At 43.3% G+C, this 72,089-nt stretch overlaps 1 protein-coding gene and 2 long non-coding RNA genes across 4 annotated transcripts; all 3 read left to right on the top strand.

The window, feature by feature from the left end:
* Positions 1-1,393: 1,393 nt before the first annotated feature.
* Positions 1,394-3,253, top strand: LOC118944075. The gene is made up of 3 exons (XR_005039383.1): positions 1,394-1,471; positions 2,503-2,650; positions 3,022-3,253. It is a non-coding gene; the product is annotated as an uncharacterized LOC118944075 (long non-coding RNA).
* Positions 3,254-5,364: 2,111 nt separating this feature from the next.
* LOC110503350 (Fanconi anemia group J protein homolog) lies at positions 5,365-30,369 on the top strand. 2 transcript variants are annotated; one of them, XM_036961806.1, is made up of 9 exons: positions 5,365-8,869; positions 9,222-9,347; positions 9,536-9,686; positions 9,872-10,034; positions 19,474-19,603; positions 19,814-19,907; positions 27,238-27,350; positions 27,523-27,605; positions 27,853-30,369. In XM_036961806.1, the coding sequence occupies exons 5-9, from the start codon at positions 19,593-19,595 to the stop codon at positions 28,059-28,061; spliced, it is 510 nt and encodes a 169-aa protein (XP_036817701.1). In that variant the 5' UTR covers positions 5,365-8,869; positions 9,222-9,347; positions 9,536-9,686; positions 9,872-10,034; positions 19,474-19,592; the 3' UTR covers positions 28,062-30,369. The 2 variants fall into 2 exon arrangements, with proteins under 2 accessions (XP_036817701.1, XP_036817700.1); XM_036961805.1 differs by having other exon boundaries at positions 19,474-19,907.
* A 2,615-nt stretch (positions 30,370-32,984) lies between these two features.
* On the top strand, positions 32,985-47,956 carry LOC110503455. Its single transcript, XR_002470469.2, has 4 exons — positions 32,985-33,079; positions 34,586-34,833; positions 35,695-35,833; positions 45,581-47,956. It is a non-coding gene; the product is annotated as an uncharacterized LOC110503455 (long non-coding RNA).
* Positions 47,957-72,089: the final 24,133 nt, after the last annotated feature.

Raw genomic sequence — 72,089 nt, forward strand, 5'->3', positions numbered from 1 at the left:
CAGACTGCATCAGATTTTCTTCCAGAATGGTCCTGTATTTGGCTCCATCCATCTTCCCATCAATTTTAACCATCTTCCATGTCCCTGCTGAAGAAAAGCAGGCCCAAACCATGATGCTGCCACCACCATGTTTGACAGTGGGGATGGTGTGTTCAGCTGTGTTGCTTTTACGCCAAACATAACGTTTTGCATTGTTGCCAAAAAGTTCACTTTTGGTTTCATCTGACCAGAGCACCTTCTTCCACATGTTTGGTGTGTCTCCCAGGTGGCTTGTGGCAAACTTTAAACGACACTTTTTATGGATATCTTTAAGAAATGGCTTTCTTGCCACTCTTCCATAAAGGCCAGATTTGTGCAATATACGACTGATTGTTGTCCTATGGACAGAGTCTCCCACCTCAGCTGCAGATCTCTGCAGTTCATCCAGAGTGATCATGGGCCTCTTGGCTGCATCTCTGATCAGTCTTCTCCTTGTATGAGCTGAAAGTTTAGAGGGACGGCCAGGTCTTGGTAGATTTGCAGTGGTCTGATACTCCTTCCATTTCAATATTATCGCTTGCACAGTGCTCCTTGGGATGTTTAAAGCTTGGGAAATCTTTTTGTATGCAAATCCGGCTTTAAACTTCTTCACAACAGTATCTCGGACCTGCCTGGTGTGTTCCTTGTTCTTCATGATGCTCTCTGCGCTTTTAACGGACCTCTGAGACTATCACAGTGCAGGTGCATTTATACGGAGACTTGATTACACACAGGTGGATTGTATTTATCCTCATTAGTCATTTAGGTCAACATTGGATCATTCAGAGATCCTCACTGAACTTTTGGAGAGAGTTTGCTGCACTGAAAGTAAAGGGGCTGAATCATTTTGCACGCCCAATTTTTCAGTTTTTGATTTGTTAAAAAAGTTTGAAATATCCAATAAATGTCGTTCCACTTCATGATTGTGTCCCACTTGTTGTTGATTCCTCACAAAAAAATACAGTTTTCTATCTTTATGTTTGAAGCCTGAAATGTGGCAAAAGGTCGCAAAGTTCAAGGGGGCCGAATACTTTCGCAAGGCACTGTAAATATACAGCATGAACATAATGGTGTGTATCGACAGTATGGACAGGATCTTTTTCTGTTGTTGATTTTGTACATTTATTTAACTAGGCAAGTCATTTAAGAACAAATTATTATTTACAATGACGGCCTACGCTGGCCAAACCCGTACGATGCGGGGCCAGTTGTGCGCCGCCCTATGGGACTCACATTCACCTGATGTGATGCAGCCTGGACAGTGTATGAATGTGAAATGTAATGTACACAACTATCCATTGGTTGTGCATATTTTGCTAGCACATGGGAGACCCCCAGCAAATGCTCTGTGGTGATTGGCTACTGTCATTTTGCGTGACGCAAAAATGTTATCCCATATGATTGGTTTGTGGGACTTCTCTTCCACGGCGGGAACTTCTAGCTCGTTAGTCAGGTATGTTTACAGTTAGCTAACGAGCCGTGTACGTCTCCTTTTTTTTTGTTGCTAGAAACGTAACCCCATTCAAACATGAAGTGTATTGATATTTTAAATAGCTCGTTCGTTTATGCTTGCTAAAAGGTGTGTTAGTTGGAGAATATACAAGCTAGCTACATAGTTCGCTAGTAGCAAGGATAACGTTATCTGGTACTGACTTGGCAACTCAAACAGATACAAGTGAAATGGGCTAGTTAGCTATGTTACTAAGCTAGCTAAAGAAGCAAACAGTCTCTTTCCAGTTGCAAACGTCACATTTTAGCGCTTGATGTTAGTTTTGATGTAGTTAGCTCTACTCAGAGGGTGGGTATCATTTGTGGAACGTTCCAACAGGAATCTGTTCCAAAAACTGCGTAAAGTACAAGGTTGCCAACTAACAACGCATACAAAGTAACATGATCAATTCAACTAGTTGACGAATAGGCATCAACTCACCACGTAGCTTATTCTTAATGTTTGACCATAGGCCACCAGAGTGAGGACAGACATTTTCCGGAATAAACGTGGTGAGGGAAAAACGAAATTAAATAGCCCACTCCCTACCTGGTATCTGTCGCTATACAATTTTGTATGCGTTGTTTGTTGACATCCTTGTTATTTACGAAGTTTTTGGAACAGATTCCTGTTGGAACGTACCACAAATTATACCCACCCCTACCCAGAGCCACATGTGAGGGGGATGTGACCAATCGATGTGAATTACATTGTCATTTGAAGCAACATTTCTTTCCAGTGTGTATACCATTTGGTCAAGGCAGTCTCACCCTGTGGAGTACACCATAGCAGAGGTGAAGATGCAGTTCCCTTGGGCTAGAACAAAGATGTCCACCCTGTCAGGATCCTCTGAGAAATGGATTGAGAAAAAAAACTATCTGTACTGTAGATGCACTTAACTGCAGTTTAAGTCACACTCCCAATCCTCTAGCTCAGCTCAGGTTTGACATTTTTCAATTCAGTACAAGTGCTGATACTTGTCTGTGTCTATTCAGTGCCCCCTCCACCAGAGGAGTACAAGCCCAAGTCTCTAGCCTCTCGTCTGTCTGACAAGTTCCAGACCTCCCTCACCTCCGACCAGGAGAAGGATGATGACTTCCAGCCTGATAGGAAGTGCATCCACACCCCACCCATGGAACAGAAGTTCAGTAGCCTTATAGAATTCAATAGAATGTTATGTATTTTTATGGGTAGCCATATTAACAATGCTTTCACAGACGGACCAATAAGTCTAACCATTCTGATTTGTCCCTGTTTCAAGTTGCGTAGCCTTGTTCCAAGGTATACAAAATATGTTTGTCTGTGCAGGTTATCAGCTCTTTACTGCCTTGACTGTCTAAAGTATTTGACATCTAAGGAACTGCATAAACAAGATATTATGATCTTATAATCTACGCAGGCCTTTGACACCCTTATTCTTTTATAAAAATGTTCTATTCCTTTTTTTATAGGACAATGTACAAAATTCACTCAATAACAAAACCCTTACTCTCTGTTCCCCTTGTGGTTGTAAGAGGAGGTGCTTGGAGCAGTGAGTGGTGTTTATAGATGATGAGCCAGAAGGAGAGAGACCAGTGCCTGGAGCACAGACATGGAAAGTGGAGCTGAATACCCAGGCACAGACTATAAACCTACCCCCTGATACACACTGCTGAGTGAGTACATCTATCTAAACTAAGGATATGTTGCCACTTGCTGGGAAGTGCTGATCTAGGATCAGCTAAATTGATGAACCTTCCCCTCCTGAGGCTCACTACTGTGTGAGAATTTCTAGTCTAAACTTAGGATATGTTTCTTTTTAGTGCTGATCTAGGATCAGCTCAACTGATGGTAGGGCGGGGAAATATTTTGTGTACAGTATACCGGTACGGATACTCATACCGGTAGGGAATTTTAGTCTACAAATATATTTTATACCGTGCTAAATTTAATGAAACATTCTAGAAATTGGACTACTTTCAAATGCAGTTGTGTCCTCGTTCTGACATTTCTTGAATTTTGTTTAGTATTTTTAATTATTTTTATTATTGTGTACTCTTTGACATTTTGCTGCATTGTTAGGAGCTAGTAACATAAGCATTTTGCTGCACCCGCTACAACATCTGCTAAACTTTGATTTGATTTAGTTTGGTTGAGCATAAAACCATCAGAATGTAGAAAGCCCATTCAAATCACTTATAATTAATTTTCTGCCATCCTAGGGTCATGCACTACTCATAAAACATATTTAGAACTTGTATTATTCAGAAACAAAATACAGTCAAGTACTGTTGTACAGTCAAACATTTGAAAAATATTCTGATATGATATTTTGGCAATATCGGCCAGCCCTGACCGATGGACCTGCCCTCTGAGGCACAGTACTGTGTGAGTACATCTATTCTAAACTAAGGATATGTTGCTTTTTAATGCTGATCTAGGAACAGCTCAACTGACTACCACCTTAACGCCAACCATTAGAATCCATGAAGATAAGTATTTCTGTTGTACAGCCACCCAAATACTACTTTGTCCACTTGGTGGCAGCATAGCCCACTTAATCTGTGGCTCTGTTCCATCACATACCTTTGACATTGTTCTCATATTTCTTGTGTGCCAAGTGAATGTGTCATGTGATATAGGTTGTGTTTAGGCTGCATACGGCAGGAAGAGGAGTGGGAAAAAGGAATAGTTAGGAGGAGAAAGTCCCCTCCCGCTGTTTGTCTTGGGTTTCCCCGTCTGATACCTGACCGGCTGCACTCTGCTGTGAGCTGCTGACTGACGTCCTGAATGGGGCTCTTTGAATGGACAGAGCTCCACTTTTTAATTAAGAGGGTTTGCCTCGCCGCTGATCTGTGAAAGCCAGGCATAAATATTGAATGGGGGTCACCCGCTGGTTACTGAGCCCTGGGACCTAGAGGGATAAACCGCTGCTTTATGAGGAGGGAGGGCTGGGTGGCCATTCGGGGCAGAGCAATGTGCATCCCAAATGGTGCCCTATTTCCAACATAGTCCACTACTTTTGACTACAGCCCTATGGGCCCTGTTCAAAAAATAATGTATTATATAGGGAATAGGGTGCCATTCTGGGGACATACCAGAGGAGAGGGGTGATGCCTAGTTTGTGTCATGCTCCTAAGGTATTTGATCAGGATGGCACTGCAGTCATCTACTTGCGACTTGTGTGTGCGCACATTTTCATGTGTATTCGGAACCTTGAGGACTGAGGAGCGAATTGGCATCCAGCGAGCCAGCCTGTCCCCGTCAATCCCCACCACCATCACCTGGCCCACCCGGAGTGTAAGACTCCTCAAGTGTCAGCTGTGCAATGCTGAAACTCAAGGCACACAGGGCTGGATCCAGCTAGGTCTACCTGGCCAAGAGTATACTGAGTGACTGAGAACCACACTACCACCACATCCAGGGCATGGTTCTGACTGTCACTATGCCCAGACAATAAGGATGAGACTAGTACTGTTTGGAACACACCGGGTGATCTCTTTAAAGAGGGGTTTTCTTATGAACACTATAGGCAGAAGCAACATAATAGTTTATCATTTAGGAGGCAGCTCCTGTGGGTTAAGGGTATAAAGAGCCCTGAGCTGACATGATGAATAAACAGAGGGGCACCTAGTAGGATCAGGTTACAGAAGGGCCACATCGTTGGAACAGACCAGTTATACTGCTCAGCTCTGCGGATCCGCTCCTCGCCTGTGCAACAGAGCCCGATCACCTTAACTGCTGCTGCCATGTTTAAATAGACCCCTCCACATATCCCTCCTACTGCGAAATCATGGCAAATAATTACTTATTCATAGACAGGTGGGAGGATGGAAGGGGGGGGGGGGGGGGGGGGGGCACTGCTGTATAGAGGCCCTTGTCAAGAGGCAGGAGCAGGAAACCTCTGACAAGAGTATCCCTTTACGTGCCCGTCCCCGTCTGAGATGCAGACCGACACGGTTTGGGGCTCTGCTGGGCTCATAGGAGCGAGCAGACACCCCCCTGGAATGGAATGTAGATAACTAACTGATGGTGTTGGCTGCCCTCTGCAACAGACACATACCGGCTCATTCAACACTGGACAATTCCACCCAGTGCCGCTGAGAGCGAGGAAATCGGTCTACCACCCAGAGTGAATACCTGTTCAATCAAGGGAAAAGTGGCTGAGCTCCTTTCGGGCCCCCTAACACACATTGTAATATTTAATGGCAAACACTTTTGGAAAAAGAGCGGAAAGGAGGGTAACCTGAAACGCCTGGTCCTTCTAGTCTCCACTGAAGCACCACAGGCTCAGCTTGCTTGAGTTGTAACCCACACCCTGAGCGTTCCCTTATATGGAGGCATATCAACCGGTTGGTGCCAGATTGTAAGAGATGAAGAGAAGAATTTCTGAGAATTTAAGACTTGTGCAGTCAATAAGCTCAAGGTTTAGATTCAGGGTTACTTCAACAGTGTCATAAGAGAACATTTGACTTCCTCTGATGGAAACAGCTGAAGGACACTATGTGGTTAGCTTAGAACTTTGCGGTGAACAGTACTATTTGAGGTTGGCTTGTTTAGTCTTCATGGTTTGATACCCCTTTCACTAACACCAATGGCAATTATTTGCGTTAGTGAAAGGGATGGAAAGTGTCCTACTTTAAAGAGCTCAGCACCTGACTGGTATTGGTTTCAGCAGCGCTGCTGGCTACGCTTCACCTGTGTGTCAAGAGAAGGTGACGCCACACATCCCCTGTGGTTACTAACAGCCAATTAAAAAGCAGCTACACTTTCACATCCCCAACAATGGTAACCTATCAGCTTTCAGCAGTCAGGTAATGTAATCTAACCATGACTGACAGGCAGTATTGTGTGCATATACACATTCTTGCTATACTTTATTAAATGTTCACTAATGGAGCATATAAAGTTCACCAGTTGTCTGGTATTGGTGATTTTTGTTTGGTCTCAATATTTTTATAGTGAGCAATGTAAAATTAAAAAATGTTTTTCACAATTTTCTGAAGAGAACACTCTTGATATCTTGTTATTTTATCTTCCTTCTCCCTCCATCTTTCCCCCCCATGTGTCCACCAGTCGTCCGTGGTGTTCTGCTCTCTCTGTCCCTGTGCCTCGTCCAAAGGCGGCCGGAAAGTAGCCGAGGGAAAGTCTTCTAAGGGGAAGGCCAAAGAGAGCAAGAAGAAACAAGTTCCCAAGATAATCTTCGGCATTCGCTCCCACAAACAGATCACTCAGATGGGCCACGAGATGAATCGTACGCTCTCTGTGTTGCCCTCTTACCTCTCATTGGAGGTCGTTGACTATTACTGGGCCTGAATTTAATTATTTTGAACTGAGATTCACCCCAATCCAGCTGTGAAAACCATGACCTCTTCAGACATGGAAACACACCTCCGATCATGAGTTTGAGTGGTGTTTCTGATCCCAGTGACAGACACTTAAAGGGAGTGAATTTGAGCTGCCTCTGAGCTCTAGAAAGAAAGGCTTCGTAACCCAACCCCACAGTTAAAGGACAGGCAGACAGCCCCCATCACTGTCGCCCCAGGTGACAATTACACCCCATAATATCCCCAATTGGTCAGTCTCTCTAGCACGATGACGTGTCACGAGGCTTCAGACAGGTTTTGTGTCGGATGGGAGACTTTATAGCCAGTGTTACTGTTACAGTCCTAACTCCTGTTCTCCTCAAGGTGAGGGGGCTAGTGTAATGAGCACACACATACAAACACACATGGGTCAGCCTGATCGTATAATAAGCCCCTATTTCGCTGTCACCAGAGGTGTCTATCTGTCCTGTCCACCTCAGCCTACAGTCGCCACGGTGACAGTGTTACATCCTGATCTGTTACAGAGAATAGATGTCCCCGCGATAACCCCAGAGGATAGAATGGCCACAGCTCCATCACACTCATTCTTCCATCAGCCCTGTTTATCCCTCCACTCTCCAGTCCTCTAGGCCCTGTCTATAGCCAGTCTCTTGTTACATACACCTGGCTCTGACTGAGCTTCGTTGGGTAAAAACTCCCCTGTTGTGTTTTCTCTTTTTGTGGAGTCATGAAGTCAAATCACACCCCTAAGCTGCCATTGAGCCAATATAAGAATTACTTGAGTGGACGCTAATCCTTTAACCTTCGCCACACGCGTGCTCGCGCACACACACTGAACCGTTTGAAACAAAACCGTTTTAAGTGCAAAAGTTTATCCATGATGTGTTGCAGAAAGTGAGCACCCATCCACCCCTTTGATAGCTGCCTTTCTTTCCATGCCTTTGGCGGTAACGGAGTATAGTCGGCACGTGTGTGTGTCACCGGGGAGCCGGCTGGTTGTGACATGGTGGTAGATGAGGCGCCTCTGATGACCGGGTAATGAGCCTTAGTACATGAGACTGGAGACTGCCACCTGGGAATTACCCCGAGCTATTGGTAATGCCAGAAGAGTTGTTGTTGGTACTGCGCTATATTGAGTGTGTGTTTGTACATGTCCTATGTGTATAAACCATGATGAAGGTATTGATCAGTGTTGGTTCTGAGAGGTCCTCAAGGTCACAAGTAAGCTGAACTTAATTAGTTTTCATGTGTGTATTGTCAAGGATGAAAACAACTCTTCCTCCTCTCTCTCTTACGTACCACACGCAGGGAGTGTCGGGCTTGACCAGGTAGTGGTCAAGGAATATGTGCAGGGCGTGTTATACCGCTTCAAAAACGGCGTGCACAAGATGCAGGACCAGAACACTGCACTGGGTCCATGGTCTCCATCAGTCGGCTGGGGGGGAGGCTGAGGGCCTGCTCCTACTACGCTGCCAGGGACATCATGCCTGTATCCTATTCTGTCCCCACAACTATCTACTGGACCCCATCATCAGGGAGAGCTTGGGTCAGGTGGGAAGGGCAGGCATGGTGAGGGGAGCAGAGAGAAGGATAAGGAGGAGTGAGAGATGGGTGTAGTCTTCTATCCCTAAAACAACCTACTGGACCCCATTATCAGGGAGAGCATGAGTCTGGCAGAACGAGGGATGCAGGGAATTGTTGTTGGAGTTAGAGAAGGAGTGAGTGATGAGGATGTAGGCCTGAAGAAAAGGTGGTTTCACACATTAAAGAATAGATGTGTCCTTTTACTTTTAGCTGAACATATTCCTTGACAACTACCTGGTCAAACCCACTGCATGTCTACTAGGGTGCAGTGGGAGGGGAGGCTATCTCCTTCCCTGCAGATTCACATCAACCTGAAGGGTCAGATTGGGGTTCTGGATGAGGCCCACAACATAGAGGACTGTGCCAGCTACACCCTGAACAAACCCCAGCTGCTGTCTGCCAGGGAGAAGCTGGATAACATCAGGTGCTCCAACCACGAACCGCTGCTGGCCTTCTGCTGTTCCCTGCTCAAGTAAATATACCCTAAATTCCTGGAGTGAGTTAGACCTTAACCCATCTAGGTAGACCCTAACCCCTCTGGGCCTTCTGCTGCAACCTGCTCAAGTAAGAGCTCCCTCATCATCACCTCCCCGACTGAAACTACAGTAGTGTTTCTCAACCTATCTATTCCTGATACATTCTTTCTAGGCCAGCACAAGCACAACTGGTCTACTAATCAACCCATCTTGGTTAACAATTAAATGTAATCAATACTTGTAAAGAATGTCTTCACTAGCCTTGCTTTCCTCAATATCAAACAGTAGTTCTAAGATGGCCACTCTCACGCTCTCTCTGTCTGTTTGTCTGTTCCTCCTGTGGTGTAGTTGGATGCAGGAGAGCTGCAGTGTTCTGGCTGAGAGGGAGTATGAGATGTCCTGTCAGGTGTGGAATGGCAAGGAGGTTTCTTCCATACCAAGGTCATCACCACTGACACCTTTGCGATGCTGCAGGTCAGATAATGTTGTTGACCACCTAGGTCTCCTCTCACCTCTGTCTCTGTCTCAGTCCCTGTCTTTTGATCTCTCACATTCACCCCCTTTTTTTGTTGCAAGACTTGTGTGTTTAGAAGGGAGGCCTACAGCATCTCTCTTTTCTCTCCACATTTCTCCTTCCCTCCCTCATCTCTCCCCCTGTATAGAAGCACCTAGCAGCGGTGTTGGAGAAAGAGGGGTTGGGCTGGTGAATGGGAGAGAGGACACATTGGAGGTCCCCACCATCAGCTCAGTCAGCTCCTCTGTCCTCAAGAGTCTCTTCATTGTGCTAGACTTCCTCTACAGGGAGAAGAGCAGGTCAGAACCAGTCTGTCAACCAGTCTTTAACAATCAGTCAGTATTTGTATTGTCCTAATTGGGAAATGTGCATTGTAGTCAGGGTGGAAAACAAGATCAACATAACGACATACTACAAAATACATTATACTAACACTTTCAATCACTGACGAAGACTTCTGTCCTGGTCATGTTCCCGTGGTCAGGTTTTCAGAGGACCACTGCGTGGTGCTGCAGCAGTCCTACACCTGGACCACTGCTCCAGACGTGCCAGATGCTCAGGGCTTCTTCGCCAGGCCCAACCGCTGACGCCACAGTGCCAAGACCCTTGTACACACACTCAGCTTCTGGTGCCTCAGCTCAGCCGTGGTGAGTAGCAGGGGAGGATGTACTGGAGTGTAAATGCTGTGTATACAACTTTTATACTGGGGGACAAAAGTACATGTTACTCATAGCGTATTATTACATTACGTGGAGCGCTGCCTGTCCTAAGGGGTGTGGTGGTGTGTGTGTGGTGGCAGGCGTTCTCAGACATCTCGGACAGTGTTCACAGCATCGTGCTGACCTCAGGCACATTGTCTCCTATGGGATCCTTCTCCTCAGAGCTGGGGGTCAAGTTCTCTATCCAGCTGGAGGCTGGCAGCCATGTCATCAGCAAGTCACAGATCAGAAGAAACCTCCTACCTTAATTTCAGCCTCACCACTGATGTTATGTTTCATGATTTTTTTCATAGTATCCAGAAACAATCTGATGGTTAACGATGCTCAGAAAGGAATTGGACTATGTAGTCAAGCATAGTGCGTTTTGAAAAAGTTCAATAGATTTTCTTTTGCCGTTGCAAAATGTTTGCTTCAGAGTGCCATAGTGAATACGACCATTTCTCCTTTAAATCATCTTCAGTTCCTACCATTTACCACCAGGATGGGCTAGAGACCACATATTGAGGTTGAGTGTTTTAATGTACCCATGATATCCTTGCTGTGTGTAAGCAAGTTTGGCGCAACTGGTATGAGGTTGAGATAAGTAGAGAGTAAAGACGTTTTGTTTGATTTCAACAGAATGCCAAAGGAAGAGGTCCTAAGAGTCCAGCTGTAATATACACTACCTTTCAAAAGTTTGGGATCACTTAGAAATGTCCTTGTTTTTGTCCATTAAAATATCAAATTGATCAGAAATACAGTGTCGACATTGTTAATGTTGTAAATAACTGTTGTAGCTGGAAACGGCAGATTTTTTATTTAAAAAATAAATAAATTAGTTTTTATTTTTCTTGCTCAATTGTGCACCGGGGCCTCCCACTCCTCTTTATTTTCTGGTTAGAGGCCGTTTCTGCTGTTCTGTGAAGGGAGTAGTACACCGCTTTGTACGATATCTTCAGTTTCTTGGCAATTTCTTGCATGGAATAGCCTTCATTTCTCAGTACAAGAATAGACTGACGAGTTTCAGAAGAAAGTTCATGTTTCTAGCCATTTTGAGCCTTTAATCGAACCCACAAATGCTGACACTCCAGATACTCAACTAGTCTAAAGAAGGCCAGTTTCATTACTTCTTTAATAAGCACAACAGTTTTTAGCTGTGCTAACATAATTGCAAAAGGGTTTTATAATGATCAATTAGCCTTTTAAAATGATAAACTTGGATTAGCTAACACAACGTGCCATTGGAACACAGGAGTGATGGTTACTGATAATGGGCCTATGTAGATATTCCATTAAAAAAATCTGCTGTTTCCAGCTACAAAGGTCATTTACAACATTAACAATGTCTACACTGTATTTCTGATCAATTTGATGAAAAATGTGATTTTCTTTCAAAAACAAGGACATTTCTAAATGACCCCAAACTTTTGAACGGTAGTGTACAGTGCCTTGCGAAAGTATTCGGCCCCCTTAACTTTGCGACCTTTTGCCACATTTCAGGCTTCAAACATAAAGATATAAAACTGTTTTTTTTTTGTGAAGAATCAACAACAAGTGGGACACAATCATGAAGTGGAACGACATTTATTGGATATTTCAAACTTTTTTAACAAATCAAAAACTGAAAAATTGGGCGTGCAAAATTATTCAGACCCCTTAAGTTAATACTTTGTAGCGCCACCTTTTGCTGCGATTACAGCTGTAAGTCGCTTGGGGTATGTCTCTATCAGTTTTGCACATCGAGAGACTGAATTTTTTTCCCATTCCTCCTTGTAAAACAGCTCGAGCTCAGTGAGGTTGGATTGAGAGCGTTTGTGAACAGCAGTTTTCAGTTCTTTCCACAGATTCTCGATTGGATTCAGGTCTGGACTTTGACTTGGCCATTCTAACACCTGGATATGTTTATTTTTGAACCATTCCATTGTAGATTTTGCTTTATGTTTTGGATCATTGTCTTGTTGGAAGACAAATCTCCGTCCCAGTCTCAGTTCTTTTGCAGACTCCATCAGGTTTTCTTCCAGACTGGTCCTGTATTTGGCTCCATCCATCTTCCCATCAATTTTAACCATCTTCCCTGTCCCTGCTGAAGAAAAACAGGCCCAAACCATGATGCTGCCACCACCATGTTTGACAGTGTGGATGGTGTGTTCAGGGTGATGAGCTGTGTTGCTTTTACGCCAAACATAACGTCTTGCATTGTTGCCAAAAAGTTCGATTTTGGTTTCATCTGACCAGAGCACCTTCTTCCACATGTTTGGTGTGTCTCCCAGGTGGCTTGTGGCAAACTTTAAACAACACTTTTTATGGATATCTTTAAGAAATGGCTTTCTTCTTGCCACTCTTCCATAAAGGCCAGATTTGTGCAATATACGACTGATTGTTGTCCTATGGACAGAGTCTCCCACCTCAGCTGTAGATCTCTGCAGTTCATCCAGAGTGATCATGGGCCTCTTGGCTGCATCTCTGATCAGTCTTCTCCTTGTATGAGCTGAAAGTTTAGAGGGACGGCCAGGTCTTGGTAGATTTGCAGTGGTCTGATACTCCTTCCATTTCAATATTATCGCTGGCACAGTGCTCCTTGGGATGTTTAAAGCTTGGGAAATCTTTTTGTATCCAAATCCGGCTTTAAACTTCTTCACAACAGTATCTCGGACCTGCCTGGTGTGTTCCTTGTTCTTCATGATGCTCTCTGCGCTTTTAACAGACCTCTGAGACTATCACAGTGCAGGTGCATTTATACGGAGACTTGATTACACACAGGTGGATTGTATTTATCCTCATTAGTCATTTAGGTCAACATTGGATCATTCAGAGATCCTCACTGAACTTCTGGAGAGAGTTTGCTGCACTGAAAGTAAAGGGGCTGAATAATTTTGCACGCCCAATTTTTCATTTTTGATTTGTTAAAAAAGTTTGAAATATCCAATAAATGTCGTTCCACTTCATGATTGTGTCCCACTTGTTGTTGATTCTTCACAAAAAAATACAGTTTTATATCTTTATGTTTGAAGCCTGAAATGTGGCAAAAGGTCGCAAAGTTCAAGGGGGCCGAATACTTTCGTAAGGCACTGTATGTCTATGTAGACCTAATAGGTGTCTCTTAAATAGCTGTAGGCTGACAAATACCTTACATAAAACCCGGTATTCTCTTTCAGTTAACCAGACACTTCTAAGGGCCCGTTGATAAATACTTTGTCCTCCTTTGTTTGTTATGCTTCCCTCCATGAATAATAGATTTCCATTCAGGCTCTGTGTCTCTGTCACATCACCACCACCAGTCCACTTAGGGACCAGCTGGCTCTCTCATGTCACTGTGGCTGTGTGTTAGTGCTCGCACGTGCACAGATACGCGAGTGTTACATGTGAAGGTTTGTCTGTGTTTTTGCATAGTGCTGCATACCTTTTTTGTGTGTCTTCTTGTGTGCCTGTTTAGTGTCTTACAATGCACACATTCTTAATGCTTATTTACCATAGGCCTATGTTTTGTATTTGACCCTTTGATGATGTCAAAGCTCAAGGTTTTCCCTCTAGTTTACTATCCAGTTTGAGACTACATCAGTGCTATCAGAATATGAATGATTAAAGTCTCCTATTAGGATCCAGTTTTGTCTCTTTCCCCCCAGCCATGACGCCAGGCAGGCAGAGACAGCCACAGAGCAACTCTAGGTGGGTATTATTGATGACTAGTGTAGGAGCTCTATGCCCTCTGTGCATTAATATTTAATGTGCAGACAGACGGCTCTTAAAGATGATGAAGAGATGAGGGGTATTAATTGTAGAGTCTGTTGAGGCCCTCTGGAGCCGGTGAGCCGTGTGTGTGAGTGAGACAGAGGATGGGTCGTCTCCAGGTGCCCCTGTCCAGTATGTCTGGATGATGCCTATCTGAGAGGCAGCGGTATGAAGGACACAGAGGCCACAGTCACACAGTACTAAGATCACACAGCAAGGCCACAGAGGCGTCCTGCTTTCCTTCCGGCTCTGTCAGTCGCCCTCTGACAGACACACACACACACTTCTGGCAGACACAGTGAGGGTGCATACGCACACTGAACATACAGTACAACTCAAGAACACACAGTTAAAGGTACTCTCTCACGCATGCACGCACACAGGCGTGTGTGTGTGTGTGGCCATGCACACACACTACTTGCAGACATTACACACTCAGACATCTCCCAGAGCCCTCCTGGAGCTGTGGTTTTGTAGCACTTGAGCCTCAACAGCCCCCCAGTTAATGCCCATTAAAACCACGGTACCCCTCTGCCCGCGCCTCGCAGTCTGGCCGCACCGCAAGAGGAAAGGGACAAAACTCAGCGCTGGGGGTTGGAGAGGAGAGGTGGGCTTATTAAAAAGTGTTTTCCAGAGGTGAAAAGATCAAAAGGAAACGCAAGATGCTTTTAAAGCAGACTGAGATAAGGGCCATTAGGGGTGATGTCACCTAGCTGTATGTGTGAAAAGGCATCCACGCTGGCGCCTGGAGGAGGCTGGGGGCTGAGGAGGAGGCTGGGGGCTGAGGAGGAGGCTGGACACACACGTTTGCCCTGCTGTCTTCCAGCCACGCTCCAACATTATTACTCAGTGTAAGGTGTGCTGTCATCTCTACAGGCTGTGTCTCTCCTCTATCTCTGGGTTTATGGGTCACCTTGCTCAGACGGGGATTTATCCATCTTTACTGTTCCAGCTGAGATGTTTTATATGGCCTTTTACAGTGGAAACCTGAGGTGCACTGCTGCTGCTGTTGTAGGCTAAATGTTTGCTAAGCTACAGCTTTGAGGAGGCAAAGCTTTAAAGGGGAATTCCACTCAAACGATATTTTGGTGGGGGTTTTTCATTATTGATACAATCCCAAAATGTTTTAAATGTCAGCAGTCAAGTTTTCAAGATATTGGACTTTCAAGAAGCAAAGTGTCACCGACCACATCATGATGACCCTTGTCTGTGCTCACTAACAGCTAACCCTTCTGGAGAGAAAGACTACAAGTAGAAACCAAGAAGATCTTCTTCCATGCTTAACTTTGACAGCCCAAGCTTCACTCTCGAGATGTGGACACCAGGGGAGGGGTTGGGAAGGCAGGTGGTCACTTGGTTGGCACCGCCCTTGGCGTGATGATTGCAGTCATATTTAAACGGAATCATTTAAGGCTGCAACACATTTCCCGCTCTCACCCACAAAGCAGCGTAGGAGCAGGCGGGCCTGCATCTTTCATTAATGCTACAGTCGCCCAAGACCCCTTCCATAATTTAACGGGCGCTACCAGAACAGTGACATGTCGCAACACAGCCCACCGACACCAGGGATGGGGGGGGGGGGCAGACAGAGGGAGTGGAGAGGAAAGAGGTGAAATATGGAGATTGTGGGTCCATGGAGGGAGGGAGGGAAGACGTGCACAAGAGAGAGGTGTAGAGTTCAGTGCCTAAGAGTGGCATTCGTCCCTCCAGAAGTTGTTTATTGCCAGACCCTGAGCGTTGCATACACGCACGCACACACACACACACACCATACCCAGAAATCACCATGAATTATTCACTGTTAGTTGTGCCTGTTGGTTACTCTGAGACTGGCTAAATGCTGTAGTCCTCCTCATGTCATGTTGCCTGGACCCTTATTGTGTGCCTTGTAGAATGAGGGGCCATGCTAGCACTGGCCTGCTGCCGATCCAGTGGTTGTGGACTACACATTGCCACTAGGGGCGGGGGTTTGAGTCACACGTTTCCCACCTTCAGTTTGTTTCGTCTTCATCTATTTCCTTCATATTTGTTTAAATGAAGTACACAACCAGTAAATTCAGAAGGAGACATTTTACTTTAAAATGTCTGTGTGTGGTGGTTTTCCCCTCTGTGGGTCGTTCCTGTTGTGTTTGCACCTGGGCGCCAGCCGAGTGTGCAGATTGACATTTACTGTAGCGCTTCAGCAGACCCTGTGGATACGCCACCTACCCGTCAGATAAAATTAGTCATGAAGGCCAAGTTACACACACACTCACACCATAGTACACAACGGCATCCTTCCAGTCATACACTGTGTACTACGTGTGGACTCGGCCACATAAACTCTACACAGGTCCTCACTTTGGTGTGCACCGATTGCTTGTGCATAGTTCTTGCAAAATTATATTAGCTGTCATTAGTTTGGTCAGATCAGTTAGAGGTCAAGATGAGCTGTCTGGCAGAGGAGACTAGCCTTGATGAGTAGCTAGGTGACTGTCATGTGTCTGCCTGTCTCTCCATAGAGTAGTGTAGCACCGTCTCCTAGACCTAGCCAGCCCTCCTCCTTGTCTCGTCTCCCTGCCAGGCCCCAAGTGTCCAGTCTGGAGCGTGAAGTCAGAAGCGCTGCTGGTCGGCTACTGCGTAGCAACCTGGCGGCGCCAAAAGCCCTGGTCTGCCCTAGAAACCCTATGTATGATCACCAGACCGGCCAAAATGTGTGTTTTTTTTATTGCGGTCGTTTTAGGCTTTAAAATTAGTTTATTATGATCAAGTTCGAACCCCACTGTGAATTCTTTCAAGTTGAATTACATTTAATTAAAATTGCACTAGGCAGAAATCGCTCCTCCCATTTCCTGACTGCTGAAATTGGAATAGTTTGCCTAATTTCAGTTTGTGACAAAACTAGCAAGTATAGTGTAGAGAATCATTCTACCGTCTAAACCGATGTGAATTATGTTTTCAACAACTCAAAATGTAGTATGTTTGAACCTGGTGTACAAAACTTAAAGTAAAAGATACAAAACTTAAAAACAGGAAGCTTAGAAATAACGCAGATAGAACAAATCTGTCGCTTCTTAGACTTGCTTTCAATGAGAGTGACGGATCTATAACTCACATTTCTATGTGAATTTTGTCAGAATGCCCCAAAAGCTTAAATGAAATAGTGACTACTAGATTTGTTGTCACACAGGACCACGTGCTGACACAGGCAGGCTACGAGGAGGCTCCCGGTTGACTCTCAGGCAGAATGAAAACAACCTCATCGACTATAATCCTTTGCTAGTTGTGGCCACTTTCACCATGATCCTTAACAATTGTTTGTTGCCATTCAACCCACTGAGGTATAAGATTCAGCAATATGGCACATTTCAAATAGTTCATGAACAATCGGGAGCTTGCATAGGAATACTTGGATGACGTCAGCACTATCACCATCTACTGATTTTAATATTTATGCTCCCTGCCTATTGTCTGCCCTGCCTCGCCTCGTCGCCTTTGAACCCAGCTCTACTCAGTCAAGATTAAGGAAAATGTGCTCGTAATTAAATGGCAGCATCAGTTGGAGCAACGAGACAGAAGGTTCATCCTAAATGGCACCCTATTCCCTTTTAAAGTACACTACTTTAATGGTCAAAAGCACTGCACTATGTATGGAGTAGTGTGCTATTTGGAATGCAGTCAGAGTGATGTTTACTCTTAGTGTCTGAGAGATAAAAGCATTAGGGACCATTACCCTGGGCCCTGCTGCAAGCCAAGGGGCTCCTGCTTGGAGTGGCACTGACTGGATTGTATTTCGCCCCCCGCTTTTATAAGGGCTTTACAAATTACAACTCGGGGAATATAAACGACAAGCTCTGCACAAAGACTGTTTGTGCTGCTCAAGTGCATGTGTCTCTTCCTGTGTCTCAAATGGCACCCTACTCCCTTTATAGTCCACTACTTTTGACCATGTCCCATAGGGGGGGGGCCTAAAGAGCTCTGGTCAAAAGTAGTGCACTATATAGGGAATAGGGTGCTATTTGTGACTTACACTCTGTGTTTTAAGAGCCCTGGCTGGCGTTTTATTATCGGGTTACTCTTCCCTTGTTATCAGGTTACTCGCTGTTCCCTAGCAGAAGTTTTACGTCGGCTGCATAAAGGACAATCTCAACAATCCAAGATGCTGACTACAGTGACCCAGTCCATCAATTAGATCAGTGAGAGACTGAGCTTCCTCTTCCCTTCCTCCTTGAATCGGCCTCTCCTCTGGTCTTCCTCAAGTGCAGTGTGGCAGATAATGGCTGTTTTGTTTCCCATCCTAAAGTATATAACATGAATAATTCACCCATTGTCAGTCAGGATTGGATCGGAAAGCAATTGTTGGGACAACCAGTTTTGTGGAGGAGTTGTGGTGGTGGTTGACGAATGAAGCGGAAGGCCCTTGTCAATGTAACGCTTTGGCCTTTGTGAAAATGTTGTGTTTTATTGATGCAAATGTTCCTGTTTCCCGGCCCTCCCGGTTGTTTTGTGGCACTGAGTGAGGCGACCTGATTAAATACGCCTCTGCTTCATTTCACAATCACAGGCAGGCTGTAGCTAGTCAGTCATCTTGGTGTGCCAGGAACTAGAGGAACCATCCATCCATCCACACGTCGTAATGTTTCATTTCCCTATCTGTCCCTGTGTTGGAGTAACCGACTAACTGCAAACAGTGTTTTAATACCACTACTTCTTTGTCCCAGCTCTGATGTGAGAAGTTGTTCTGCTGACTACAAGAATAACTTCTACTTGACCCTTCAAACACATTTCCAAACCAATGAAGATGCTCTTTGATTGTGAAGCCATGCAAATAATCCGCTACGGTGGAGACATGGCTAGATCTCTGCTAGGAGCTGACGAGGAGAGGGCTTTTAGATCAATGTTCCTCCCTGGAGAGACTGTGACTTTTTGCACTAACAGCAACAGCAGCAACAGTGAATTTATCATGGATGGAGGAAGAGTGGGGGGGTTTAAACGCATCAACTTTGTGGAGGAAGGCGAGGGGGAAACTGAGCCACAGGAGGGAGAACGACAGGCTGGGGGGCAGAGGAGCTTCCAGTGCCATCATGATGTGAACTTTGTTTCAGACTATAAGACACACACACACCTGCAGTGTCTGGATGCCAAGCTGTTAGGACAGTGTACTGGACTGTTTAGCCCTGAAAGGATTGTGCCCCCTCTAACTTCCTGGAAACCTGTTTCTCTGTATGTCTTGTGAGGGGAGAGGTTGCTGCTTTTGGCTGGCAGACAAACCTCAGTATTTATGCTGCTATGTGAAAGGTTTTCTCAGGGGGCTCTAATGTGGACCACATTTCTTGGTGTAATATGGCCATAGTTTTTCTCCTGTTTACTGTAGTCTCAACTCCTGCTCTGTTGCTTCATTAGGCCATTAAGACCCATGTGAAGAATAGCTTCCATCCCATAGTGGTGCCAAGCCTGATTCATGTTAGGCCCAATTGATAGTTATTTATTTATTGGAAGGCTATGTGGTGTATTCTTCAGGGATCTGCTGATAGCTGAGTTTTGAAAAGTATGCAATGTCTACCAGCCAATGTTAAGAAAAAGATGAATTGAAAAAGATATGAACAAATCACACGGTTTATTATTTTTATTGATGCATCCATGAAGCCCTGCTCTGTTTGCTGGTGTTCTGTTTTCTTAGATGCTTGACAAGCTGTGTGACTGCTTGACCAACACAGGGCTGGGGGACAGGAAGACGGTGATCACAGAGCCTAGAGGAGGAGAGAACTATGATGCCATCAGAATCAGTGGAGAGTTTGCATGGGACAGAGGTGAGACTGGGCTGTCTCACTCTCTCTTCTTCACTCTCTGTGTCTATCTTTGTCAGTCTGTCTGTATCTCTCTTGTGCAAGGGATTGAGCACCAATTGGTTTGGTGTTGGGTACCCTTTTAAATGTGGAAGAATTCTAGTCATATCTGTTTAGGACAGATGACTGGGTTGATATTGGGGTTGTTTCTGCTGTGCTGATGGCTGTGTGTAGAGGGAAGGTGAGTGAAGGACTGGACTTCACAGACGACAACGCCAGAACAGTGGTCAACGTCGGCATCCCCTTCCCCAACATCAAGGACCTGCAGGTAAGAACCAGAGACAAGTTCTTGGTGGTGAGCCCATCAGGTCTGTTTCACAGAAGAGGACCCAGAGAGAAAGACCCCTGTTTACCGTTGTGTCCAGTCAGTCACATACAGGTGTAAGCGCTTCACAGAATCTGCTGGCTACCAATGTGTTTTCCTACAGACCTCCACACTGAAAAAGTTCTGAACACACATACACACACTGGGACACACACACACACACACTGGGACACACACACATACACACACTGGGACACACACACACACACACACAGGGACACACACTGGGACACACACACACACACTGGGACACACACACACACACTGGGACACACACACACACTGGGACACACACACACACACACTGGGACACACACACTGGGACACACACACACACACTGGGACACATACACACACTGGGACACACATACAAAGTGCATCCTCCATCCTCTTCTTTTTCTGGTGCTCTGTAATATAATTTGCCAGCAGCATACCACCCTGCCTACCACTGCTGGCTTGCTTCTGATGCTAAGCAGGGTTGGTCCTGGTCAGTCCCTGGATGGGAGACCAGATGCTGCTGGAAGTGGTGTTGGAGGGCCAGTAGGAGGCACTCTTGACTCTGGTCTAAAAAAATATCCCAATGCCCCAGGGCAGTGATTGGGGACACTGCCCTGTGTAGGGTGCAGTCTTTCGGATGGGACGTTAAACGGGTGTCCTGACTCTGAGGTCATTAAAGATCCCATGGCACTTATCGTAAGAGTAGGGGTGTTAACCCCGGTGTCCTGGCTAAATTCCCAATCTGGCCCTCAAACCATCACGGTCACCTAATAATCCCCAGTTTAAAATTGGCTCATTCATCCCCCTCCTCTCCCCTGTAACTATTCCCCAGGTCGTTGCTGCAAATGAGAATGTGTTCTCAGTCAATTTACCTGGTAAAATAACGGATGAATAAAAAATCATCCCAAAGTGATTGTTCTGTCTGTCCTGAGCAGATAGTTTCTACCGTTGTCTTCCTCTCACCCTCCCTCCATCCATCCCTCCTCCCTCCCTCCATTCTTCCTTACCTTTTTGTCATGGCCCAGTGTTGCCTAATAAATCTGACTGTGATGCCAGCTTTCTGTGTACACAGTCTGAATGAAAGCACTGCAAACACTTGGAAAGTTTCCTTACAAGCCAGAATGTTGAATAATGTAACGTTTGAACTTGCTCTACCGGTTGTCTGTGCGGTTGGTCCTTCGGGTCGAAAAAATATCCATTGGAATGTATTATTAAACCGACTTTTCAAACACTGGTACTGCCGTGGAGATTTCTATCACCTTGTACACAAAACCATGTAAACCCCTGTAAGACTGGTTAGTATGCATGCATCGCGTGCGGGTACTGTCTTTATTGTGAGCGTGCCTTAGGTGATGATGAGCAAATCGTGATAGCCACATACAGAGGCAGGAGGGTTAATAACACCTTTCTGTGCATTTTTTGTCTCATATTTACACCCGAATAAGGACGAAATCAGAAGACGATAGGTAGAGTAAATTCAAATTAAGGTCAGGGTCGCGAGGCCCAGCATCAGCATTTAGCCTTATCGTGTAGCCCGATCGCATGCTCCCTTTTTGCAGGCTACATTTTGAGTAGCCTTGGAGGGATGGGAGATGAGTGGGCTAGATGTGGCCAAAGGAAAGAGGGGGCGGGGGGAGAGAGAGACAGCGTGAGCTATGGGCTTCTGGGGGATACTCATGCTGAGAAACAGGTTCACCCAACAGCACAGCAGATATTTTCTGAAAAGTTCTCTTTCCTCTCATCTATGGTGTAAATGGCAGTCCGCATGTCAGCTCTCTTGCTCTCTCCTTTTTATTTTTTTCTTCTCCTGGTGTGTCAGCTGCCGGTCCTGGCCCCAGAGGAGCCCTGAGGGGGTGGTAAAGTCTGCTAGCTGACCCCCATTACCAGAAGAGGGAACAGGACATGACACTAATGACTGTCAGGTCCAGGTCATTGTGACTGTTTGTCCCCACAGCCCCTCTGACAGCTACGCTAAAACAACCAAGCAGGCGCCGGGCAGGCAGGAAGCCACAGGTACACAGCAACACAACGCTGCCTCGGCTATGACGGGGATCTTAGAGGGGTCAGATACACACTCACATGCACGCATGTTCATATCACACATGTAGTGCACACTTTCTCTCACAACTACACTTATACTACACTCAAATGGTCTCGCTCACATGCCCACAGCCACAAAAGTACATATATTCTTACTCTCCCAGCTGTTTAACATTTATGCCTTTATGGAAGCACATATAGACATTCCCTTCTCAGTACATGTTAACTTGGACTCACTGACCCTGTCCCACATTTCAAACATGCACCCCCTATAGCTTATGTAGAGCCCTCATGTATTGTGGACGCCTACCTTCATGCCTAGACTGCTTTTCCCAGACCCAACTCTCAGCAAAACTTTAAGGTTTTAACCAAAGCACAGAGCAGCCCTGCGTTTACTAGCCTGCTATCGTGCCTGAGATCAAAGGTGAACTGTAAACAGTCCTCCACACCGACAGCTCTGCTAAGCTACTATTACATTTTAATGTGCATCCCAAATGTTACCCTATTCCCTAATTAGTGCACTACTTTTGACCAGAGCCCTGCACTATATAAGGAATAGGGTGCCATTTGGGACGCACACAATGTTACATTATACACATGTAGAGTTGTTTTTTCCACAACAGGCATGTCTTACAATACACAGTCGTGTGTGAGGGAGAGAAACAATCCTCTGGTTCAACAGGCAATGAAAGGCCACTGATACGGCATCTCTGTTTTCTTAATGAGGAGTACAGCAGACATTTTAAGACACAAACATAGTTTTATAGAGACCTCGTGTCTCTGCTTTGATACTTTATGGAGGAGGAGGACCAGACAGTTTAGGGGGGGGGGGGGGGGGGGGGGGGGGTGTGTAAGAATGTGTGTGTGTGCTGGTTGTGTTCACGTCTTACAGGGACACACTGAGGACGAGGCACCCAGCTGTCAGCTCTGCCACATTAGGCAGATGGAGCGCTCCACAATCTCACTGACAGGCACAAGATGGTGGACTGCCAGGGGGGCACACGCAAACCGGTCCGCTCAGCTGCAAACCATGCTTGCTGGTCAAATGTATGTTTTTAAGCATGAACAGGTAGCGGTGGGAGGACTGGGCCAAAGTGAACGAGCGACTAGCGATCTCCTGACATTTTAACTAATCTCTTCTATCTGGCAGTTTCTTTCACATTTAGGAGGAGATTCGCTAGAAGCTAGAATTGGCTTTTTCACATATGCATCCTGTCATGTCAGATATGGTTTTCACTTGGGGTGGGACGCTGAAATGGACTCCCATTGGACTTCGATGACATTGGCTGCTCGGGGATACTGGCCATTTCCGTTCATGGTCTCAGAAGCAGATGCATCAAGCCCTCTGGTGTTTAACAGACAGGAGGAGACATCTCATCTCACCATACAGCCATTAAACCTGCGCCTCGTGAGCCCCCATGACATGAGTGGTATACATCTGGCCAGGAAGAAAATGGAGTGGTTTCTGCAGGTCCATTTTGACATGGTCTAGTGAGGCGTTTCTTTCTTTATTTTTTAAATGAATCTAATTCCTGTTCTTTATTTGGCTCAGACCAAATATGGACGGACTCATCCAGACCATGATGACGTCCAGTAATGACACACCTCTCTGCCAGGACAGAAAGCAGAGAGGGGAACAGTGTGTACATGCCCGTGTCGTTAGGGGACATGGTGCTCTGGGCTGTGAACACACGGCACCTGCCTGTCAGTTCCTGTTGTTCGCTGGCATGTCCCATATGTCCCCCCCGTCAGACGCCACATGAACTTTTCACTTGTCAATCCCAAAAGGTTAGCGCTGAAAATCCAGGAGAGATTAATTGATGGATGGATGCAAATTGATGGAGATGGATGCTTTCGTGGTCTTTTTGTGGCATGGCTTGTTGCTCGTCTTGTGTTGACTGGACCACCTTTTCTGCCCCCCACCTCTTGTCTCACCATCTCTTTGCCTTTTGCTCTATTCTCCCATCTTTCACAGCAGATCTGTTTTCCAGATCAACTTCATCACTTGTGTTGCCTAGATCCCCTCCGACCTCCTGTCTCTGCTCTTCTTCATCTCCTCTGTATGCCCCCTTTATTCCCCCTTTCACAGCAGATCTGTCTGAGGGGGAATTCTGGGCAGGCAATAAACCTCTTCAGGCTCTTTTTTTTTTTTTTTTTTACAGGGGGTTGGCGTCTCCCCCTGAGATTCCGATCTGCCCCTCACCTTCCCACTCCACAGCCCACATGAATCACATTAGTTCTCAATGGATGTGCCCTGCCTGATGCCTGAAAGGTGCTGGATGGCAGGTCCGAGCACAGGTGATGGCCCACAGCTATGGCTAGCCTGTCAGCCACTGGAGCACATTTCGTGGTTTTGGGGTGTCTGACAAGTAGCGATTTGTCCTTCTCACTTCATGTCAAAGATAATGCTCTGGGCTACACAAGATTCAGTCAAATTTTATGATTTTGTGTAGATTGCTGAGGATTTTTTTTATTTAATCCATTTTATTTTAAGGCTGTAATGTAACAAAATGTGGATAAACTCAAGGGGTCTGAATACTTTCCGAAGGCACTTTTCCCACATTTTGTTACGTTACAGCTTTTTTTTTAATTGATTAAATTACAAAAAATCCTCAGCAATCTACACAGAACACCCCATGATGACCACCATGCTTCTCCATTCCGTCTGGCCACTCTACCATGAAGACCTGATTGGTGGAGTGCTGCAGAGATGGTTGTCCTTCTGGAAGTTTCTCCCATCTCCACAGAGGAACTCTGGAGTTCAGTCAGAGTGACCGTCGGGTTTTTGGTCACCTCCCTGACCAAGGCCCTTCTCCCCCAATTGCTCAGTTTGGCCGGGCGGCCAGCTCTAGGAAGTCTTAGTCTTGGAGTCTTGGTGGTTCCAAACTTCTTCCATTTAAGAATGATGGAGGCCACTGTGTTCTTGGGGACCTTCAATGCTACATAAATGTTTTGGTACTCTTCCCCAGATCTGTGCCTCTACACAATCCGGTCTCGGAGCTCTACAGACAATTCCTTCGACCCCATGGCTTGGTTTTTGCTCTATATATAGACAGGTGGACTCCAAGTTGTAGAAACATCAAGGATGATCAATGGAAACTGGATGCACCTGAGCTCAATTGAGTCTCATAGCAAAGGGTCTGAATACTTATGTAAATAAGGTATCTGTTTTTAATAAATTATCCAAAATGTCTAAAAACCTGTTTTTCGATTTGTCATTATGCGGTATTGTGTGTAGATTGATGAGTAAAAAAAATCATAAATTAATTTTAGAATAAGGCTGTAATGTAACAAATGGTGTAAAACGTCAAGGGGTCTGAATGCGTTTAGAATCCACTGTAAATCTATTCAACACACTGTCGTTCTTAGAATTTCGATTTTACAAAGAGAGTTTGTGTTGTAAGACATTTTAGGAAGACTTGCCATTTGGCTGTAACGTAACAAAATGGGGGAAAAGTCAAGGGGTCTGAATACTTTCCAAAGGCACTGTATATGTGATCATATCCAAATGTAAGCTAGGTTTGAAATGATGTTTTAGTCAAATATTATATATGTGTGGTTTTTTCCGGTCAATTTGAAGTCTACAAATTATTTGGAATTATGTTTCGGCCCCTGACCATCCTCCAGAAAAAAAATTGGCCCGTTGAATCTGAATTTGAATCTGATTCCTGACCTGAAGACAATTTCAATGGGGGAACCGGAGTCCTGACATTTTGACCTTGCAAGGGCACGCACCATTTTTGACCAGGGTGCTAAAAGTAGAGAATACAGTGCAAGGAGGGAGATGAAGATAGGCTAAGTGAGGACATTTAATGTTGACAATGTTTGCTAAAGTTAAAACCAGTTTGCTTATTTGTTACATTGTAGTTAAAATTATGAATGTAAATCATACTCCTAATGAATTAATCAGATGCATTTCGTGAGCTTGTCATTTTTTCCAACGCATCTATAACGTTCGAAATTCATCAAAACTGTCAAGTACAAGCATATTGAGGCTATAATAAAGTTCAGATGAATGATTGGATTTGATTATAATGACATGTGTGAAAACTGTTTTGTTTACCCTATCGGCGTCTTGAACTGACCCACATTTCCCTGCATTCTAGAACACTTCGTGGACTAGTATTTGTTTAATTAGAATGTAGGTGAAACCTATTAAATCTATTTTTAAATGTTGACCTTTTAAAGCTAACGGGAAAGGTCTGTAAGAAATGTGCCTTACGTGTAGACAGTGAACTACATAACTGGAAAACAAACCGAGCTGAAACAGATGGCCAAAAGTCTGGGGTGTATCGATCGACTAAATATCGATTAAATGTTTTGCTGGTCGTAGCGTGTTGCCGGTATTCACACTAGCGATTAGTATTTTGTATCTATGCGCTCTCTTACGAAACTTTCGGTACGGTGTTGAACTACATTTTCTTTAAATCAATTAGTCATCATGTTAGAGAAGAATTGTGCGCATAGCGGGAAATATTTTTATACATTGTTCACGTTCAATTTAATTTACCACAGGTGGACTGCAATCAAGTTGAAGAAACATCTCAAGGATGATCAGTGGAAACAGGATGCACCTGAGCTCAATGTAGAGTCTCATAGCAAAGGGTCTGAACCTGTTTCAGCTTTGTCGTTATGGGGTATTGTGTGTGTGTGTGTATATTGATGAGGAAAACATGTCATTTTAAAATAAGGCTGTAACATAATAAAAGTACATTATTTATACATGTTCATTTTTACAAGCAGACAGATAACAGCAAACAATACAACAATAACACCCCCACCCTCTGGAAGAAGACAGGAAAAACAAAAACAGTGCCTTGACTGAGTGGGAAATAATCGGCACCATTTTTTAAAATTGAAATTGGACACAAAAGTCATAAATAAGTATGCTACTATGGATCAGGGTGGATTGCAGACTCTGTGTCATGTTGCCCATCACATGATAGATAAAACAGAAAGGGTTGCCATATCTTATCGAATGTGATGGATCTGCCAGAGATATGCTAAATCCTTGCCATATGAAACAGACTAGTGACTTCAGATAACCAGATTTATAAACGGGACAAATGTTTTCTACTATTAATCTTTCAATGTCTTTGTAAGCAGCATACCTGTCTGTCTCCCGTTGTCTGTTCTGCTCTGTTTCAGCTTTCATTTCGTCTGGTGGCAGTATGGCGGTGTCCTGATAACCTGTCCTGTGACGTGTCTCCATCTAACATTCCTGCTGTGTTTTCAGGTGGAGCTGAAGATGAAGTATAATGACCAGCACTGTAAAGCCAGGGGTCTGCTGTCAGGCTCCCGCTGGTATGAGATCCAGGCCTACAGAGCCATCAACCAAGCCCTGGTCAGGTACGGGTCTCTTTGTGTTCTTGTTTGTTTCTCTGTCCTCGACTCATCCTTTCACAGGAGGCTTCTTCCTAGCTCACAAATCAGGCTCATGATCAGTAAGCATAAAAATGTTTGATCATTTTGAAAACCAGGAGGTTACTACCTGAACTTGAACATGTTTTCACTACCACAGGTGTATTAGACACAAGAATGACTGTGGAGCCCTCATTCTGGTAGATGACCGGTTTGGGAACAACCCCAACAAATACATTTCAGGTACTGAAATTAATGATCGCAGGTTGCAGCCACTCGAGCTTGAATTACTCAAACAAACCCTCTGTCTCCGTTGCCTGACACAATGTGTAGTTTCTTATCTTGGGCACTTGGTGGTGATGCTTGTCCACAAGATAGAGGTGTGTTGTGGTTTTAAGGATTGATAAATTAAGTGTTATTAGAAAAGTAGGAATAATTTTGTTTTTATATTTTATTTTCCACTAACAAGATTGGTCTCTGTTTACACCAGGTCTGTACAAGTGGGTGCTTAACCTTTTCAGGCACAACAACGCCTTCATCTGTGCTATGCAGTCGCTGATGACCTTCTTCAGGTGCCAACAGGGAGCAGGAGAGACCCATGGAGCAGGGAGCCAGATGTTCAACAGCACCACCATCCTGTTCAGCCAGTCAATCTCTAGTGACTGTGGAAGATCTGTCCCACTGTCGGCCCAGTCCTAGCCCCAGCTCAGACAGCCTTCTCTGGGCCACGATGCACCACACTACCATACTACCACCTCTCAGGTCCCAGAGCCCCACACCCAGCTACAGGGGGTCAGGTCCTGGGTTCCCCCTATGGTCTCTGTCCCACCTGCTCTGTGGCCTCTGTCCACCATCAGCCATGGAAACACAGATGAGATGTATAGAGATGTATTACATTAGATAAATAAGTTATTTCAGGGAAGTTGGTAGATTATCAGAGGTTTGATTGGTGCATAAAAACATACGAAAGCTTCATCCAGAGCTCTTTGCGTTAACTCCTTGTATAAGTGGTTCCTAATGAGTCCATTGCATCAGTCAGTCTTCCACAAAGGTCTCCCACTACCTCGACTGCATGACCTCACTGCAGACCAACATCTGGTGTGTTCCTCTCTCTTGTTATTCATGATGGGATGGTATTATATGAACAGTCCTGTCCCAGTAAAGTGGATGGGAACAGGGGAACAATGTGTGAGGCTTTTTGGATCTACTTCTCTGATAAATAAATGTAATGGAACAAGGATGTTAGGGGTGTAGAGGAGCAATGCTCATGCCGTTTCCTCCTGCAAGGGTTTCATTTGATCAATGTTCAGGATTCTTAGCTTCGGTTTTAGTCAAATCATTTTACATTTCTTCCTCTTTAGGAATCTTAAGACATGTTGATGTACAAAATGCTGTGTATATATGTTTTAGGTCCGTTTTGCTTCTGATCCTACCCTCCGCTGTTTGTTACAGCAGAACCTCTTATAGGTGTCAAGCTAAGTGAGTGTAAATGCAGTGAGATATCAGGCTTCATATGGTACCTTGGACCTCACTGAGGATGGATCCATAGAAAAACATGGGGTCTGAACCTAACGGAATGATAGTACTATGAGGTCACTGGGTTTATAAATTAAGTGGATACACTCCGTTCTAGAGCTCTAGTCTATTGTCTGTCTCGTTACTTGGGTCGCTGTAAGGCTGAGCTGTTTGGTCAATTGCGTTTTGAGGGGTGGGTGGGGGTGTCAGGAGCTGGATCAGGTGGGGGGAGTTTGTATGTGCACCAATCTGTCTCATTACTACGAGACCTTATACATGGCTGAGTGATGCTGGGTTGGTCTGAAGCAAGCAGCTTGATGAGCAGATGTTAGACTGTTGCTTTAAATAAATCACATTGACCATTGTTTGTGTTATATTGAGCGTGAGACGGTGGTGGTGATTTCTTCTCCACTGCACTGTTCTGGATAAGAGTCAGAAAGACATCATTTGCCCACACCCCTAAACCACTAAACATGTGCAGTGTACTGTACACTAACCTAGCTGTTACGGGCCCAGCATATAGGATCCTTGAGGCCAATGTTGGCATTGTCAATGTACTTCCCCCGTTATTTTCTCACCTTTACTGTCAACACCTGATGACTGCTCCAATCAGCTCATCTGAATGTCTAAATATATTATAAGTATTCATACAACTGTGTTGTCTTTCCTTTCTATGGTTTCCCATAACGTGTGTATTCTCTGTGGGCACGTGACCAGAAGCAGACACAGCAACACCCCTCCACTCATCTGAAGAGTGATCCCAAGGCCCCTCCCCCACTGTCTCCACCACCCACGGCCCCTGCACCACCTCCACCCCTGTGAGCTCCACCCACTTCAAGACCCCTCCATCTTCCGGGACCCAGGCCGGCGTTGTGGTCCTCTGGTCGTCCCGCCACGGCCTGACTCTGTGGAGGGGGAGAAGGAGAACCAGGAGAATGTAAGTCTGGATCCCCTGCCCAGGAAGGAAGGCCCGTAAGGGGACGGATGGACCGGCAGCTACCCCTCCCAGCCAGGACCAGAGCCCAGACGATCCCACCCTGCTAGAGGAAGACCAGAGCATCTTCACACCTGAGATGTTTGATGATGAAGAGGATGTGGACCAAGCCTCTCCCCAGGACATTGCATTGGACGATGAAAGGGGAGGGAACTGTGCTTGCTGCCAGCCTTGCTCTATCTACCGGAACAGCCCAGGCTGTGTCTGAGGACCTGTTTGGCCCAGAGCAGGGGCACAGGAACGGTCATTACCACTGATACCCAGAGGGGCGGCGCTCTTGCTCCCTCAGCTAGTAGAGACTGTCAGTGTGAGATGGGAACAGGACAGGCAGCGAAAGTGGTGACATGGCCCAACAGCAAGAGACCCAGAGACAGGAGGACCAAGGTCAGGGAGAAGGACAGGAGGTGAACCAGACCCAGGCGCAGGGTCAGACCCAGGGGGGACCCAGGGCCAGAACAGGCAGATAGGCAGCAGGACACGCAGGCTGTCCAGGTCCAGACAGAATTTTTTTTTTTTATTTTACCTTTATTTAACCAGGCAAGTCAGTTAAGAACAAATTCTTATTTTCAATGACGGCCTGGGAACAGTGGGTTAACTGCCTGTTCAGGGGCAGAACGACAGATTTGTACCTTGTCAGCTCGGGGGTTTGAACTCGCAACCTTCCGGTTACTAGTCCAACGCTCTAACCACTAGGCTACCCTGCCGCCCCAGAAAGCATCCTAAACTAACCAGCTAATTCTCTGTTGTCCCTCAGGTTATATCCATAGATGACTAGACACCAGTTTATAACTGTAGATGACTAGGCACAAGGGCCTGTATTCAGAGGCTCACTAGGAGTGCTGATCTAGAATCAGTGCTTCTTTTTAAATCATTATTAAAATGATATGGACAGGGGAGACATGATCCTAGATCAGCATTCGAACTGAAACTCTTTATAAACACGGGCCCAGGTTCCAGGTTATAACTATAGACAATTAGACAGACACCAAGACGCTCAGTAAAGCCAGTTCTCAGATCATCATGTTTCATTATCTAGCGTGACAGCAGGGCTGGGTCGTCTCGTCTGACCGACATTATCTGTTTAAACAGTCTGGAGCTAACGAACGTTGCACAAATTGCGATGTTAACGTGCAGTCTTATATTTTTGTCTTATATTTACACATCATTAAAATGCAAGAAGAAATGCGTCTTTATTTTCCTGTAAACGCGATGGAAGCATTGTCCCGTTATGTGTTTTAATGAGATGTGTTATTTGGAGTGAGGAGAGGAGTGGGGGGTGAGGCAGCATGTCTGACTTCACACAGATAGAACTCTTCTGTTTTTACCCCCAAAATGACTGTAATTGTCTGATGTAAACTAGAAGGGGGAGGTGTGGTGTGGGATGTGTATCGTGTGTTTAATGACTTGGGGAAACACACAAAGGCCTTCAGCAACACAAGAAACCTCAGAAACCCCATCATCCATTTTGAGAACAGCTCCAGGGTGACTATATACCAGTAAATATAAATAATTGTGATATGGAAAATTGATTAATAAAATCATGTTTGCTGGTTTTGGTTTGTGTTGTCAAGTTGATGTGGAAGAGTGCAGATGGGTAGATTGAACTGTCAATAAAGCACCTTGTATTGGCAAGGTGTACAGTGCTTTGTTTCCCCCCCTGATCTATCTACACACAATACCCAATTATGACAAAGCAAAAACTGTTTTTTAGAAATGTTTGCAAAAGTATTACAAAATAAAAATGGAAATATCACATTTACATAAGTATTCAGATCATTTACTCAGTAGTTTGTTGAAGCACCTTTAGCAGTGATTACAGCCTTGAGTCTTTTTGGGTATGACGGAACAAGCTTGGCACACCTGTGTTTGGGGAGTTTCTCCCTTTCTTCTCTGCAGATCCTCTCAAGCTCTGTCAGGTTGGATGGGGAGCGTCGCTGCACAGCTATTTTCAGGTCTCTCCAGAGATGTTTGATTGGGTTCAAGTCCGGGCTCTGGCCGAGCCACTCAAGGACATTCAAAAACGTAATTTTAAATTATAAATGCTGTATTTTTTTTCTGTTATGAAACTAATTGACTGCCTAGTTTAAATAATATATTTTTTATTTATTTTGTTTATAATTTGTATTATTGTTATTTTTTTGTATTTTACCCCCTTTTTCTCCCCAATTTCGATCTTGTCTCATCGCTGCAACTCCCCAACAGGCTCAGGAGGCAAAGGTCGAGTCATGCGTCCTCCGAAACATGACCCGCCAAACCACGCTTCTCAATACCCACCCGCTTAACCCTGAAGCCAGCCACACCACTGACGACTGAGCTCAGCCTGCAGGCGCTCGGACCGCCACAAGGAGTCGCTAGAGCTCGATGAGCCAAGTAAAGCCCCCCCGGCCAGACCCTCCCCTAACCCGGACGATGCTGGACCAATTGTGTGCCACCCTATGGGACTCCCTATCACAGCCGGTTGTGATACAGCCCAGGATCAAACCCAAGTCTGTAGTGATGCCTCTAGCACTGCGATTACCTGTTTTTATGTTTATATTTTATTAGTTCTACCTGTCTGTCTTTGCTATGGTGGCGGTTATTTTCTTAATTTCTGGCTTGCAGCCCTCTTTGCCAAAGCGAGGTAGTATTGTGTTTGATGTGATATTATGGCTTCCATTAAACCTTGGTAAATATGTATTTATTGCCTCACATATACGCCTGTAATCTATGTTTACGAACAGTTAAAGCAAATGGCATATATTGTCACATACATGCTAACCGTTCCTCTTAATGGGGAAAATGTTTTGACGATGTTGTGAAGAGTAAAAGGTCATTTACAGTGTTAGGAGGATTAGTTGTGATCATGGTTTTAAGGGCCTTGTTTGGATTATTGGGGTTTACCGAAAATGAGCAATCATGCCATTGGTTAAAGAAGCTAAACTTTTGATGGAGGGAGGCGGGAACAGTGATGTCTGGCAAATTAAGCCCCATTAGCTTGACAGGATGTTGTCTCGTTAGAACACAAACCTCCCTAACGATCCCTAACCTGTGATTGGTTGACAGAGGAGCCCAAAGTGGTCGACCGAACCATTAAATTAAAGCTCTCCTCTCTGCTCATCAGCCTCACTGTACGACAGTGCCTTAGCATCATTAGTTAATGTAATTGCATGGCTGAACGTGACTGGGCACCTCGTTAACATCAGTATCAACAAGCGTGCCATGGGAGAGGGTAAGCAGATGTCCTAAAAGCATCCTAATAGGCAGTTATTCTGTTGTTCTGTAGCACTGTACGGTTATTGGAGTATTTACTGTGGCTTCCCTAAGTCCCTTTAATATCTCGCCATTGATTAGCCTAAGTCGGGCTTTATATATTCTTACGAGTTTGAACAAATTAAATCAATGAGTGTGTTTATTCATGCAGTAGGCTAATTGGAATTGCATTTGTTTTGGTCCCAAGTTTATGATAATTGGAAAGTAAGTTTGTTTCTGTTGTTTCAGCTTGTTTGAGATTTTTCCACTAAGCAGTATAAGGCGACTGGCATATTGACATAATTTGCTTTAATTGGCAGGTTAAGGTGCTGTGGCAAGACCCAGCCATGGAAAGGGAGAGTTCTTTCCTAGACCCAAGCTAAGAACCAGGCCCAGACCCAAGTCAGGTGCAGTCAGAGGGGCAGAGGCAGGACCAAGGCAGGGGTGCCCTTAGCACCCACCTCCAGTGTCCCAGACCAAAGACCAGGGCCTATAGGTCCATGGCAGGACAGCCAGAGTCAGATCTGCTAGTGTGGCTGGTTCAGGTCCAAGGCTGAGGAGACTGAGGGAGAGCAAGCCATCACAGGATGGAAGGACCAGGCCTCTACCAAGCCTGGGACTAGTATTAGGGCCAAAGCCCTAAATGTGAGGGCAAAGTGTGTCCCTCAGGAAGTCCTGGAGGTGAACCTGAGACTGAGCGTAGTCTAACTGGTCTAACTGGTCTAACAAAGGAAGGGCCTGGTAGTCAGAAAGGTTACAGACATCCCGAGTGGCACAGCGGTCTAAGGCACTGCAGGCGTCACTACAGACCCGGCTTCGATCCCGGTCTGTGTTGCAGCCGGCTGCGACCGGGAGACGGCGCACAATCGGGTTAGGGAAGGGTTTGGCCTGCCAGGATGTCCTTCTCCCATCGCGCTCTAGCGACTCCTGCGGGTGGCCTGGCGCATGCCTGCTGACATGGTTGCCAGTTGTACAGTGTTTCCTCCAACACATTGGTACGGCCGGGTTAAGCGAACACTATGTCAAGAAGCAGTGCGGCTTGGCAGGGTCGTGTTTTGGAGGACGTGTGGCTCTCGACCTTCGCCTCTCTCGCGTCCGTACAGGAGTTACAGCGATGGGACGAGACTGTAACTACCAATTGGGGAGAAAAAGTAACAGCCCGTACGTGTCACAGAGTAATTTTGTCAGGGTGTCCTGTTTTTGTCAGTGAATTTATCAGTTCTCATTTGGAAATGAAAACAAAACCATCCATCCGTTGCTTGCTCCCTCTAGGCATAGGAGCTGTAAGCAGGATAGAGGGGCCAACGGGGCCTCTCGGAGGAGAAGGGCGAGTTAGAGGCCACTGCATAGACCATGGTTGGAGCCTAGATATCTGAGGTAGTGATGTGCATCGTATCACCTGTTACACACAAACAATGTGCGTAACAGGTGATACGATGCACATCATGCCAACTCAAGTCTTGACTTCCACATTACTAATTATCAGAGACCCTGTTCCAGAGGACTGGACTGTGTACCTTAGGTGAGCTGCAGAGCACTCTGTGATCTGGAGAAGATAGCCAGGCTTAAATGCACCAGAGGGTGGGGGACCACAGGCCCAGCCCAGTGTCCATCTCCCACCCAGGCACCCATGTACCCATGCACTTTCCCCTACCCTACTGATGGTCCGGGGAATCGTGGCCATACAGGCCCCCCGAAGCAGTCTTCAGCCTTACAGGGACAACAACACTACAGGTAGACAACACTACATCTGACTTTGTCTTTCATCTTTACATTGTGGCCTAACCTACAGGAATTAGTTCATTTGTGATTTCACTGTAGGGGTTTGGAATAATACAGCCACATATGAAGAACCTGCTATTACAAACTTTCCTTGTTCAGGCTTGTTTTAGTACCTCTTTGGGGATGCCGAAAAAGAGAGGGAAGCTGTCTTAGGAGCTAAACACTGCAGTCAGCAAGATGTTTCCATAGTCACAAAACCCCTGCTTCATTGATGCCATAAGTCTATGCTGGGGAGCTCCTCTTTCTTTGAAGTGGGGGTGAGCGAAACCAACCTGTCTGAACGATGTCCCAACTCTGAAAAGCTCGAACCTGGATCCATCCAAATCACTGACTCTGTAGATTAGTCAGGACAAAAGAAGCCATGGTGCCTGCTAGAATCCTCTAGTCACTTTTCCCTTTGACAGTGTTGCTATCCAAGCTGAAGAATAAGAATGAATCATTCTATTTCTCTGATCCAAGCACCTTTCATCCATACATACAGTACACACTTCCTCAACAGCATTCTATAGTTCCGTTGGTATATGTATTTACAGTCCCTTCAAAGTAATGATCCATTTAAACTATGTCATTATAAAACAGCAATCAGTGTCACCAGCCAAAAAGCGTTTGTACAAATTCACTTTCCCCGGGATTATGATGTATGCCTTCCTGTGCTGAGGAGTGGGTTAATGAGTGGCTAGCTGCTCAGAGGCCTTTGATGCTTTCTCCTTGCAGGCTTTTCTGTGGGTTACTTTACGTGGGTGAAATGGAGCATTTAGTTGTTTTTTACTTTACTTTCTCTTTCTCTAAAACACACACACATACCGCCTACAGTGCTATCTGGGACCCAGTGGCGTGCTCTGTGACGAGGCTACTACAGTGTAGAGGTTGTGCCTTCCAGAACCCCTCTTCCTCGTCTGCTGCTGTGGTGGAAGCTGAGATCCAGCACCCACGGGACCCCACCCTGGACCAGGTAAGCCTCAACCTTACAGGGTAGCACCTTGTACTAGGTCTGGTTGGCCTCTAGCTGGTGCTCCCCATATACACACATACAAACAATTGTTGATTCCTTGAAAGCAGTTTATGCACAAGGAGAGACTAAAATCCACTATTTGGGTTTGCTTGGGGCAATTACATGGTAACAGAATGATGCTGAGAATGTTTCACTTTAAAATGTATGTCAAACAAAAACCAATGACGGCAAAGTTAATCAAATCATACAATTATATACACAAGGAGTACTTTTAACAATTTCCACAGAACATTCTACAAAAACACATTTTCTTGAACAGTGCAGATGCCAAGTGTGTTTGTGCCATTATTCTGTTCCCAAAGTTTGCACCAACCATTAATATCAGCATTTTCTAACCAAAAACCAATTGAAGTCAATGTGCCCCAAATGTTTGCATCATAATCAGGACAGTAACGTAAAGCTGACCATAACAGGTCTAATCGGTTCTAGGAATGAGAGGTATAACATATGTAATGACATATTTTGTTCTGCACTTAGAAAATAACAATGTACTATCTTCATATGTTACTGTGGGTTTGAAGTGTGACAGATGGGGGTGGCATTGTAACCAATATCTGTCCCTCTCTTTTGTGTTCAGAAATATGCTGTAAATATTTAACTTTATGATAAAATTACCGTTATGGTACCGGTTTGTTTATAAATCAATATGTGGACACTATAGATGGAAATGTCTTGCATTGAGGGGTTGCCCTGATTCTCAGGACACAGTATGTCTCTACTGGGATGTCCATCAACTCCTGGCTGAAGCTTACGGCACTTGTCGACGCATCAGGAGAGTGTGGTTTTATCGCTGTTGATTTATACCCAGTAATTTAACATTATTGGTATACTGAACAAATATGTACGCAACATTCAACAATTGATTTTTTTATTTTACTGAGTAACAGTTCATATAAGGAAATAAGTCAATTGAAGTACATTTTATTAGGTCCTAATCTATGGATTTCACATGACTGAGCAGGGGTGCAGCCATGGGTGGGCCTGTGAGGGCATAGGCCAACCCACTTGGGAGCCAGGCCCACCAACTGGGGTGCCAGGCCCAGTCAATCAGGAGTATTTTTTTTACCACAAAAGGCCTTTATTTAATATATTTAACTAGGCAAGTCGGATAAGAACAAATTCTTATTTACAATGATGGCCTACCGGAGAACAGTGGATTAACTGCCTTGTTCAGGGGCAGAACGACAGAATTTTACCTTGTCAGCTCGGGGATACGATCCAGCCCCTTTATTACAGACAAATACTCTTCCGTTTGTCCCCAGCACAAGGTGCACCTGTGTCATTCTGTTTAATAAGCTTCTTGATATGCCACCTCTGTCATGGGTGGGTGGATCATATTGACAAATAAGAAACGTTCACTAACAGGGATGTAAGCAATTTGCAAACAACATTTTTGAGAAATACGCTTTTTTGCATGTGGAAAAATTCTGGGATCTGTTATTTCACCTCATGAAACATGGGACCAACACTTTACATGTATTTATATTTTTGTTCAGCATAGATTTTAAACAAACACTTTGTCATAGATGGACAAGATTTAATGAGATGAATGGTGAATTTCTAACAAGTTCAGGAAGCCAAGCTAGAGCTCTGAGAAGTTCACAGCAATGAGATGGATGTTTTGATCAAGAGAGAACTTTAGAAAATATGCATTTTTCTCAACTCTAAATATACAAATCTTTTCTACAGTTATAAGGAAGGTGAAATCTTAGTCAGTCATTTTATAAATGGATTATACTATATTTAGAAAACATATAACTGATTTCAAGCCTCATGTAGTTTTGTTAGGAAATGCATCATATAAAATAAGTAATATTTTCACATTATTTTCATGTACTTGAGCTTGTCCTCAAAAGTAACATATTTTACCAGAAAGGTGATATTTTAACCTTTCTTAGATTATGCAACATTACTATTTATTGTTTATGACCCTGTCATGATAAATAATTAATTTGGGGGATCACATGCAGTTACATTTAAGAGGTTTAATAACAGGCCATATGTTTGATGTCCTCACACTCCAGTACATGTGCTAGACAAAGGGCTACTGTACTGTTTTTGTTGTTTTTTTTAGGGCAGTCCGTTTCCATTGGTGTTTGTCACTTGTGCCTCTGTGTACACATCCCAAATGGCACCCTTTTCCTTATATAGTGCACTGCTTTAGACCAGGGCCCATTAGGTGTATATAGGGCGCAATTTGGGACTCTGTCTCCTGCCAAGCGTCCATATGCTATGCTACGCTATGCATGGGGTAGAGTGGCGAGACATTTGGTCGAATAAATCAATACCAACAACACAACAGTGGCAGGATAATTATTTAATTATATCTCCCATAATCTGTCTGATGTTGATGACGGACTGAAAACTTCTTCCAAGTTGTCACGCTTCTCTCTGTGACTGAGTTAACAAGCCTTTATTGACCCGTCGGTAGATGCGGCTGCTGCCAGGTCTTAATCGATTGCGATGGCTTAATCACTCCTAAACTGCTTTTTTTTAATGGTTCAATTGAGAGAAGAGAGATTACAGAGATGCCCCTCTGCAAAAGCTTGGAGGTGAAGGCTAGCACATTTGTCATTAACAATACTGTTTTTAGAACAGGATTTTAATGACTTGTTTCGGTGTAAACTGAGAGGTTATAGCTTATATTATTTCTGGTTTATTACCTGTTATGCTAATTATATAGGCTAGAGCACATGTGTCAAACTCAAGGCCCGCTAGCCAATTCAATCCATCCCACGGGTGGTTAGGAAAAATAAAATAAATAACAATAATCCATTTTAAAAAATTAAATTAAAATCACATTGAAATTACTAAAACAAAATCAAAACTGTGTAGAAATGATAGACCTACATTTATAGTCTCTTCACTCTGTCCATCTAGATACTCAGGGAGCATCACATTCCAAAAGCGATGGATAGAGGACTATGATTTGCACATTTTGACACAAAGGAAATAATCCATATTAAGTATGGCCCTCCTGACCTTGGTGAAGAGTGAATGCAGCCTGTGGGGAAAATGAGTTTGACACCCCTGGGCTAGAGGTAAGACCAGGCTGTACTCTCCAGCTTTCCTCTTTCTGATCGAAAGGCTTGGCCTTGATTGACTGGTCAACTCAGGTCAGAACAAATTCGCTGCAGTGTCTCGGAAAGTTCTGTCCTGAATTGACCAAACAATAACTCTGATTATAACTGGGATGGTAGGCTAGTAGTAGAAAATTAGAAATGAAAGTTTGCTTTTCTCATATGTGAATAATGTATAAACATTTCCCGCTATGCCCACAATTCTTCTCTAACATGATTACTAATTGATTTAAAGAAAATGTAGTTAAACACCGTACCGAAAGTTTCGTAAGAGAGCGCATAGATACACAAAATACTAATCGCTAGTGTGAATACCAGCAAAACGCTATGACCAGCAAAACATTTTTTTGTGTATGTTACATCGATATTTAGTCGCTCGATACATCCCTGTCGATCTATACACATGTGTTTCAGCTCGGTTTGTTGTTCAGTGTGTCTACACGTAAAGCACATTTCTTACAGGCTGACTAAACCGCTCGCGTCGTGTTGCAAAATACATTTTGTAATCTATATTATTCAATTATTCCACCCACACTGCTCGTGCGCGCCAATGAGCGTCTGCGTTGCCAAGGGCTAAAATAGAAGTCAGTTCTATTTCTGACGCAGATCGCACTGCAAGTCCAGCCTCTCCCATTTCCTTATTGGTTTATAGAAGCAGGTACCCACGTGCCATCGCCTCATTGGTTATATGGTGACTGAAAGACTGAAGGTCGGTGACTGAAAGATGACTGAAAGATGAAAAGATGAAAGTCAGTGGCGGTAATGCCACTTATGCCATTTATGCCATTTATGAAAGTTGCCTATCGCAATATGAAGTCAAGAAAAGAAAAAGCCTAGAAGGAGGAGAGATGACTAGAAACGATTCGGGTTGACCGTTTGTGTGGATTAATTGTCGGAGTAGAGGACCTTGTGCATTTCAGGTAAAATAACTCCATGTTTATATCCCAGGACAAATTAGCTAGCAACAGCAAGCTAACTAAATAGGACAAATTAGCTAGCAAGTGCAAGCTAGCTAGCTAAATTGCCATAAAGGTTTAATGCTCTTCGACCTGTCACCAAATGAATGTAATTGGTTCAGAGTTTGTTTTGATATTTTAACCTGCGTGTCGTGATCACGTTTGGTGTGGGGGGACAACATGTATGCACGATGGTACACACACACAGCTGGTTTGGGTTCCGTGTTACAGGCCTTTCCAGTTAGCTTTAAAAGGCCATAATTTTTTTTTTTTTTTTTATCTGCTTTTTAATAGATTTCACCTACATTCTAATTAAACAGACAATAAATACTAGTCCACTAAGTGTTCTAGAATGCAGGAAAATGTGGGTCAGTTCAAGAGGGTGAAATGTTTTCTTTACCCCATGTCCTTATAATCCAATCATTCATCTGAACTTTATTATAGCCTCAATATGCTTGTACTTGACAGTTTTGATGAATTTCGAACGTTATAGATGCGTTGGAAAAATGACAAGCTCACGAAATGCATCTGATTAATTCATTAGGAGTATGATTTACATTCATCATTTTAACTACAATGTAACAAATAAGCAAACTGGTTTTAACTTTAGCAAACATTGTCAACATTAAATGTCCTCACTTAGCCTATCTTCATCTCCCTCCTTGCACTGTATTCTCTACTTTTAGCACCCTGGTCAAAAATGGTGCGTGCCCTTGCAAGGTCAAAATGTCAGGACTCCGGTTCCCCCATTGAAATTGTCTTCAGGTCAGGAATCAGATTCAAATTCAGATTCAACGGGCCAATTTTTTTTCTGGAGGATGGTCAGGGGCCGAAACATAATTCCAAATAATTTGTAGACTTCAAATTGACCGCAAGAAACCACACATATATAATATTTGACTAAAACATCATTTCAAACCTAGCTTACATTTGGATATGATCACATATACAGTGCCTTTGGAAAGTATTCAGACCCCTTGACTTTTCCCCCATTTTGTTAAGTTACAGCCAAATGGCATGTCTTCCTAAAACTTCTTATAACACAAACTCTCTTTGTAAAATCGTAATTCTAAGAACGACAGTGTGTTGAATAGATTTACAGTGGATTCTAAACGTATTCAGAACCCTTGACTTTTTCCACATTTTGTTACGTTACAGCCTTATTCTAAAATGTATTAAATCTTTGTTTTTACTTATCAATCTACACACAATACCGCATAATGACAAAGCGAAAACAGGTTTAGACATTTTTGCTAATTTATTAAAAATAAAAAACAGATACCTTATTTACATAAGTATTCAGACCCTTTGCTATGAGACTCAAAATTGAGCTTGTGTATCCTGTTTCCATTAATCATCCTTGATCAGTTATACATTATAATACATAGACATACAACAGATTTCACAACATATTAAATGTGTGCTCTCAGGCCCCTACTCTACTACCACATATCTATTGGACACAATCCATGTGTACGTGTGTATAGTGTTTGTATGTGTGTGTCTATGCCTATGTTTGTTGCTTCACAGTCCCAACTGTTCCATAAAGTATTTTTTTAAATCTGTTTAAAATCACATTCTACTGCTTGCATGTGTTACTTGATGTGAAATAGAGTTCCATGTTGTCATGGTCCTATGTAGTACTGTGTGCCTCCCATAGTCTGTTCTGGACTTGGGGACTGTGAAGAGACCTCTTATGGAATGTCTTGTGGGGTATGCATGGGTGTCCGAGCTGTGTGCCAGTAGTTCAAACAGACAGCTCAGTGCATTCAACATGTGCGATGGAAAACGTTTTGCAGCGGAAACTGAAAATTTGGGGGTTTTTTCTTTCTTGAACAAGCTCATGTTGTCCTTTCTTGTTTGTCTTTTTTATTTTATTTTTTACATCTCATAAATAAAAGTAGTGATGAAGTCAATCTCTCCTCCACTTTGAGCCAGGAGAGATTGACATGCATAGTCTTAATGTTAGCTCTCTGTGTACATCAAAGGGCCAGCCGTGCTGCCCTGTTCTGAGCCAATTGCAATTTTCCTAAATCCCTCTGTGGCACCTGATCACACTACTGAACAGTAGTCCAGGTGCGACAAAACTAGAGCCTGTAGGACCTGCCTTGTTGACAGTGTTAAGAAGGTAGAGTAGCACTTTTTTATGGACAGACTTCTCCACAATTTAGCTACTGTTGTATCACTATGTTTTGACCGTGAAAGTTTATAATCCAGGGTTACTCCAAGCAGTTTAGTCTCCTCAACTTGCTCAATACCACATTATTCAATATAAGATTTAGTTGAGGTTTAGGGTTTAGTGAATTATTTGTCCCAGATACAATGCTTTTAGTTTTTGAAATATTTAGGACTAACTTATTCCTTGCCACCCATTCTAAACCTAACTGCGGCTCTAAGTGTTGCAGTCATTTCAGTCACTGTGGTAGCAGACGTGTATAGTATTGAATCATCCTCTTAGATGCACACTGAAAAGCCAGTGGCATGTCGTTAGTAAAGATTGAAAAATGTAATGGGCCTAGACAGCTGCCCTGGGCCCTAATTTCTCAATGTTGCGAACGAACAAATGATGGTAAACCATGCGTGCGATCATTTCTAAGCAAAGTGTGGGATTTATCCATTTGTACTTATACTTGAGAATGTGTCTAAACTTAAGCACACCTCGGACCATGCGTATGCACAGCACCTTGTGGTATAAAAGTCAAACTGCTAATGACCATCCACCAAATGGAGAAAGGATTGACATACTGGATCAAATCATAAACCATGAATTAAAAATATCATACATTAATAGTTTATTCATTTATTTTATAAACACTTAAGCTACTAATAGTTTTCTCAGGATGCTATCGAATTCATAAACATGAAACCATTTAAGCTTAATTGAATAATAAAGTCAATTAGGAAGAGAGTGGAATGTAAGGTTGGAGGCAATTTAGTTAAACCAGTTAAATAATATAGAAGGCTACACTGAGGCACTGTGACTTGTCCAAAATGACAAATCTTTCATTGCTGGAGGACCTGGCACAAGCTGCATTACGCAGGGAGAGTGTTTTCAATGAGCTTGCAGATGTTTTTGCTGAGAGCGACGCTTGGCTTATTAGTAGATTTTGTTCTCCAAGGCATATTTTATTGTCTCTGCATCCAACTCTCTCCAGTATTAGAAAGGGAGAGAAATCGCACCAATATCATCCCAGTGCAAACCCAAGTCCTCTCCACCCTGGGATTTTTGGCCACTGGAACATTCCAACGGGAGATTGCGGATCGATCTGGCATTTCACAACCAACCATAAGCCGAATATTGCCTGCAGTCCTTCATGGCATTATTAATTGACCCCACAATACATCCAGTTTCTGTACACTGCTGTGCAACAGGACAGAGGGAAAAGGGATTTCCATACCATAGCTGGATTTCACAATGTCATTGCAGCAGTTGACTGCACCCACATCGCAATGAAACGAATTCAACTTCGTCAACAGAAAAGGTTTCCATTCTGTCAATGTGCAGGTCATCTGTGATTCACATTTGGTTTGTTGAATGTAGTGGCCAGGTGGGACACATGATTGATTCATTGTGCAGAACAGTTCAGTTGACCTTAACCTCCAGGAAGGAGCTGTTGAGGACGGATGGCTTGATTTGCCATGTTAGACCTGTACTGGGAAACAACATCTGAATGTTGTGTTCATAACTGCATGAGACCGGGGCTACCCGTTTTGAACATGGCTGATGACTCCCCTCACAAACCCCTCAAACCAACAAGAGTCAAGGTACCACCAAGCCCACGCACAAGAACAACAGTGGAGCGCACCATAGGCCTGCTGAAAGGGCGTTGGCTGTGCTTGTCTGGGACAGGAGGCACACTGCAATACCAGCCTAGCAAGGTTGCTTCTGAAATGACATTCTTTCAATTGCCATTATGTGAATGTAATACAATGTGCAAATTCCTTTTTAGGTTTGCTACATTGTCAATGCTGGCAGTGTGCTTCAAAACATTGCAATCAAAAATGGCATTCCACTGAATGATCCACCCAGACCTGTACAACTGGGTACTGGACTTCCTGACGGGCCGCCCCCAGGTGGTGAGGGTAGGCAACAACATTTCCACCCCGCTGATCGTCAACACTGGGGCCCCACAAGGGTGCGTTCTGAGCCCTCTCCTGTACTCCCTGTTCACCCACGACTGCGTGGCCACGCACGCCTCCAACTCAATCATCAAGTTTGCGGACGACACAACAGTGGTAGGCTTGATTACCAACAACGACGAGACGGCCTACAGGGAGGAGGTGAGGGCCCTCGGAGTGTGGCGTCAGGAAAATAACCTCACACTCAACGTCAACAAAACTAAGGAGATGATTGTGGACTTCAGGAAACAGCTGAGGGAACACCCCCCTATCCACATCGATGGAACAGTAGTGGAGAGGGTAGTACGTTTTAAGTTCCTCGGCGTACACATCACAGACAAACTGAATTGGTCCACCCACACAGACAGCATCGTGAAGAAGTCGCAGCAGCGCCTCTTCAACCTCAGGAGGCTGAAGAAATTCAGCTTGTCACCAAAAGCACTCACAAGCTGTATCACCGCCTGGTACGGCAACTGCTCCGCCCACAACCGTAAGGCTCTCCAGAGGGTAGTGAGGTCTGCACAACGCATCACAGGGGGCAAACTACCTGCCCTCCAGGACACCTACACCACCCGATGTCACAGGAAGGCCATAAAGATCATCAAGGACAACAACCACCCGAGCCACTGCCTGTTCACCCCGCTATCATCCAGAAGGCGAGGTCAGTACAGGTGCATCAAAGCTGGGACCGAGAGACTGAAAAACAGCTTCTATCTCAAGGCCATCAGACTGTTAAACAGCTACCACTAACATTGAGTGGCTGCTGCCAACACACTGACTCAACTCCAGCCACTTTAATAATGGGAATTGATGGGAAATGATGTCAAATATATCACTAGCCACTTAAAACAATGCTACCTAATATAATGTTTACATACCCTACATTATTCATCTCATATGTATATGTATATACTGTACTCTATACCATCTACTGCATCTTTATGTAATACATGTATCACTAGCCACTTTAACTATGCCACTTTGTTTACATACTCATCTCATATGTATATACTGCACTCAATACCATCTACTGTATCTTGCCTATGCCGCTCTGTACCATCACTCATTCATATATATTTATGTACATATTCTTTATCCCTTTACACTTGTGTCTATAAGGTAGTAGTTTTGGAATTGTTAGCTAGATTACTTGTTGGTTATTACTGCATTGTCGGAACTAGAAGCACAAGCATTTCGCTACACTCGCATTAACATCTGCTAACCATGTGTATGTGACAAATAAAATTTGATTTGAGACCTGATGAGTCCATGCCTGACAGGGAGTGTTTCCCACTACCCATAGCCCTGGCACTGAGGACAAGAGTCAATATCATACAACGGTTTTCGGTATCTGTTCTTCCAAATGTTGTAATCAAGTCGACAAAACACATTTACATTGCACCAGAATTTGTCTCATGTTTGACACAGTCAACAAGTTCTTTCAATGATTGATTTCTCAGGCCGTTACATACATCCTCCAGCTGCTGATTGAGTCCAAGAATTGATGTGTTGATCTCTTCTTGTTGTTTCAGGACTGCGTTAGTCAAAACATGCGGTGCAGCTGAAGCACCTACCAGAAGCTCCCCTTCTGGTAGGCCTGGGAATGAGGGGTCAGGCAAATCACCCACGTCTGTCAAGATTTCATTTTTTTTGTTATTTCTTGTTTTTTAGCTTTTATTTAACTATGCAAGTCAGTCTCTCCTTCAGAGTCTCGGAGAGGGTCCTCAGTATCACCATCAGTTGGTGTGTCTGGTAGTCCTTCAGGGTCTGGGAGAGGGTCCTCAGTATCACCATCAGTTGGTGTGTCTGGTAGTCCTTCAGGGTCTGGGAGAGGGTCCTCAGTATCACCATCAGTTGGTGTGTCTGGTATTCCTTCAGGGTCGGGGAAAGGGTCCTCAGTATCACCATCACAAATGATGCCAGACACTGAGGTCTCTCCAATTATGCTGCCAATGCACAGGTCCATAGCAGACAGTGGAGAGTCACTCTGCCCTCCTACGGTTGCACTTATATCCCTTTTGTGGATCATGTTTTTGTTGTTGAATATGATTTTAAATCAAACCATTTTTAATTTCATTAACTGTTCTTCACTCAAGTGAGGCAGATTTTACCACAGCTCTAACTTGCTCCCAAGCATTGCTGAGGGCTCAAACGTATGGCTTGTTTTGCTTCCACTTCGGTGATCAAAAGTTATATTTCTGTGTCCGAAAAGTTTTCTTCTTTGATTTCTCCATGTTGGCTGACAGAAATTTGTGACATTTCTTGCAGCTTCAAAGGGAAGGTTTGTGAGCATAAATGGTCATTTAGGGAGGTTCTTTATGTAAATGAGACTGTACGTGCACTAGCACAGTGTTTTAGAATGTCTGATTTGTCAAGGCAAAATACTTACAGGTGTGTGTTAGTCAAGCGTACGAGCAATTGATAAATACCAACTTTTTTGTACTTGCGACCATTCTACATTTTCTTTGAGTTCCTTTAGAAGCTTTTCTATGCAACATTGATAAATGAGGGCCCCGGGGAAATCCTGATTCTACCTGGATTTTGTTGGAGAGGCTTCCATTAAAGAACACCCACCCTTAGACATGTAACTCTTTATCCACAGTATAGCAGGGGGTGTAAAGCCATAACGCGTACAATTTTACAGCAACAGACTATGATTGATAATGTCAAAGCCGCACTGAAGTCTAACAACAGCCCTCACAATCTTTTTATCAATTTCGCTCAATCATTTTCTTTAACTATGCAAGTCAGTCTCTCCTTCAGGGTCTCGGAGAGGGTCCTCAGTATCACCATCAGTGCTGTGCTTGTTGAATGTCCTTCCCTATAAGCGTGCTGATTGTCTGTTGACAATTTGTTTACTGTAAAATAGCATTGTATCTGGTCAAACACACATTATTCCAGATGTTTACAAAGGGTTGGTAACTAGATTTAGTTTTTTAAATTGAACTGTTGTTTAACTAGACAAGTCAAATTCTTATTTACAATGACGGCCTACCCCGGACTATACTGGGCCAATTTTGCGCTGCCCTATGGGACTCCCAATCATGGCCGGATGTGACGCAGCCTGGATTCGAACCAGGGACTGTAGTGACACCTCTTGCGCTGAGCTACAGTGCCTTAGATCGCTGCGCCACTCGGAAGCCCCACAAGCTGATTGGTTGGCTATTTGAGCCAGTAAAGGGGTCTTTACTATCCTTAGGTAGGAGAATAACTTTTACTTCCCTCCAGGCCTGAGTGAACACACTTTCTAGGAGGCTTAAATGAAAGATGTGGCAATATCGTACGCTATTATCTTAATTAATTAAGTAATTTTCGTTGCAAGTTGTCATACCCCGGTGACTTGTCATTGATAGACAATTTTTTTCAGTTCTTCCACACTTCATGGAATTCTAAATTAAAATGCTTGTCTTTCAGAATTTGGTCAGATACTTGGATGTACAGTGTCAGCATTTGTTGCTGGCATGTCAAACCTAAGAAAAAAATCATTAAAGAAGTTGGCAATATCAGTGGGTTTTGTGATGAATGAGCCACCTGATTGAATGATGGAGCGAAAGGAGTCTTTTTGCCCAGAATGCCATTGAAGGTGCTACAAAGCTTTTTACTATCATTCTTTGTTTTATGGTGTTTCTTTTGATTCATTTTAGTCACACGATTTCTCAATTTGCAGCACGTTTGCCAATCGCTTGTACAGCCAGACCTATTTAGCATTTTTTTTTGCCTCATCCCTCTAGTCATTTTATTCATGGGTCCATGCTTATTAGTAACTAGGTTAAGCAATTTCATAGATGTGTCAAGTGCAGCATCTGGTTGTTCCTCATTACACACCACGGACCAACAAAGATTCTTTACATCCACAACATAGGAATCACTACAAAACTTCTTCTTTGACCTCTTATACACTATATTAGGCCCAGCCTTTGGAACTTTGGTTTTCCTTGATATGGCTACTATATTGTGATCACTACATCCGATGGATCTGGATACTGCTTTTAAACACATTTCTGCAGCGTTAGTAAAGATGTGATCAATACATGTTGAGGAGTTAATTCCTGTGCTGTTTCTAACTACCCCAGTAGGTTGACCGATAACCTGAACCAGGTTACAGGCACTAGTTGCAGTTTAAAGCTTTCTCTTGAGTGATGAGCCTGATGAAAGCCAGTCAATATTTAAATGACCCAGATAATATACCTATCTTGATATCACATTATCAAGCGTTTCACACATTATCCAGATACTGACTGTTAGCACTTGGTGGTCTATAGCATCTTCCCACCAGAATGGGCTTTAGGTGAGGCAGATGAACCTGTAGCCATATTACTTCAACGGTATTTACCATGAGATCCTATCTAAGCTTTACATGAATGTGGTTCTGAATATAAACAGCCACACCTCCACCTTTGGCATTTGTCTTTTCTGTAGCTCTTATAAACAAGTATTGCTACCACTATCATCAAAGGTATTATCTAAGTGCTTTTCAGAGACTATCATAATATGAATGTCATCTGTTACTAGCAAATTATTGATTTAATGAACCTTGTTTCTTAAGATGCATATGTGACCAACTGCTTCGATTTGGTCTTGTGTAGCAAAATTTGAAATTGTGTTTTTTACATTGGATAAAAGTAGAGACTCAGAGCTATAAAATTGTATATCGTACACTGCAGTTGAGGAACAATGGGAAAGTATTTCTGCTTTGTATGGTAATAAACGTGTAACCCCCACTTTTGAGAACCCCCACGTGTAACCCCCACCCTTGAATGTTTTGGTACACCTACTGGAGAGCTCTTGTCTACACCCTTGCAGCATCATTCACACCCTCTTAAGCCTTAGTCCCACACATCCCTTTAAGGATTCAAATGTGAGGCGTTGTGGTAAACACGTGCTATAGCAAATAAAATCTAAGTTTATTTGTCATATGAACAGGATACAGAAGGTGTAAATAGTACTTGCATAGTGGCAATATCAAAGACCGAAAGTGTCCAGATAAAAATGTTTTGGAGTTTGCCAAAAGGCACCTAAAGGACTCTCAGACCATGAGAAACAAGATTCCCTTGCCTGATGAAACCAAGATTGAAGTCTTTGGCCTGAAAGCCAAGAGTCACGTCTGGAGGAAACCTGGCACCACCCCTACAGTGAAGCATGGTGGTGGCAGCATCATGCTGTGGGGATGTTTTTCAGCGGCAGGGACTGGGAGACTAGTCAGGATCGAGAGAAAGATGAACGGAGCAAAGTACAGAGATCCTTGATGAAAACCTGCTCCAGAGCACTCAGGACCTTAGACTAGGGAGAAGGTTCACCTTCCAACAGGACAATGACCCTAAGCACACAACCAAGGCGATGCAGGAGTGGCTTTGGGAGAAGTCTATATGAATGTCCTTGAGTGGCCCAGCCAGAGCCCGGTCTTGAACCCGATCAAACATCTCTTGAGAGACCTGAAAATAGCTGTGCAGCAACGCTCCCCATCCAACCTGACAGAGCTTGAGAGGTTCTGCAGAGAAGAATGGGAGAAACACCTACAGGTGTGCCAAACTTGTAGTGTCATACCCAAGAAGACTGAAGGCTGTAATCGCTCCCAAAGGTACTTCAACAAAGTACTAAGTAAAGGGTCTGAATACTTATGTAAATGTAATATTTCAGTTTTTTATTTGTAATACATTTGCAGACCTTTCTAAAAACCTGTTTTTGCTTTGTCATTATTGGGTATTGTGTGTAGATTGAGAAATATATTTTTTAATCCATTTTAGAATAAGGCTGTAATGTAACAAAATTAGGAAAAAGTCAAGGGGTCTGAATACTTTCCCGAATGCACTGTATTTAGGGAAAGTCAAGGACGGGGGACATCGCTGAAAATGGCAGAGTAATAAAATCTTCTATTCATATGACCTCAACACACTCCACCCAGCATGTTCATGTTTGCTTGGAATCGGCAACCTCTTGTCATTTTGACATGTTAATCAGTTTTACCAAGTTAAGTAGGAGTTACTCCATATGGCGACTGAGTGCGTGTATCTGTTTTATTCCTGTCATTGGTGTGATGATTGGCATCTGTTGCGTTGTTTTCATCTTCACACCAATGACACCTCCCAGTAGCTGCCCCACGCCAAATCAGAACTGGTGTAGCTGCTGTGTGACATACACATTAAATAATGACTCATTACTTCGCAGTAATTAACAGGGCTCGAACATGCCAAGTGTGTTTTCTTAATGTGCTTTGTTACAGCAGAGATGAGAGACTGGCAGCTTGCCACTGGTGGTGATTCAGTTGCAACGACCAGGTAGGATCATTTCTCAGTCCTAATAAAAGACCCAGGTCCTAAACGCCACTCTATTTGCTGTCAGGGCAAACCCAATAGGCTTTATTTATATATAATTTTCAATCTTGGACGTAAAATCACCAGGAAATCTCAGTGATTTTAATTAAGGAAATCTGTCCCCAAGTATTCCCACTGATAAATAGAATGGCATATAAACTCAACAAAAAAAGAAGCATCCACTCACTGTCAACTGTGTTTATTTTCAGCAAATTTAACATATGTTCATACAAATATTTACACAAGATTCAACCACTGAGACATAAAATGAACAAGTTCCACAGACATGTGACAAACAGGAATGGAATAATGTGTCCTTGAACAAAGGGGGGGGGTCAAAATCAAAAGCAACAGTCAGTATCTGGTGTGGCCACCAGCTGCATTAAGTACTGCAGTGCATCTCCTCCTCATGGACTGCACCAGATTTGCCAGTTCTTGCTGTGAGATGATACCCCACTCTTCCACCAAGGCACCTGCAAGTTCCCAGACATTTCTGGGGGGAATGTCCCTAGCCCTCATGAGGGAGGAGGATGTCTTCCCTGTAACGCACAGCGTTGAGATTGCCTGCAATGACAACAAGCTCAGTCCGATGATGCTGTGACACACTGCCCCAGACCATGACAGACTCTCCAGACCAAATCGATCCCACTCCAAAGGACAGGCCTCGGTGTAACGCTCATTCCTTCGATGATAAACACGAATCCGACCATCACCCCTGGTGAGACAAAACCGCGACTTGTCAGTGAAGAGCACTTTTTGCCAGTTCTGTCTGGTCCGACTGGGTTTGTGCCCATAGGCGACCTTGTTGCCGGTGATGTCTGGTTGAGGACCTGCCTTACAACAGGCCTACAAGCCCTCAGTCCAGCCGCTCTCAGCCTATTGCGGACAGTCTGAGCACTGATGAAGGGATTGTGCGTTCCTGGTGTAACTCGGGCAGTTGTTGTTGCCATCCTGTACCTGTCCCGCAGGTGTGATGTTCGGTTGTACCGATCCTGTGTAGGTGTTTTTATACACAGTACAGACATAGCAATTTATTGCAGCATGTCTAAGGCTCATTCACGCAGATGAGCAGGGACCCTGGGCATCTTTCTTTTGGTGTTTTTCAGAGTCAGTAGAAAGTCCTCTTAGTGTCCTAAGTTTTCAAAACTGTGACCTTAATTGCCTACCGTCTGTAATCTGTTAGGGTCTTAACGACCGTTCCACAGGTGCATGTTCATTAATTGATTATGGTTTATTGAACAAGCATGGGAAACAGTGTTTAAACCCTATCCAATGAGGATCTGAAGTTATTTTGATTTTTTAAAACAAATTATCTTTGTAAGACAGTGTCCTGAAAAATGTCTTTAATTTGCTGAGTTTAAATAAAAAAAAAATGTTTACCCCCTTTTTCTCTCCAATTTCATGGTGTCCAATTATTAGTAGTTACTGTCTTGTCTCATCGCTACAACTCCCATACGGGCTCGGGAGAGACGAAGGTCGAAAGCCATGCGTCCAACCAAGCCGTACTGCTTCTTAACACAGCGCATCCAACCCGGAAGCCAGCAGCACCAATGTGTCAGAGGAAACACTGCACTGCGCCCGGCCCGCCACAGGAGTCGCTGTGCGCGATGAGACAAGGATATCCTTACCGGCCAAACCCTCCCTAACCCGGACGACGCTAGGCCAATATTTAACATTTTTAAATAGTTAACACACACACATGGATGCAGCGGTCTAAGGCACTGCATCTCAGTGCTAGAATATTATGGTTTTGCACCATTATTGACTTGATAAATACAGACTCTGTATGATTTGGAAATGTTGGAACTTGGCCACGATGACAGTTTCTAAAAGAAAGCACAATGGTAAATTTGATCTCATTTCTGTGTAGAGGTGTAGGGAGAATGTTTTGATATTGAACAGTGACTTTTTCAAACTAAACATGCGTATGCCAAACACTGGTCATGCATTCTGCAATTAAATGCTACAGCCCACACGTCTATGCAAAAACCAACTATTGCTCAATGTTACATTTTTCGATATATGATTGTTTTTCTGTCTCCTGCTTTGGTACAGGCTCTGAGATGTAATATGCTGATGTAACGCTCCTATCGCACAGCAGTACTGTAACCTACCTATTGTCAAATATTTTTAATAGGATACTGGTCTATTTACTTTCAATCAGGCTTGAATGAATAAATGGTCATATTTGTTGTATGGTAGCGGGAATAAAACAATGTTAGAAAAGGGGAGACTTATCCGGAAGTATGATTATGATTTATATAATGAAATAAACATATTAGCTTAGGCCTACAAGCCCAGTGATGGGATCTCCTTGCCAACAGCAAATGCATATATTTTTAAATATAAGTTGTATTTTTTATTACCATTTAATTTCTTCCATGCGTGTCAACAAAGACCTACATTTCCCCAAAATAACAGTATTTACTTGCAATACAATTCTTCAACCACTAGAAGTTGTGCGTACTCATGGTTTGAGGTGTTTGTGGAAATACGCCCAAATTCCCATCAAGTTCAAATTTGATCAATCCCAACCTTTGGAGGAAAACTGGAGCACACAAGGTTGACTTTTTTTGTGCGTACGCACCTTTGATAAATGAGGCCCCGGGTGTGGAATAATCTGTGATTAAAGGTGGCTAATCCATGTAATCTGTCTGTTATAGCTACTTGACATGGCGTGGCCTGCATCCAGGTTTTTACAGCCAGAAAACAGAAGAAAAAAGCTTATCGGCTGTAGAAAATAAGATTGGGGATTTAGACTGGTAATCTTCTATCAATGGTCTTGTGACCAAAGACAAAAGATAAGATGGGATAAAGAATATGGTTGGTTGGATTCAATGCTCCATTTTGTATTTGTTTGCTTGGTAAAAAACAACAGTATTGTAGAACTAACCACAGACAGTTTTTTTCGTGTCAGAGAAAATTCAGAGCTTTCCTGTTTTATTGACATTAAATAGAGCATATTGTCGAATAAATAGAATATCTAATAAAATAACAGACAAAATAGTTAAGTAGTTTATTGGATAATTGTGGACCTTGTCTGTGTGAATGCCCCTGGATAACCCTACCATACAGGAGTGAGGTGGCTGCGGATGGATTAATGCCCGTTCATATTGCTCTCCTGCTGTCTCAGGAAACAAACTATGCTCCTTAGCTGAAAAATGGTAGTCGCAATCACACTTATCTTATTAGTGAGCTTACGGAGTAAACACCCTAAGAGGAGCCCAAACAGAGGATTTCTATACCAAGATCAGGCTACTTATGAAATGGCATAGGCAGATTAGGCGTCTAATTCCATGGAATCTCTAATATAAATCTTGGGATTATTAGGGTTTATTGGCCCATGGGCTTCAAACCTATGACCCAAGCCAAGATCTGGCGGCTCTGGCAGCTGTGCATGCAGACAGATTGCAAAAGGCCCTTAACAACTTAGAGATGATGATGATCCACCCCCACAGACCCAGCTATCCAGATCAGCCACTTATTATAAATTACACCATTTTCATTGGCAGACCAGGACAATGTGAAACACCAGACATGTTTTGAGAATTTTCCCAATTAGTTAGGGAAAGCAAATGTATGAGTTTTTTTCCACACTAAGGACCAGCAGTTACAATTCAAAGTTAGCCTATTTTTGTATCAAACTAATTTTCTAAATTAAAAGTCGACTCAACATTTTCTCTAGCAGCAGAAAACAGAATTTAGTTTCAGATTTGACGATTGATTGAAGGTTATCAGTCTAATTCCAGTCTAAATCTTTTTCAGCCAATAAGCGTTTTTATTCTGTTCTATGGTGAGTAAAAACCTGGATCCATGTCAATATGTCAGTATAACAGAAAGATTACAGACAGCCAGTATAACAGACAGATTAGACAGTGTATCAGCCACCTATAATTAGACATATTTAACAACGTGAAACAACTATGTTTTCACAAATTCCAGATCTTCTTTGTATCCAAATTTGAAGCCAAAAACCCTCCAATAACACCTTTGTTGAAATGCAATCGTTTAAGTCTGACACTGTCACACCCTGACCACAGTTTGCTTTGTATGTTTCTATGTTTTGTTTGGTCAGGGTGTGATCTGAGTGGGCATTCTATGTTGTGTGTCTAGTTTGTCTGTTTCTGTGTTTGGCCTGATATGGTTCTCAATCAGAGGCAGGTGTTAGTCATTGTCTCTGATTGGGAACCATATTTAGGCAGCCTGTTTGGTGTTGGGGTTTGTGGGTGATTGTTCCTGTCTTTGTGTTTGTTACACCAGATACGGCTGTTTTCGGTTTCTTCAACAGAAGAATCCCGTGACAGACTCAGTAGCCTGCTTTTCTCGACCATTCATTGTTCCCCAGCTAGAGGTCCCTGAGACAGAAGTCTGCTGAATAACTATGAGCTGAACAGTGAACTATCCTCCCCTACCATTCAATCAGTACTATTAATTGGCTCATTGGAGAGAATGGAGAATTAATTGACTCTACCCTTAATCAATCTTAATAAATCAATACGATTGACCTGTTAAAGTGGCTTGGTTGGTTCTGGGTACACTTTCTCACTCTTCTGTAGACGCTGCACATACTGTGTCTTTTTGGAAAATTCATTACGATTCATTCATATAATTGTGTGGATAAAATTTCAGCTATATATGATGCATACAGTGCCTGAAGAAAGTATTCACAACCATTAACTTTTTCCACATTTAGTTGTGTTACAGCCTGAATTTAAAATTAATAAAATAGAGATATTGTGTCACTGGGCTACACATAGTGTCAAAGAGAAATTATGTTTTTTTTTATTTATTACAAATTAATTAAAAATGAAATGCTGAAATGTCTTGAGTGAATAAGTATTCAATCCCTTTATGGAAAGCCTAAATAAGTTCAGGAGTAAAAATGTGCTTAACAAGTCACATAATAATTTTCATGGACTCACTCTGTGTGCAATAATAGTGTTTAACATGATTTTTGAATGACGACATCATCTCTGTACCCCACACATACAATATGTAAAGTCCCTCAGTTGAGCAGTGAATTTCAAACACAGATTCAACCACAAAGACCAGGGAGGGTTTTCAATGCCTCAAAAAGAAGGGCACCTACTGGTAGATAACATTTTTATTTTTTTAAGCAAACATTGAATATCCATTTGAGCATGGTAAAGTTACTCCTTACACTTTGGATGGTGTATAAATACACCCAGTCACTACAAAGATACAGGCGTCCTTCCTAACTCAGATGCCGGACTGGAAGAAAACAGCTCAGGGATTTCACTATGAGGCCAATGGTGACTTTAAAACAATTACAGAGTTTAATGGCTGTGATAGGAGAAAACTGAGGATGGATCAACATTGTAGTTACTCCACAATACTAACCTAATTGAAAGAGGGAAAGAAGGAAACCTGTACAGAATAAAATATGCATCCTGTTTGCAATTAACTTTTTGACCTGAATACAAAGACTTATCTTTGGGGCAAAGTACTGAGTTACCACTCTTCATATTTTCAAGGATAGTGGAGGCTGTGTCATGTTATAGGTATGCTTGTAATATTAAGGACTGGGTAGTTTTTCAGGATAAAAAATAAACAGAATGGAGCTAAGCACATGCAAAATCCTATCCAAAAACCTGGTTGTCTTTGTAACCAATTTCTGTTTTCATGCAAGTGGCTGACTACACAAATCCTCACTTATCAGTAGCTGCTATTTGGCAGTATGCCCAGACCTTGTTTTGAGAACAAACTAAAGATGTCTCAGCTTAGAGATGAGAAGACTCGTGAGGTGTTGGTCTGTCACATGTTATGAAATGTATTGGTCGGTCACATGAATTACACAAAAAGTTTATAACGAGGAAGATCTGAGAGGGCATGTGCCTTTTGGCCCCCTATGGGCATGATGCCACTGAGTATATGGATGTGTATGTGAGGGTGAATTTGATCTTGGTGAATAGAATCAGATTCAAACAAATAGCAGGAAGCTTTGAATACATGATGCCAGCTATGCAGTAGGGTGTCAAATAAAAAAAAATCTCATAATTCTCAAAAAAAAAAACAATGGTCCGAACCGCATGTCTCTGTCATAATCTGTCATAATCTGTTCAAAGGTTACTGGAGTATTTACCCTTGTAGGATGACCAGAATTAGGGTGACTAAATCCATGGAGGCCAGAGAAAGAAAGTGGTAAAAAATCTGTAAAATCGCATCAGCTTGGCTGGATTTTGTTCAAGAATTAAGGCTACCGGCTAACGTTTCCGTTGAAATTGTCATCTCAAATCCGCAAGACATAAAACAATAGATGTAAAATGGATATATCGATTTTGAGACATGACATGTACGTATTTTCATATTTTAGTATACAATGTTCATATTAATTTGAAATGTCTGTTATTTTTCTAAGATTTCTCAAAAATACAAGTGTATCTTTGTGAATTGTCAATGGAGCACTGAGAGTATACCAAGCTTTTTATTTTCAAAGCCTTTTACATTCAGCTCGTGTCATGCAAATTTTTATTTTTATGACCCTCGTAAAGAACTTTGAAGACGACAACAACCACAAATCCTAAAATAAAATCCTAAAATATTGTTAGGAGAAACCTGCACCGCTATGACAACAGAGAACGGTGCTTATTATCGGATGTATTAAGTTATGAAATCTGACATTTTTGCTATAATGTTTATGATATGTTGGAGAAAGACCCCACTGAACAATTTAGAACAAGAATAATCATATTTGTCTTGGTAAAATGTATTTCACCAGCAAAGTGTGCTTTCAGTTTACATTCAGTTTATTATGCTTTATGAATTTGCTCTTTAATGAGGAATTCATACTATGAACCTCATTATTTAATCTCTGTCATTTTCTAGAATCTAGATTACATAAATTATGTAATTATTATTAGCTGTTAATAAACAGTATTTGTGTAATCGATTAGTTGACTCCCTGGGAGAAAGGCTGCATTAACTTAACACACATTAACTTGATTGAGTGCTTGAATTGATAGAACTCATTCTAGATTAGAACTCGAACTCATTCGTAATAAGACAGCTAGGCCTATATTCTTCTTAGGCTATGCTCGACCAAAGCACCAAAATGCCTCTCCTCTCTCTTCTTCATTATTTCTTCTTAGCTGGATATTTCCCATTATCCAAAATTATGGGTTCTCGTAAACCAGTCTCTCTAAACCCATTTCTCCAAAACATTTGCTTTTGATTAGAAGACGAAGGGTTTTGGGTTCGATTTAAGGTTTGGTTTTTGGGCGTAAGACCCTATGTACTTCGATTTCATTCAGGGATAGAGTATGTTACCACTGTTGCTAGGATGCATTGAAATATAAGTACCCAGAAAGCTCTCTGCTAGTCCCCCTATAAGCCTGGGCTCTGACTCCTGTGTTTTAGGAGGGAGGGAGAACAGTGAAGGCATTTTGATGGCAAACACACACACACATCCTTCCCTGCTCCCTGTAAGGTGGTAAATTACCAGGTGCCAAAAGGTCTGGCTTGGTGGTGAAGATGCAGGAGTCCCAGCAGATATCACAGGTGAATTTACGTCTCTGCTTCAGAGGATCTCAGACCTGAGCCTGTCTGTAAATCAGAACCATTAGAGTATCATTGCGTCCCAAATGGCGCCCTACTCCCGGATATAGTGCACTACTTCTATATACCTGTCTGTCTGGGAGAAGGGTGGAGTTGGCGTGATTTGCTGACAACTCAATGCCCTTGGACCATCGAAAAAGTGACCTTCCAGATCACTTTATTTCCTTTCTAATGTATTGCTGGTTATACCTGTAGAATCATTCTGAAGGAGGCCGTAGGTAGCTGTGCTGTGAGATCTCTGCTAATATGAACTGGTATGAGTTCACTTGTGCAAAAAATATAAACGCAACATGCAAAATGTTGCTCCCATGTTTCATGAGGTGATATAAAAGATCCCAGAAATGTTCCATATGCACAAATTCCTCTCCCTTCTCTTCTATTGAACCCAATTGAGAATTCAAGGCTTAATTTTACACAGACTCTGATGTTGGTGGTCCAGGCTAATGTAAATATTAGAATTTATTTTTACAACCAATAATTTTGCACGCCCAATTTTTCAGTTTTTGATTTGTTAAAAAAGTTTGAAATATCCAATAAATGTTGTTCCACTTCATGATTGTGTCCCACTTGTTGTTGATTCTTCACAAAAAAATACAGTTTTATATCTTTATGTTTGAAGCCTGAAGTGTGGCAAAAGGTCGCAAAGTTCAAGGGGGCCAAATATTTTCGCAAGGCACTGTATTTGAATAGCAGCAGCCTAACTGTCTATCAAGCTAGCATGGTTTTCTGTAAGGCTTGAACGCAGCCCTCAACATGATTAGCCATTGTTGCTTAGACCGTAAATTGTCCCGGGTTTGTGGCTGTCTAGATCCCTGCTATTTGTTGTTATCAATCTTTCCTGTGACCTGCCGTCTGGAATTGTGAGGAGTAACAGTGTAACCTACGTTGCTACCATGACGTTGCTACCATGACAAAGACCAAAGCCGGTGGGAGTACTGTTGAAGACAGTGGTGTCTCTCTATCACACGTGAAGGATCTTTTTAATGAACAAAAATTGTTTTACAAGCAGTTGTTACAACAACAAGAAAATAGCTTCAAATTTTTTGTACAAATACTGGTGGATTCAACTAATAAACGAATAGACGATCTGACAAGGCAGGTCCAGGACCTGAAGAACAGTTTGCAGTTCTCCCAGAGTCAGCTCGATGAGTTGAAACAGGAGAACGGCAAGATGACAGCAATCTGTAAGTCATTGAGAGAGGACATCAATTATGTGTGTGAATCCATGATAACAATGATAGATAAATCAGACTCAAGGGACAATCAAGGCGGAACAAATGGTTGTGGACCGAATTGCAGATTCTCCACATGAGACCTGGACGGAGGACATAGTGAGGGAAACGATCTCTGAGAAATTGAAGATGGAGCACAGGAACAATTATTGTTATTGATCATTAATGACAAACCCCCTGGCATTGACCTTTTTTTATTATTATTATAAAAAAGGCAATACCAGAATAAAGTATGTAGTGATTCTGCCATTGACTTAGATGGCAGAATTATATGGAAAGCTACTGAGGATGGTCATCTGAGCGCAGAGGAAAGTATTTGTCCTCAGGCCTTGAGGGAAGCCAAAGTAATTCCACTTTACTGGTTCTAACAGCAGAACTATAAGCTTGCAGCCAGCTCTTAGCAAACCTTTGGAAAAAAATGTGTTTGACCAAATACAATGCTATTTCTCTGTAAACAAATTAAGACTTTCAGCATGCTTATAGAGAAGGGAACTGAACATGTACTGCACTGACACAAATTAATGATGATTGGTTGAAATAAATTGAAAGTAAGAAGATTGGGAGCTGTACTGTTAGATTTCAGTGCAGCCTTTGATTTTATTGACAATAACTATGTGTTATGGCTTTTCAACCTCTGCCATATCGTGGATTCAGAGCTATCTATCAAATAGAACTCAAAGGGTTTTGTTTAATGGAAGCTTCTCTAATGTCAAACATGTAAAGTGTGGTGTACCGCAGGCCAGCTCTCTAGGCCCTCTACTGTTTTCTATTTGTACCAATGACCTGCCACTGGCATTAAACAAAGCATGTGTGTCCATGTATGCTGATGATTCAACCATATACACATTAGCAACCACAGCAAATGAATTCATTCAAACCCGTAACAAAGAGTTGCAGTCTGTTTTGGAATGGGTGGCCAGTAATAAACTGGTCCTGAACGTCTCTAAAACTAAGAGCATTATATTTGGTACAAATCATTCCCTAAGTTCTAGATTCAGCTGAATCTAGTAATGAATGGTGTGACTGTTAAACAAGTTGAGGAGAGTAAATTATTTGGTGTTACCTTAGATTGTAAACTTCCATGGTCAAAACATATAGATTCAATGGTTGTAAAGATGGGGAGAGGTCTGTCTGTAATAAATAAATGCTCTGCTTTTTTGACACCACACTCCACTAAGCAAGTTCTGCAGGCTCTAGTTTTGTCTTATCTTGATTATTGTCCAGTTGTGTGGTCGAGTGCTGCAAAGAAAGACCTAGTTAAGCTGCAGATGGCCCAGAACAGAGCGACACATCTTGCTCTTCATTGTAATCAGAGGGCTGATATAAATACTATGCATGCCAGTCTCTCTTGGCTAAGAGTTGAGGAGAGACTGACTGCATCACTTCTTTTTATAAGAATCAATGTGTTAAATCCCAAATTGTTTGCATAGTCAACTTACACACAGTTCTGACACACCCCCTTACCCCACCAGACATGCCACCAGGGGTCTTTTCACAGTCCCCAAATCCAGAACAAATTCAAGGACACGTACAGTATTATATAGAGCCATTATTGCATGGAACTCTGTTCCATCTAGTATTGCCCAAATAAACAGAAAACATGGTATCAAAAAACAGATAAAGCAACACCTCACGGCACAACGCCTCTCCCCTATTTGACCTAGATAGTTTGTGTATGTATTATTATGTAGGCTACGTGTGCCTTTAAAAACAATACACACAAAAAAACCATGTATGTCTGTCCTTGACCTGTTCTTGTCTATAAATGTTTGGTATTACTGTATGTCATGTTTCATGTTTTGTGTGAACCCCAGGAAGAGTAGCTGCTGCTTTTGCAACAGCTAATGGGGATCCTAATAAAATACCTGAAATACCAACACACATGAAATTGTGTAAATCCTAACTTTAAATCGTGTAGCAGAATTTCTATTTTCAAAAATACATTTTAGGTTTTACCTAATGCTAGCTAGCTAATGTTTCCTAGCTAGCTAGATTGGACAGAGATGCTAGCAAACACTAGCTAGCTACTGAGCTAACTTCTGTGTCCAAAAGTGAAACAAATTGCATAGAGTATTTACCCTCTGTAAAATGTTATTTTATTGTGAACATTTCTTCCACGCACTCTTTTGCACACTTCTCATAGATACGTCCATCCTGATTCTTCAGGACGCACTGTCCCGTGATGTCAGTGTCAACACAAAATTCTCGTCACGTTCCAGGTCGTCTTTATTTCAAGCGTGTTTCAGAGATGGGCAGATCTCACAAAGTCAGGGGCATTTCTCAGAAACCAGCGAACCACACCAATAATATGTCTCAAGAGCTTCAGATGAGGCCTTCATTACTGGAATAAATAAGTGTACCAATGCATCACCAGGGTTTCAAACGTGGGGCGAGACACATCATGGGAGTTGACCATTGGTCTGAAAACCAACAATTTCTGTTCCTGGAAGAGAGCAATGACACATCGCACACAAAAGTGAGAAAATATCTAATGTTTAACTGTGAAACCATTGAAAATAAGGTTGCATGATGATACATAAGGGTTCAATATTATGCACATTTCTAAGTGCATTTATAAATGGTTGATAGCTGGAGGTAAATAGTGGCACACTATTTGACAAGCACTGACTGGCTATCTCACAATTTTGACCAATTTGTTAACCCATTTATTAATGGTTTATAATGCATTTACAAATTATTCAATAACCATTAATAACGTCATTATAAACCCTTTACTGGGGCCTCCCGGTGACGCAGTGGTCTAAGGCTGTGACACCAGAGACTCTGGGTTCGAGCCCAGGCTGTGAGAGAGCCTGGAGACACAATTGGCCCAGCGTCGTCCAGGTTAGGGAGGGTTTGGCCAGTAGGGATATCCTTGTCTCATCGCGCACTAGCGACTCCTGTGGCGGGCTGGGCACAGAGCATGCTGACCAGGTCGCTAGGTGCACGGTGTTTCCTCCGACACATTGGTGTGGCTGGCTTCCAGGTTGGATGCGCGCTGTGTTAAGAAGCAGTGTGGTTGGGTTGCGTTTCGGAGGATGCATGACTCTCGACCTTTGTCTCTCCCGAGCCCGTACGGGAGTTGTAGCGATGAGACAAGACAGTAACTACTAACAATTGGATACTACGAAATTGGGGAGAAAAAAATGTAAAATAAAAAATAAACCCTTTACAAATGGAGCCTTATTTTACAGCTGTATGCTGTATTTAAGACTGGAAGCTCAGAGAATCAAACAGCTACACGCATACAGTCAAGTAGCACCCTGGCAGGTAGACACACCTTGGTCATGGGAAGGGCAGTTCTTCACCCATGACTGTTTGAACAAGTTGATTCCCCCTTTGCATTGCTCTGCTCTCTACAGTCAACAGCTTTCCCTTTTCATCATTGTTGCGTCCCAAATGGCACTATATTCCCTACTTAGTGCACTACTTTTGACCAGAACCATATTGGTCCTGGTCAAAAGTAGTGCCCTATCTAGGAAATTGGGTGCAATTTGGGATGCATCCTACAGGAATGGCTTCTTCACACTGAGCCCAACTTCAAAGAGGGCTACCAAGCAGTAGTGCTGTATGATGATAGTAGTGTATGATTGATGATAGTTATTTGGCTTTTATCTAAAGCTGATGGTTAACGCACACATTTCAGTATGTGTGTGTGTGTGTGTGTGGGTAGAGGGAACAAGTAAACAGGCCTACATGTGAGACATGGCCTGGGCCTGCAGTTGGTAGCTGTTGAGAAACCTGAACTCAGTGGAGGTGTGGAGAGATGGGTGTTAGCCTGAAAGAACTGATGAGGGCTACTTTACCCAGACCTTGTCAGTCTGTCTGTCACTGTCTGTCAGCATGTGCTGGGTCTCACACTCTGGGCCCACATACCTCTCTCGCCCACTGAGCGCCTAAATTTGACCATTTACAGTTGACACAGAATTCGATCAGTTCATATCACAACCCTGTAATGACGTTGACTGGTTGGGTGTGAATTTAGCCGTTAGTACAGGCATGGGAAAAATACGGCCTGCCGGCTGAATTCAAATCCGTGGGAGGTTTGAGTATAAAAATGTAATAAAACATTTTGGGGGGTAGGAGGGAGAATTTTTACTTGGGGTAATAAACAACACTCCAGGCCACTCTTGAACATCTAAAACGACATATAAAGTATGTTGACATTATATTGGACCTACAGTGCATTCGGAGAGTATTCAGACCCCTTGACTTTATACAAATTTTGTTACTTTAGACGTATTCTAAAATTAATTAATTAATTGTTTTCCTCATCAATCTACACACAATACCCCATAATAACAAAAGTGAAAACAGGTTTTCAGAAATGTTTGCAATGTATTAAAAATAAAAAACAGAAATACCTTACCGTATTCAGACCCTTTGCTATGAGACTTGAAATTGAGCTCAGATCGTGTTTCCATTGATCATCCTTGATGTTTCTACTGCTTAATTGGAGTCCCACCTGTGGTAAATTCAATTGATTGGACATGATTTGGAAAGGCACACACCTGTCTACAGTGCCTTGCGAAAGTATTCGGCCCCCTTGAACTTTGCAACCTTTTGCCACATTTCAGGCTTCAAACATAAATATATAAAACTGTATTTTTTTGTGAAGAATCAACAACAAGTGGGACACAATCATGAAGTGGAACGACATTTATTGGATATTTCAAACTTTTTAAACCATCCCTACGGTGAAGCACGGTGGTGGCAGCATCATGCTGTGGGGATGTTTTTCAGCGTCAAGGACTGGGAGACTACTCAGGACTGAAGGAAAGATGAAGGGAGCAGAGTACAGAGAGATCCATGATGAAAACCTACTCCAGAGCTCTCAGGACCTCAAACTGGAGTGATGGTTCACCTTCCACCAGGACAACAACCCTAATCACAAAGCTTCGGGACAAGTCTCTGAATGTCCTTGAGTGAGCCAGCCAGAGCCCGGACATGAACCCGATCAATCATCTCTGGAGAAACCTGAAAATAGCTGTGCAGCAATGCTCCCCATCCAACCTGACAGAGCTTGAGAGGATCTGCAGAGAAGAATGGGAGAAACTCCCCAAATACAGGTGTGCTAAGCTAGTAGCGTCATACCCAAGAAGACTTGAGGCTGTAATCGCTGCCAAAGGTGCTTCAACAAAGTGATGAGTAAAGGGTCTGAAACGTACCTGTTTTTGCTTTGTCATTATGGGGTATTATGTGTAGATTGAGGGATTTCAAAAAAATCTATTTTAGAATAAGGCTGTAATGTAACAAGATGTGGGAAAAGTAAAGGGGTCTGAATACTTCCGAATGAACAGTATATATTTTCAAATAACTGCCCTTTTTTTGGCCTGAAAATGGCTTTTTTGAATTTTGATATCTCGATGTGGCCCTCAAGTGAAAATGATTTCCCACCCCTGTCCTAGTACAATAAGACTGAATACTTTTGCTTGCCCTTTTCTAACGGGGTGTTGTTATATGTTACAGATGAAAGTGAACATTGTCTTTATTCATCTCGATCAATCATAGTAGAGGGGATGAAAGGTACGTTATTTACCTGGTGGAAAGAGGGTAATGCTCCCATTTGCCATGTCAGAGATTTTGAAAGAGCTTGGGGTCTTAGTTAGGTGTGTATGTATTTGTCCTTGGTGTTAGGTGTGTATGTGTGTTCTGGTGGGAGGTGTGGGGGATGACATTGCAGGTGTCATCCTTAAAGAGAGCCGCGCCCGCTGGCATCAGTCCAATCAGACTCCCACACGCATCTATCGGTGTGGTGTATACCCCTCACTAAGCCTTCCGTGTCAACAGACAATGGCCATGGGCGTCCCCAAAATACACAACCAATATACCAATATGTCCTCACAATACACAGCCGAATTCTCACAATGCATAGCCCCCGGGGCAACCGGGAGAACACCTCTAAAGCAAACAGGGCCACCCGCTTCTCAACAAAAGCAGCAAAGTGCTTTGCGAGCTCCCCTCCTATCCCTCCACTCCTTGTCTTGTCCCTCACCGGGGGAACAGACACAAAGGTTTCTGGGAGCTCGTTAACAGGTGTCACATGAAGGTGAACCGCTGATGCATTGTGTCCCCCGACGTACCTTGTCTCGCTCCGAATTTGCCTTAGCAGAACCCTTTGTGGTGGGATTGGGCTCGGGCGGCTGGGTGATTGTCCCAGTCTGAGAATCAGAGAAACAGCTGTGTTTGATTTTGTTGTGGCCAGCACCATGAAAGAGGCAGCCTCAGGAAGTGTGTGTGTGTCTGCCTTTTGTAGGGAGTGTGTTTGAAAGGGCCTCGGGTAAGATTCTTATTGTGTGTGTGAAAACTGACACCACTCTGCACTAGGGCTGGGAATGCCAGGGACCTCACGATACGATATTGTCAGGCTTCTTTGGTGCCGATAAGATATGTATTACGATTCGATACTGTAATTTTATTGTGATTCGTTGTTCCAAATATATTGCTCACCATATGTCTGCTGCAAAGGGACAAAGAGAGAGCCATGTTTTGAACAGTCATGAAAATCAAATATAACAAATGTGCTCCCTATTTAAAAATAAGATGGCGAACAAGATATGAAGGAAAACTAGGGCAAAAATAATATAATAGGAAATTGTCAAAACAATATGATATATCGTCAACAATAATATCTTTATATGGAACTATCTATTTTCTTTCCCCATCACTACTCTGCTCCATCCTTCCATGTGGCATTGGGTTGAATGGGTGTGTAAGTGGGTCCCTGTTTAATGTGATGTGTTTATCTGATAAGAATAGTTTAGAACTGATGGTAACACCATTATCACACGCTAATGTGCCCCAAGGAAGAGTGCTTTGCAGTTTTTAATTCAAAGAAGACCCAGTCCCTTTCCAAAGAGCAGCATTGACTCCCAGTTTCAGCTGTACAGTGGCGACCTGTCATTCAGGGAAGGTGGGGCAGATTAGTTGGTAGTTACAATATTCAATGATTACATTTCTCTAAAACAGGCTATAGGCTACATCTGCACCACAAAGTCAGAAAGGTATGTTAAGTTATTGGGGGGAAATATACCAAATTATTAGTGTGAGGCACATGGGCTACTAACAGCTTAACACACAACATACACTTAGTATTACTTTCTTAGCTACAGTATACATATCTCCCTGGCATATTGCATAATTTATGCAGCAGCATAAAATACATTCTTGGACTCACCTTGTATTGTGCTCACTTGAACAGGAACATGTTGCGGTGGTCCTTGTGGGCAAATTTTGTCATCAAAGTCTGGCATTCTCTGGATTTATGGTGCTTTCAAGACATCTGGGAACCCGTAAAAAAAACAAAGTAGAATCATGATGTCAGTGATCTTCAGGTCGGAGCTCTAGAAGGACACCTGAGTTCCTGACTTGGAATTCCGAGTTGGAAGAACGTTCAAAACCTATTTTCACTGTCGGAGCTAATTCTTTTCAGAGTTCCCAGATGTCTTGAACTCACTGAAGTCTGAGATTTCCCAGTTCCGAGTTTCCAATTGTTTTGAACGCGGCAGAAGTCATGCTGCATTGTGTTCAACCTTTTCTGGCCCATGGTGCTGAATGTTTATCCCTTTAAGCTTGTAAAAGAGACCCTTAAACCCAGACTTGGACCACACACCCATTCCACTGTGCTTTCATTGTCTGCTTATATGCCCATGTTATTTATCCTACAGTTCTGACTTGGTGTACAGGGAGAATACTGTAAGAACGGCCCATGTTTTGAATTCTGTCGCTGTACATTTCAAAAGTGCTGAACAAATAGTTCTATTGACTACGTCCGTCCTAGTTCTCTCATTAATGTCTTAATCAAAATCATGGATTGCCTTTTATCTGCTAGTCATCCCCTTATGCCATAGTTTGTACATCTCAATTGTCAGCAGAAACCACATTTGTTTAAGCAAGTCAACCATATCAGGTATGTTTTTATAAAAGGCAGTAAATGAGTCTGAATTAACTGTTTCTCTGCCAGACAAGGCTTCCCTGATAACCAGGTGTAGCAGTAAGGATTCACTCCATGGTGCTGAAAAGAAAGCTCTGCTGTTGGGACAGCTTTATGTAGGCCCTAACAGTTTGTGGGTGCCGTTTGTCACCATCATAGTGTAATTACTGTACTGTTGTGTTGTGGCTTTGCTGGCATGCATCTAAAACAAATGTTTTGGGAGTTTGCAACACCAAGATTTACATGCTAAAATCACTACTGCAGCTGTGTTCCTTTTAAATGTAAGGTCAGGCAGTAGGAAGCTCTCTCATCCATTTATATGCAGATGATACAGTGTAATACTCAGCTGGCCCCTCCCTGGAGTTTGTGTTAAACGCTCTACAACAAAGCTTTCTAAGTGTCCTACAAGCTTCCTCTACCCTTTACCTTTGTTTTGGAGGTGTTCAGAACAAGGTCATGTGGTTTGGCAAGAAGAATTCCCTTCTCCCCACCTGTGTGATTACTACCTCTGAGGGTTAAGAGCTTGAGGTTGTCACCTCATACAAGTATTTGGGAGTATGGCTAGACGGTACACTGTCCTTCTCTCAGCACATATCAAAGCTGCAGGCTAAGGTTAAATCTAGACTTGGTTTCCTCTATCGTAATCGCTCCTCTTTCAAGCCAGCTGCCAAACTAACTCTGATTAAGATGACCTTCCTACCCATGCTAAATTATGGATACGTAATTTATAGATCGGCAGGTAAGGGTGCTCTCGAGCGGCTAGATGTTCTTTACCATTCAGCAATCAGATTTTCCGCCAATGCTTCTAATAGGACACATCAATGCACTCTATACTGCTCTGTAAACTTGTCATCTCTGTATACCCGTCGCAAGACCTTGGTTGATGCCTATTTATGAAACCCTCTTAGGCCTCACTCCCCCCTATCTGAGATACCTACTGCAGCCTTCATCCTACACATACAACACCCGTTCTGCCAGTCACATTCTGTTAAAGGTCACCAACGCAAACACATCCCTGGGTCGCTCCTCTTTTCAGTTCGCTGCAGCTAGCGAAAGGAATGAGCTACAAAAAACACTCCATCTCTTCATTCAAAGACTCAATCAAGGACACTCTTACTGACTGGTGTGGCTGCTACATGTGATGTATTGTTGTCTCTACCTTCTTGCCCTTTGTGCTGTTGTCTGTGCCCAATAATGTTTGTACCATGTTAGGTGTTGCTACCATGTTGTTGTCATGTTGTGTTGCTACCATACTGAGTTGTCATGTGTTTCTGCCATGCTATGTAGTTAGGTCTCAGGTCTTAGGTCTTAGGTCTCTCTTTATGCAGTATTGTGGTGTCTCTCGTCGTAATGTGTGTTTTGTCCTATATTTGTATTTTTAATCCCAGCCCCCTTCTCCGCAGGAGGCCGTCATTGTAAATAAGAAATTGTTCTTAACTGTCTTGCCTAGTTAAATAAAGGTTCAATAAAAATATAATAATAATAATGCGTTTTAAAGAATGCTACATGACCCGTAGCACTCACGTCTGTAGCCATGAAATGCTTTGAACGGCTGGTCATGGCTCACATCCACACCATTATCCCAGAAACCCTAGACTCACTCCAATTTGCATACGGCACCAACAGATCTACAGATGATGCAATCTCTATTGCACTCCACGCTGCCCTTTCACACCTGGAAAAAAGGAACACCTATGTGAGAATGCTATTCATTGACTACAGCTCAGCGTTCAACACCATAGTGGCCTCAAAGCTCATCGCTAAGCTAAGGACCCTGGGACTAAACACCTCTCTCTGCAACTGGATCCTGGACTTCCTGACGAACCACCCCCAGGTGGTAAGGGTAGGTGACAGCATATCCACCACACTGATCCTCAACACAGGGGCCCCTCAGGGGTGCGTGCTCAGTCCCCTCCTGCACTCCCTGTTCAATAATGACTGCACGGCCAGGCACGACTCCAACACCATCATTAAGTTTGCAGATGACACTAGTGGTTGGCCTGATCACCGATAACGATAAGACAGCCTATAGGGAGGAGGTCAGAGACCTGACCATGTGGTGCAACAACAACAACCTATCCCCCCTCCCTATCCCAACCTAACGTGATCAAGACAGAGGAGATGATTGTGGACTACAGGAAAAGGAGGACTGAGCACGCCCCCATTCTCATTGACGGGGCTATAGTGGAGCAGGTTGAGCGCTTCAAGTTCCTTGGCGTCCACATCACCAACAAATTAACATGGTCCATGAACACCAAGGTGGTCGTGAAGAGGGCACGACGAAACCTATTCCCATTGCCCTATTGCCATGGGCCCTCAGATCCTCGAATGGTTTTACAGCTGCACCATCGAGAGCATCATGGCGGGTTGCAACACTGCCTGGTATGGCAACTGCTCGGCCTCCGACCACAAGGCACTATAGAGGGTAGTGCATATGGCCCAGCTTCCTGCCATCCAGGACCTCTGTACCAGGCGGTGTCAGAGGAAGGCCTTAAAAATTGTCAAAGACTCCAGCCACCCTAGTCATAGACTGATCTCCCTGCTACCCCACGGCAAGCGGTACCGCCAAGTCTAGGTCCAAGAGGCTTCTAAACAGCTTCTACCCCCAAGCCATAAGACTCCTGAACAGCTAATCAAATGGCTACCCAGAATATTTGCAAGCCCCCCCCGGTGCTGCTACTCTGTTATTATCTTATTATCTATGCATAGTCATTAATAGCTCTACCTACATGTACATATTACCTCAATTACCTCGACACCTCGGCTTGTAAATTAAGCATTTCACTTTAAGGTCTACAACACCTGTTGCATTCTGCGCATGTGACAAATGCAATTTATTTAGATGTTTCCTTTTGGCCAGCAGAGGGCAGTCTGCTCCATGTTAATGGCGCTTGCTGCTTGTCATAGCTAAATCTGGATTACAATGTGTTGTAACCCTCCCACTTCTTTCTCTACCCAATGTGTTTAAAGATCTCAAGACTACTGTAAAATTCTGGAATTCACTTTAAGCCATAAACAAATAGACAAGTTTCAAAATACAAGACACAACTAAAGGTCCAGCAGGATTTAGTAGTAACGGTTTTTAAGGACCCATTATTTCATAGCCAGTATTGTATGGATTGTATACAGTTTTGTTTACAGAGGAACAATCTTGTACCAATATTTTTTTGATTACCACAAAAATGTATTCTTATGTGTAATAATATACACCACCGTTCAAAAGTTTGGGGTCACTTAGAGCAAGAGGACAAGAGGACAAGTACATTAGACTGTCTAGTTTGAGAAACAGACGCCTCACAAGTCCTCAACTGGCAGCTTCATTAAATAGTATCCGTAAAACGTCAGTCTCAACGTCAACAGTGAAGGCGACTCCATGATGCTGGCCTTTATTGTTTCTTCATTCAGATCAACAGTTTCAGCTGTGCTAACATAATTGCAAAAGGGTTTTCTAATGATCCATTAGACTTTTAAAATGATAAACTTGGATTAGCTAACACAACGTGCCATTGGAACACAGGAATGATGGTTGCTGATAATGTGCCAATGTAGATATTCCATTAAAAATCAGCTGTTTCCAGCTACAATAGTCATTTACAACATTAACAATGTCTACACTGTATTTCTGATCAATTAGACTTTTTTTGAAGTGTTTTTCTTTCCAAAAACAAGGACATATCTAAGGGACCCCAAACTTTTGAACGACATTGTATATTTGCCACACAGTGTTTCATTGTCACTGCCACATTTCAGTGGCTATTTCTCAGCCCCCACTCTCAGCTGTCTCCCTCTCTCATGACCTGTGTCAGGGTCCATGCTGTCATGGTCTTTCCTCCATTCATTCTCTCTCTCCATCACTCTCTTCCCTCTGGTCTCTCATGGCCGGCTTGGCTGCCCCAGCATCTCACCTCCTGGAGTAGAGGATGAGAACATCACTCCTCAGGTCACAGTCAGAGCCAGTAGAGAAGGAGGGAATAAAAGAGGGAAAACATGAGGAAAGAATCTCTTCCTTCTCACTGTTATTGTTTAACACCCTCCCTTTTTCTTCTCAACACTCACTTTCACGTCTGTTTCTCTGCCTGTCTGGCTTTTGACGCAAATGCGTGAGAATAAGACCTCAGTTCTCTTTGCGTTAATAGCTTCTCTTTCCACTAAATTTGACCTCAGCACACATATTAGATTAAGCTGTGCCTTCTTGATGCAGGAAGTGTCAGAATGGGTTTGACGCAAGGCAAGCGGACCCTCCTGAAAACAAACTGAACTTGACATGGATGGCACTCAGGGAATCTCCAACTATATTTAGGTGGAAGTTAATCCACAATCAAGTGTTTTTACCTCTAGGCTTAAGTGACCATTGTACAACAGGAAATATCCAAGATTGTGCCTTGAAGGTCCCGCATCCAAAGAGGGGACCATGTTGTCGACAGACAGGAATTCCTAGTGTTCCCATATCTTGGAAGAGGAGAAGGACAGGGGGGTAAATCAGGGGGATGCCCCAGATTGGCAGCTCAGACTTGGGGCCTCTTACACACCCTCCCTCCCTGCCCCCTCAGTGTCAATGTTTGCCTTAGCGCTGTAAAACTGGAAAGGCGAAGGAAGAGACAAAGGGTGGCCACAAGAAAATAAAACATGTTGGTAACTGCTGTGGAGTTGATCCATGTGCTCCAGAGGAATTACACATCAGGTGCTGGGCCGTGGCAGAAGGGAGGGGTAGAAGAGGGGGAGGGGTGGAAGAGGGGGAGGGATAGAAGGGGAGAGCTCACAGAAGCTAAAGCCTGGGGATAATGAGTTTGCAAACATAATTATTGACAGAAACACAAAGGCAGGTTTAGGAGGAGTCTCTCTGCCCAGATGTGTGTGAATGGAACAAGCATTTGCAAACATACACAGACACACACACACACACATGCACAAACAGGGAGCTATAACACGGTGTTAACCCCCTCCTGTGTACTCAGTTCTACATCAATTCACCATCCTCTTTACATACCGT

This window comes from Oncorhynchus mykiss, chromosome 24 (genome assembly GCF_013265735.2).
Source record: "Oncorhynchus mykiss isolate Arlee chromosome 24, USDA_OmykA_1.1, whole genome shotgun sequence".
NCBI lineage: Eukaryota > Metazoa > Chordata > Actinopteri > Salmoniformes > Salmonidae > Oncorhynchus > Oncorhynchus mykiss.

Bases quoted from the DNA above. Each gene is read 5' to 3' on its own strand.
- LOC110503350 (XM_036961805.1), top strand. From the start codon at position 19,800: ATGGCTGTGTGTAGAGGGAAGGTGAGTGAAGGACTGGACTTCACAGAC. The intron at 19,908-27,237 runs GTAAGAACCAGA...CTGTGTTTTCAG, and splicing joins CCAACATCAAGGACCTGCAG to GTGGAGCTGAAGATGAAGTA. The intron at 27,606-27,852 runs GTACTGAAATTA...TGTTTACACCAG, and splicing joins CCCCAACAAATACATTTCAG to GTCTGTACAAGTGGGTGCTT.